At 42.2% G+C, this 72,089-nt stretch overlaps 3 protein-coding genes across 9 annotated transcripts; 1 reads left to right on the top strand and 2 right to left on the bottom strand.

Moving 5' to 3' along the window:
• Nucleotides 1–12,570: 12,570 nt before the first annotated feature.
• Nucleotides 12,571–25,217, bottom strand: LOC106608500 (acyl-CoA desaturase). 6 transcript variants are annotated; one of them, XM_014206444.2, is made up of 6 exons: nt 24,999–25,217; nt 24,418–24,694; nt 22,873–23,003; nt 21,517–21,722; nt 16,626–16,858; nt 12,571–14,901 (listed from the first exon to the last, which is right to left on the bottom strand). In XM_014206444.2, exons 2-6 carry the CDS (start codon nt 24,641–24,643, stop codon nt 14,702–14,704), a joined length of 996 nt encoding a protein of 331 aa, XP_014061919.1. In that variant the 5' UTR covers nt 24,644–24,694; nt 24,999–25,217; the 3' UTR covers nt 12,571–14,701. The 6 variants fall into 6 exon arrangements, with proteins under 6 accessions (XP_014061919.1, XP_014061917.1, XP_014061916.1 ...); XM_014206442.2 differs by having other exon boundaries at nt 24,418–24,689; nt 24,890–25,090; XM_014206441.2 differs by having other exon boundaries at nt 24,890–25,050.
• Nucleotides 25,218–33,328: 8,111 nt separating this feature from the next.
• trmt2b (tRNA methyltransferase 2 homolog B) lies at nt 33,329–56,137 on the bottom strand. 2 transcript variants are annotated; one of them, XM_045722048.1, is made up of 4 exons: nt 55,886–55,967; nt 55,160–55,797; nt 51,628–51,867; nt 33,329–38,786 (listed from the first exon to the last, which is right to left on the bottom strand). In XM_045722048.1, the coding sequence occupies exons 2-4, from the start codon at nt 55,661–55,663 to the stop codon at nt 38,166–38,168; spliced, it is 1,365 nt and encodes a 454-aa protein (XP_045578004.1). In that variant the 5' UTR covers nt 55,664–55,797; nt 55,886–55,967; the 3' UTR covers nt 33,329–38,165. The 2 variants fall into 2 exon arrangements, with proteins under 2 accessions (XP_045578004.1, XP_045577998.1); XM_045722042.1 differs by having other exon boundaries at nt 55,160–56,137.
• A 27-nt stretch (nt 56,138–56,164) lies between these two features.
• Nucleotides 56,165–65,094, top strand: dnajb12a (DnaJ heat shock protein family (Hsp40) member B12a). Its single transcript, XM_014206435.2, has 9 exons — nt 56,165–56,369; nt 56,961–57,117; nt 57,470–57,615; nt 61,790–61,969; nt 62,222–62,304; nt 63,060–63,169; nt 63,680–63,852; nt 64,098–64,241; nt 64,830–65,094. Exons 1-8 carry the CDS (start codon nt 56,237–56,239, stop codon nt 64,217–64,219), a joined length of 1,104 nt encoding a protein of 367 aa, XP_014061910.1. The 5' UTR covers nt 56,165–56,236; the 3' UTR covers nt 64,220–64,241; nt 64,830–65,094.
• The last annotated feature ends 6,995 nt before the right edge of the window (nt 65,095–72,089 follow it).

Genomic DNA, 72,089 nt, shown 5'->3' with positions numbered 1-72,089 from the left:
GTAAAATGTGTCTTAACAAATCACATAATAAGGAACATGGATTCACTCTGTGTGAAATAATAGGGATTGACATGATTTTGAATGACTACCCCTTCAAATCAAATCAAATGTTATTGGTCATATACGCATATTTAACAGATATTATTGTTGGCTGCAGTGAAATGCTTGTGTTCCTAGCTCCAACAGTGCAGTAGTATCTAACTAAATGCTTGTGTTCCTAGCTCCAACAGTGCAGTAGTATCTAACTAAATTCTTGTGTTCCTAGCTCCAACAGTGCAGTAGTATCTAACTAAATGCTTGTGTTCCTAGCTCCAACAGTGCAGTAGTATCTAACTAAATGCTTGTGTTCCTAGCTCCAACAGTGCAGCAGTATCTAACTAAATGCTTGTGTTCCTAGCTCCAACAGTGCAGTAGTATCTAACTAAATGCTTGTGTTCCTAGCTCCAACAGTGCAGTAGTATCTAACTAAATGCGTGTGTTCCTAGCTCCAACAGTGCAGTAGTATCTAACTAAATGCTTGTGTTCCTAGCTCCAACAGTGCAGTAGTATCTAACTAAATGCTTGTGTTCCTAGCTCCAACAGTGCAGTAGTATCTAACTAAATGCTTGTGTTCCTAGCTCCAACAGTGCAGTAGTATCTAACTAAATGCTTGTGTTCCTAGCTCCAACAGTGCAGTAGTATCTAACTAAATGCTTGTGTTCCTAGCTCCAACAGTGCAGTAGTATCTAACTAAATGCTTGTGTTCCTAGCTCCAACAGTGCAGTAGTATCTAACTAAATGCTTGTGTTCCTAGCTCCAACAGTGCAGCAGTATCTAACTAAATGCTTGTGTTCCTAGCTCCAACAGTGCAGTAGTATCTAACTAAATGCTTGTGTTCCTAGCTCCAACAGTGCAGTAGTATCTAACTAAATGCTTGTGTTCCTAGCTCCAACAGTGCAGTAGTATCTAACTAAATGCTTGTGTTCCTAGCTCCAACAGTGCAGTAGTATCTAACTAAATGCTTGTGTTCCTAGCTCCAACAGTGCAGTAATATCTAACTAAATGCTTGTGTTCCTAGCTCCAACTGTGCAGTAGTATCTAACTAAATGCTTGTGTTCCTAGCTCCAACAGTAGTATCTAACTAAATGCTTGTGTTCCTAGCTCCAACAGTGCAGTAGTATCTAACTAAATGCTTGTGTTCCTAGCTCCAACAGTGCAGTAGTATCTAACTAAATGCTTGTGTTCTTAGCTCTAACAGTGCAGCACTATCTAACAATTCATAACAATATACACAATTCTCAAAGTAAAAGACTGGAATTAAGAAATATATAAATATTAGGATGAGTAATGTCGGTGTGGCATTGACTAGAATACAGTATATACATATGAAATTAGTAAAACAGTATGTAAACATGATTAAAGTTACCAGTGATTCCATGTCTATGTACATAGGGCGGCAGGGTTGAGTAACCGGTTGGTAGCCGGCTAGTGACAGTGACTAAGTTCAGGGCAGGGTACTGGGTGGAGGCCGGCTAGTAATGGCTATTTAACAGCCTGATAGCCATCTTCTGTCCTCCTGTTACGTTCCCCGGTTTCTGTGTTGTGGTTTGTTTGTATGTGTGTTTCAGGATGGCTTCCTGAAATTCCCCCAAGCAGCTGATTGGTCGGCCCCATTGCTAATTGCAGCTGACCCCGCCCCCTCGTCAGGATACAGCTGTATCGCATTACAGACTCCTTCTCCAGCTATAAAAGCCAGTGTTCCTTTGTAAGAGAGAGCTGAAGGTTTTATCATATGTTGGTTGTTTCTCAGCAGGAGATGATTAGTATGTCCTGTGTTGGTTTTTGCTAAATACTTTGTAGCCGCTGCTTCTAAGGTATGTGTGTCCCCATAGGAGGCCATGTTCTGAGCTCTCTGTGGTTAGTGATTGAGGTGTGATGGTAGGTTGTGAGGATGACTTGTTAAGTTTGTGTGTTCAGTAGGCTGCACTGTACAAAATGGCTGCCTCAGCCATCTCCAAGTTTATTGAAGCGCCCTCTGTTGATCGTTTGGTGGGGTTGCGGAAAGACCTTTTCGCTATAACTGACCATTATGGACTCTTCATCCCTGAGAAAGCCCTAAAGGCTGAGCTTTTGGTGCTAGTCAGGGAGGGTTTAGTGAGAGAACGAATTCTCTCGTTGAAAGATGACAAGAGGGAGGCTTCAGGAGAGGAGATATAACTTCCGATGCCAAGTCGGAGGACAGGGCGGAGGAAGTGGTTGCTCGTACCCCCTTTACATTGCCCCGATTTGACCCTTTATCTTCTGCTTCGGGTCGTTCAGACGGGACCGCTAGGCTAAAGGTGAGGCTGGCCCGTTTAGAAATGGATTAAAAAGATGGAGACAGATTAAGTTCGATTTAGAAAATCGGAGAATGTAAATTGACAAGGACGTGAGGATCCGACAACTGGGTTACAGCCTTATTCTAAAATGGATTCATTACAGCCTTATTCTAAAATCGATTCCATAGTTTTTTCCCTCATCAATTTACACACAATAACCCATAATGATGAATCAAACAGGTTAACATTTTTGCAAATGTATAAAAAAATTCAAATGGAAATATCACATTTGCATAAGTATTCAGACCCTTTACTCAGTACTTTTTGAAGCCCCTTTGGCAGCGATTACAGTCCTCTTGGTTAAGTCACTACAAGCTTGGCACACCTGTATTTGGGGAGTTTCTCCCATTATTCTCTGCAGATCCTCTCAAGCTCTGTCAGGTTGGATGGGGAGCATTGCTGCACAGCTATTTTCAGGTCTCTCCAGAGATGCTCTGGCGGGGCCACTCAAGGACATTCAGAGACTTGTCCCGAAGCCACTCCTGTGTTACATTTACATTTTAGTCATTTTGCAGACGCTCTTATCCAGAGCGACTTACAGTAGTGAATGCATACATTTCATAACTTTTTTTTGTGCTGGTCCCTCGTGGTCTTGGCTGTGCTTAGGGTCATTGTCCTGTTACTTTGCTATATTCATCTTTCCCTCGATCCTGACTAGTCTCCCAGTCCCTGTTGCTGAAAAACATCCCCAAAGCATGTTGCCACCACCATGCTTCACCGTAGGGATAGTGCCAGGTTTCCTCCAGATGTACCGCTTGGCATTCAGGCCAAATAGTTCAGTCTTGTTTAGGTGGCTTTTGGCAAACACCAAGTGGGCTGTCATGTGCCTTTTACTGAGGAGTGCCTTCAGTCTGGCCACTCTACCATAAAGGCCTGATTGGTAGAGTGCTGCAGAGATGGTTGTCTTCTGGAAGGTACTCGCATCTCCACAGGAACTCTGGCTCTCTGTCAGATGTACAATTGGGTTCTTGGTCAGCTCTGACCAAGGCCCTTCTCCCCTGATTGCTCAGTTTGGCTGGGCAGCCAGCTCTTGGAAGAGTCTTGGTGGTTCCAAACTTCTTCCATTTTAAGAATTATGGAGGCCACTGTTCTTGGGGACCTTCAATACTGCAGAAATGTTTTGGTACCCTTCCCCAGATCTGTGCCTTGACACAATCCTGTCTGAGCTCTACAGACAGTGTGCAAAGCTGTCATCAAGACAAAGGGTGGCTATTTGAAGAATCTCAAATATAAAATATTTAGATTTGTTTAACTTTTTTTTGGTCACTGTGATTCCATGTATTATTTCATAGTTTTGATGTCTTCACTATTCTACAATGTAAAAAATAAAAACCCTTAAATGAGTAGGTGTTTGAGAACTTTTGACCAGTAGTGTATGTGCACAGAATGAGAGAAATAAGGTGTGTATGGAAATATTGGCGCTTATGGGACCAAGACTTTACATGTTGCGTTTATTTTTGTTTAGTATAGTTACTTCACAATGACTGAAAATAATTCAAATATACAGAATAAAAATATAAATGCAAATCCACATCACTGAGTATTTTCAAGCAAGGTGGAGGCTGCATCATGGTATGGGTATGCTTGACACATTGTAAAGACTGGGGAGTTTTTCAGGATAAAAAGAAATGGAATGGAGTTAATCCTAGAGGAAAACCTGCTTCAGGTCTGCTTTCCAACAGACACTGGGAGACAAATTCACCTTTCAGCAGGACAATAACCTACAACACAAGGACACATTCTACACTGAAGGCACTTACCAAGAAGTCAGTAAATGTTCCTGAGTGGCCAAGTTACAGTTTGACTTAATAAATATGCTTAAATCTATTGCAAGACTTAAATTGCTGTGTAACCATGACCATCAACAACTTGACAGCTCTTTAATCATTTTGAAAAGAAAAATGGGAAAATATTGCACAATCCAAGTGTGCAAAGCTCTTAGACTTACCTAATAAGACTCAGCCTTAATTTCTGCCATTTGCTGTTTTTTTAACATCGATTGACTCGGGGTGAATACTTATCTAAACATTTTACATAACTTAAGAAATGTTTGGATTTTGACATTAGAGAATTTTGTGTAGATCATTGACAAAAGGCCCACTTTAACACAATAGAATGTGAATACTTCTGATACCCACTGTATTGAAGTATGAAGCAACTGGAATTGTTATATCTCTATGGGCCCATCTTGGGGGGTCAAATAAGGTCATACATGTATGCATTTTGCGGTATATCGAGCCAGAATGGACAGTATTGGGATGTGCTCTGATATCACATGGTACGATGACTAAACCAAATTTCACACAGAACAAGGAGACCCATTGGAGACATTTGTTTTTGCTATATAGAGTCATCATCAATTTTGTCTATAATCAGTACAACTCCCAGCAGCCTTTTTTCAAAATGACCACTATTCACTTCAACAGGGAGGAACTGCATTGATTTTGCATGGGCATAACTGAATAAATAATTGGTGTAATAAGACCAATAATGGATTAAAATGTGTTACAATTAGGACAACCCAAAATGATTGCCCAAGTACAGTATGTGAATTATATGTATTTAGCTTAATATTACCAGAATAGTGGTATAAAAAAAAAGCTGTCAGAATTACTGAGTTTTGTAGTCGTTTCAAATATTACATTAAAACAGAAAATGTTGTAGAAGCATTCACTGATGTCTATTAATTAAAATGATATGCAATATGATTCTATAAATTGTGTTAACATCAAGAAATGTGATGTGAAACATTGTATATTGCACCCTATGAAATCCCATAGGAATGTATTACGTCAAGCAAAGAAGTACAGGTAACCCATTTTTGCAAAATGCCTTCGTAATGAGAGCACAAAACTTCATATAAAGCTAGGAAAAGTCCAAACAATGACGCCCAGCTATTGCTGATTTAACCCAGAAAGGAAGAGGCAAAGTGTGGCTTTACTCCACCCAAAATCTGTCCACGACAATAAGACCATTAAGTCTTATTTTTGTATGGAGGTCAATGACTGTCAAATTTGGTCAACAAAAAATGTAATTGCTAATTTGCTACATGAGGCTTATTTGATCAAATATACATTTTGTAATGGTTAGGCTGTTACAAATGTACTGATATGGACAAACAGTGCATTCGGAAAGTATTAAGACCTCTTGACTTTTTCCACATTTTGTTACGTTACAGCCTTATTCTAAACTGGATTAAAAAAATGTCATCCTCATATCAATCTGGTTCTTGGTCAGGGAGGTGACCAAGAACCCAATGTTCACTCTGACAGAGCTCCAGAGTTCCTCTGTGGAGATGTGAGAACTTTCCAGAAGGACAACCCTCTCTGCAGCACTCTACCAATCAGGCCTTTATGGTAGAGTGGCCAGACCGAAGGCTCTCCTCAGTAAAAGGCACATGACAGCCCGCTTGGAGTTTCCCAAAAGCCACCTAAACAAGACTGAATTATTTGGCCTGAATTCCAAGCGTCACATCTGGTGGAAACCTGGCACCATCCCTACGGTGAAGCATGGTGGTGGCAGTATCATGCTGTGGGGATGTTTTTCAGCGGCAGGGACTGGGAGACTAGTCAGGATTGAGGGAAAGATGAACAGAGCAAAGCAAAGAGAGAACCTTGATGAAAACCCACTCCAGAGTGCTCAGGACCTCAGACTGGGGCGAAGGTTAATCTTCCAACAGGACAACGAACCTAAGCACAAAGCCAAGACAATGCAGGAGTGGCTTCGGGACAAGTCTCTGAATGTCTTTGAGAAGCCCAGCCAGAGCCCGGACTTGAACCCAATCTAACATCTCTGGAGAGACCCGAAAAAAATGGCGCCTGAAGAAATGGCACCAGTTTTACGGGTGCCTAACCAATTGTGCTATTATGTGTATTTTTTTTGCGTTATTTATAACTTATTTTGTACATAATGTTTCTGCCACCATATCTTACGGCAAAAAAGAGCTTCTAGATATCAGGACAGCGATCACTCACCTTGGATTAGATTAACATTTTTTCTTCAACAAGCAGGATGCACAGGATGTAATGCTAACACTCGACAAGGCCAACATCCCCATTATTGGCAAGCGAAAGAGATGCAGGTACAGAGGACACAGAGCGGGGTGCCTCGAAGGATCTGCAGAAGGCGAGTGGGAAAGCTGCTGTTACCGTCAATATTACTCGCCAACGTACAATCATTGGACAATAAATTAGACGAGGTACGATCATGAATATCCTACCAATGGGACATCAAAAACTGTAACATCTTATGTTTCACAGAATCGTGGCTGAATGATGACAAGGATATTCAGCTAGCAGGATATACGCTGCACCGGCTAGATAGAACAGCACACTCTGGGAAGACGGGGGGCACTCTGTGCATATTTGTAAACAACAGCTGGTGCACGAAATCTAAGGAAGTCTCTAGATTTTGCTCGCCTGAAGAAGAGTATCTTATGATAAACTGTAGACCACACTATTTGCCAAGAGAGTTTTGATCTATACTTTTCGTGGCTGTGTATTTTCCACCAAAGACAGATGCTGGCACTAAGACCACACTCAGTCAGCTGTATAAGGAAAAGAGCAAACAGGAACCCGCTCACCCAGAGTCGGCGCTCATAGTGGCCGGAGACTTTAATGTAGGGAAAACTAAATCAGTTTTACCTAATCTCTATCAACATGTTAAATGTGCAACCAGAGGGAGAAAAAAAAATTCTAGATCACCTGTATTCCACACACAGAGACGTGTACAAAGCTCTCCCTCATCCTCCATTTGGTAAATCTGACCACAATTATGACCACTATCCTCCTGATTCCTGCTTACAAGCAAAAATTAAAGCAGGAAGCACCAGTGACTCGGTCTATAAAAAAAAGTGGTCAGATGAAGCAGATGCTAACCTACAGGACTGTTTTGCTATCACAGACTAGAACATGTTCCGGGATTCTTCCGATTGCACTGAGGAGGACACCACATCAGTCACTGGCTTAATCAATAAGTGCATCGAGGACGTCATCCCCACAGTGACTGTACGTACATACCCAAACCAGAAGCCATGGATTACAGGCAACATTCGCACTGAGCTAAAGGGCAGACGTGCCGCTTTCAAGGTGCGGGACTCTAACCCGAAAGCTTATAAGAAATCCTGCTATGCCCTCCAACAAACCATCAAACAAGCAAAGCGCCAATACAGGGCTAAGATTTAATCGTACTACACCGGCTCCGGCGCTCGTCCTATGTGGCAGGGCTTGCAAACTATTACAGACTACAAAGGGAACCACAGCCGCGAGCTGCCCTGTGACACGAGCCTACCAGACAAGCTAAATCACTTCTATGCTCGCTTCGAGGCAAGCAACACTGAGGCATGCATGAGAGCATCAGCTGTTCCGGACGACTGTGTGATCACGTGCTCCATAGCCGACGTGAGCAAGACCTTCAAACAGGTCAACATTCACAAGGCCGCGGGGCCAGACGGATTACCAGGATGTGTGCTCCGGGCATGTGCTGACCAACTGTCAGGTGTCTTCACTGACATTTTCAACATGTCCCTGATTGAGTCTGTAATACCAACATGTTTCAAGCAGACCACCATAGTCCCTGTGCCCAAGAACACTAAGGAAACCAGCCTAAATGACTACAGACCCGTAGCACTCACGTCCATAGCCATGAAGTGCTTTGAAAGGCTGGTAATGGCTCACAACACCATTATCCCAGAAACCCTAGACCCACTCAATTTGCATACCGCCCAAACAGATCCACAGATGATGCAATCTCTATTGCACTCCACACTGCCCTTTCCCACCTGGACAAAAGGAACACCTACGGGAGAATGCTATTCATTGATTACAGCTCAGCGTTCAACACCATAGTACCCTCAAACCTCATCACTAAGCTAAGGATCCTGGGACTAAACACCTCCCTCTGCAACTGGATCCTGGACTTCCTGTCGGGCCATCCCCAGGTGGTGAGAGTAGGTAGCAACACATCAGCCACACTGATCCTGAACACTGGAGCCCCTCAGGGGTGCATGCTCAGTCCCCTCCTGTACTCCCTGTTCACCCACGACTGCACAGCCAGGCACGACTCCAACACCATCATTAAGTTTGCAGACAACACAAGTGGTAGGCCTGATCACCGACAACGATGAGACAGCCTATAGGTAGGAGGTCAGAGACCGGGCCGGGTGGTGCCAGAATAACAACCTATCCCTCAACGTAACCAAGACTAAGGAGATGATTGTGGACTGCAGGAAAAGGAGGACTGAGCACGCCCCTATTCTCCGACAGGGCTGTAGTGGAGCAGGTGGAGAGCTTCAAGTTCCTTGGTGTCCACATCACCAACAAACTAACATGGTCCAAACACACCAAGACAGACGTGAAGAGGGCATGACAAAGCCTATTCCCCCTCAGGAAACTAAAAAGATTTGGCATGGGTCCTGAGATCCTCAAAAGGTTCTACAGCTGCAACATCGAGAGCATCCTGACTGGTTGCATCACTGCCGGGTACAGCAACTGCTCGGCCTCCGACTGCTAGGCACTATAGAGGATAGTGCGTACGGCCCAGTACATCACTGAGGCTAAGCTGCCTGCCATCCAGGACCTCTACACCAGGCGGTGTCAGAGGAAGGCCCTAAAAATTGTCAAAGATCCCAGCCATAGACTGTTCTCTCTACTACCGCATGGCAAGCGGTACAGGAGCGCCAAGTCTAGGACCAAAAGGCTTTTCAACAGCTTTTACCCCTTAGACATAAGACTCTTGAACAGGTAATCAAATGGCCACCCAGACTATTTGCATTGTGTGTCATCCCCCCCAACCCCTCTTCTTACACTACTGCTACTCTCTGTTTATCATATATGCATTGTCACTTTAACCATACCTACATGTACATACTACCTCATTTAGCCAGACTAACCGGTTTCCCCACACATTGGCTACCCGGGCTATCTGCATTGTGTCCCGCCACCCACCAACCGCCAACCCGTTTTACGCTACTGCTACTCTCTGTTTATAGTATATGCATAGTCACTTTAACCATATATACATACTACCTCAATTAGCCCGACTAAGCAGTGCCTGTATATAGCCTTGCTACTGTTATTTTTCACTGTCTTTTTACTGTTGTTTTTTTATTTATCTATTGTTCACCAATACCTATATTTACTTAAAAATTGCGCTGTTGGTTAGGACCTGTTAAGTAAGCATTCACTGTAAGGTCTACACCTATTGTATTCGGCGCACGTGACAAACTTGGATTTGAAATAGCTGTGCAGCAACACTCCCAATCCAACCTGACAGAGCTTGACAGGATCTGCTGAGAATGGGGAAAAACTCCAAATACAGGTTTGCCAAGCTTGTAGCGTCAAATAAAATCTACGTTTATTTGTCACGTGCGCTAAATACAACAGGTATTTCACCTTACAGTGAAATGCTTACTTACAGGCTCTAACCAACAGTACAATGTCATTATAATTTTTTTTTTTTTTTATATATTTTTTTTTTTTTAAAAAGGTATTAGGTGAACAATAGGTAATTAAAGAAATAAAAACAACAGTAAAAAGACAGTGGAAAAATAACAGTAGCGAGGCTATATACAGGTACCGGTTAGTCAGGCTGATTGAGGTAGTATGTACATGATAAACAGAGAGTAGCAGCAGCGTAAGAGGGGTTGGGGGGGGGTCACACAATGATTACCTGTTCAGAAGTCTTATGGCTTGGGGGTAAAAACTGTTGAGAAGCCTTTTTGTCCTAGACTTACCGCTTGCCACGCGGTAGTAGAGAGAACAGTCTATGACTGGGGTCAAAATCAAGAAGACTTGAGGCTGTAATCCCTGCCAAAGGTGCTTCAACAAAGTACTGAGTAAAGGGTCTGAATACTTATGTAAATGTACAACAGTTTTATTTTGATTTTCATAAAGGGTATCATAGATCAATTTGATCAGGGGCTTGTGGGGAACAATGTAATACCATCAAAAGTTTGCTACGCTAAAGTGGAAACATTTTTCCACTGGCCCATGGACTACATCGAATGATCCTGCAAATACCCTCAGTATGCAGTCCAATCATAATAATCTATTTCTATAGCCTACACTTGAGACACTTGTACGACAAAATTATATATATTCATTCATAATACAATTTTAAAGCTAACAGCTGGCAAGAAAATCTTAAGTTAAAAAATGGCTGATTTTGCCTACTGTCCAGCAGTAGGCAAGATACCCTGTTAAGAAACAAATACATAAAAAATACAAAAGTTAGCCTAGCCTATTTCCTAGACTAATATTGCAGCCTAGGTCTAGTGTCCAGCAAAGCAGATTAGAGTTTGACAGTGCAGGGCTAAAACTGTCAGCCTGATGACCACAAAAGCCTTACATACAGAGTAGTGGAGTGGATGGTCTGACACCAGGCAGCCAATAGAGAGAGGGGTGATGTCACTGGGAGCTGGGCTGAGCCTGACAGCAGAGCAGCTGGCCAGCTCCCACAGACAGAGGTGCTGTAGTGGAGACAGACCTGGCTTCAAGCACTATTTAAATTATTTCAAAAACGTTCTGTACTTCATTGAGCTTGCCTGTTGCAATAAAACCAATAGGAAATTCTCAAAAGTACAAACCCCACCTACCTGACACTCTAGGCAGGCTAAAGCAAACCATCAAAGTATTTGAAAGATTGCTTATACTATTTGAACCCAGGTCCAGACTAGTCAACCTGTTGCAACTGACACTGTTTGCATAAACTAAGTCTTCACTGTCTAGGCACAAACTGGCCATTTGGGATTAGCCAAAAAATATTCTGTACTTGTAAATTGTTTTGCATTGACACAGAGTAGGAGAGGTATGTTAGCTAAACAGACCACTACCCAGGCTAAAATATTGGTACAGCATAAGAATTAATTAGTCTGTTTATATTTCATTGGAGTGAAGAGGGGTCATTTTCAGTGGTGGTTATTCTTGGCTTGAAACATCCCCCAGTAGGTGGTGCATATGCGCTAGCTTTCGAAGAGATGTTGACTGAAACCGGTATTTTAGCTGTCTATCAGATCGTTTCATTCAACTCGCGATCAGGCAATGCACTTAAATGAACCCGTAAAGCAAAGGCTCAAGACCAAAACCATAGACCAAGACCCTGGCACACTGAAGATGACCAGAGAAAACAGTAAAGCAGTGTCTTGTTGCTGCTATTCAGTGTTGGTCGGAGAGAGAACACGCATAGCAATCTCACATGGTCTGATTGTGTGCGCGATAGGAGAACCTGTTGTGCATGACCAGCACAAGATTGAACTGATAAGATGGCTGAGGAACTAGAGGAATGTAAAGAAGTAGGCAGCAAGCACACTATGTCCAGAGAGAGGGGGAAGGTGGAGAGAAAGTGGGTGAGAGTGATAGATGGAATGTGAGTGAGAGTGGCAGAGGGTGTGTATGAGAGTGGGGGGGGGTGGGGCGACAGAGATAATCAGTTATAACCTGAACAGTCCAAGGAGCCTTGGGGACCAACAAAAACTTAGAGTTTGGCACTTGGAAGTGATGGCATGACTGTCAGCAAACAATAAGGTCAAGTTCTGGGTAAAAAAAACACAAAAAAAAAAAAAACACGTAAGGCCAACCTGTACACATTGTGTCCGCATAGACGCGTCTAAATGCACTGAACCGTTTCTTTCAGATGCAACCCTCATGTTGTGTTCAGGTTATGAACATGCAATGCAAATCAGTAAATGCCACATTCAAAAGAGCTGTTGAAGTGTTAGGACGTTTTATTCTACTTGGTGTTGGATTTGAGTGTAAAGTTTAACTTCTAAAATACCATGACAACCCCCATATGATGATTCAGTAAGCAGTACGGGAAGTGAGGTTGTGAGCATAGGCCAGAAAATAGCCTGGGGACAAGGCCTGTCAGAGAATGGCTTTCTATGATAGCTGCAAAGCATTTAACATCAAAACATTTTAGGCAATGGTGAGAATAAATGCTGCATACACAGCTGACCACCTCAATATCATCACCGGGGGTGTATTCACTTAGAACCAAACGGAGGAACGAACCTGAACTTGTCCAAATAAGAAAAGGAAACTTGTTTTAGTTGTTGCAAAACATTTTTCTATGGTGTGCACTAATGAATACACCCCTGTCACTTTGCAGAAAATTGTAGACTGATGCAAAAGTGAAAGGACGAGTAAATGGTAAGACAATGACTTGTCTTTTATTCAATTAGGAACGGAAATATTACAGAATGACAACAAACAGAACATACTTTCAACATGTAGAAAATGTGGTTTATTTACGGTACATAGTGGGTAGAACATTCTTAGAAAAAAAATGCTGCAGTTTTTTTTTTAAGGCATTCAGACTTCAAGAAGTTAACACTGCACAAAATAATTGCACTGAGAAAGGTAGACCAAAGTGTGACAAATATTACAATTTCATGAGTTAATAACTAATCTGGAATCTTGTTTCTTCAGAGCCAAACACCACATTTGTTTAACTATTATGCAAAAATATATTCTTAATCCCTCAGAATCTGATGCTTCACAGAATATCCCAAGCACATGGTCTTTCCTTTTACTTTCGAGTTAAAGGAGTGCTTTCAGCTCTCTCCTATATAGATATTAAGACAGTCTTTAAATAACTCAACCACAGCTCCAAAGCAAATATTCAAAATGTATTTTTTTCCCTCAGTACTCAGTAGAATTCCTATAGTTTCCCCCCCACCCTCACGCCTAGTGTTAACTTACAATTGATGTACAACCAAATTAACTAAACCCCTGGCTTGTTCTTTCCCTCCCCCGTCACATCCATCTTTTTCTAGACATGTCCACGTCTACAAAGGGTGCAAAGTAACATTACTTCCATAAGGCATCTTGGGCGAGAGTCGACTAAATTTAATTGAAGATACCGAGAGACGACACGTATGCAAATGCTCTCAAAGCCTCTTTCACCTTGTCCTATTGGAGGAGGGAGACAGAAGTCCCTTACTCTTTAACTTCAGCTGCAGTAAGAGTAAAAAATAAATACAAACAAGTATTATTTTGTTTAATAAAGACTGATCAGAGTTTGCGTTTTAACTACGTTTCAGTGCAGAAGTGTCTGAAGCAGGATGGAAAAAACCCAACCAGGCTTCTGTCCGACCATCCGACTGTAGTCACAGGCACCGTCGCCCCCACAAAATATCCAGAGGTATAAATCGTGTTATACACAAATGAAGAGACCTTATGTCCCAAATGGCACCCGATTCCATATACAGTGCGCTACCTTTGACCAGAGCCCACAATGTGCCCTGGTCAAAAGTATTGCACTATACAGGGAATATATGTGCAATTTGAGATCTGATACCTTCCTTCATCCTCTTCTACAAGAGGAAATAATCTCCTGTGAAGAGCAACTTGGACAGGAGGAGACAACTGGTGCAATAATATGTAACACTGCCGCATAACTGCACTTCTACACCAGCCTATATGGAATATGGTCTGGTATATAATGACAGCTCAACAGTACGTTGATGTAGAAGTAAGTAGGGCTGTTTCAACACAGCAGCTTATAGTAAAATAAGACTGAAGTAGGGTGGCTTAATAAAAGCAAATAATGTTAAATATAAAACTTAAATTTAATCTTAAACGTAAATGTAAACTTTTGACAAAAGGTGGACTTCCCCCAGGATTTTAAAGAATTTCAACTACTCCATGCTTAGGGAATGAATGTCAACAAAGCGTGACTGATAGAAATATTTGCATCCATATGTCAGGATCATTCAGCCCGAATTGAAATCGACACTTTATCAAAACAAAATTTCACCTACTTAGCCTAAAATGTGAAGAAACCTCAAACTTTTTTTTCTTTTCACAATTTCAAAAGTGCCACAGATGGTTAATTAATAGCTCATGAATAAATTAGAGGTTAATGTTATACCATCTTCATTGTTGGTGCAGATAGCACAGGCAGGTAGTTTGGTTGGTGTAATAGTGTCACGCATTACAGCGTCCATCTCCGCCATACACACTTCAGGTTTTTTCCACCAATAGTGACTTAGACTCTTAAATCTCTGCGCTAACATACCTCGCTTAGCCAGGCCATTAGATCACTTTTCTTAGTCACCTCACGCATCATTCATTTAAAAACAAAATAATAAAAAAAACTTTACTGAAAGGTCTAGGACCGATTTTAAAGCCAATATTAGTCTGAGGAACTCAAGTATAGGTTTTTAACTCATAATACAGAAGCAGACATCAATGGACCATGGTTTGATCACTACTAACTGCAGCACTACTAACTCCGATCATCAATACTGCAATTTACTACAGCTACATTCTTTCTTTCATTGGTTTAGCCTGTTTTATCGTATCTGGCATCGGTCGCATCAAGTCCGTAACGGTTTGAGACAACATTCAGCCAGTCTTGTGGCTGCCGTCACCTGTTCGCTGGGCGCGGGCCGAGACGAGGTCGCGGGACACCCTCTTGCAGTCCTTGGCCAGGCCCAGAAAGCACATGAGGTCTATGAAGGCAGTGGTGATGTTCATCTTAATGCCGAACTCACTGGTGGCGTAGTCAAAGGGGAAGGTGTGGTGGTAGTTGTGGAAGCCCTCGCCTGGCAAGAAGGATACAAGGGGACAGGAAAGTCAGGTTAAAACCAGACAAATAGCCATTCACAGGTGACGTGGGCACAGCAAAGTCAGATTGAGAGAGAAAAAGAGCTGGAATGCCCTTTACTCCATGCACCTGGTAATACTATAGATGTGCATCTATCCAAGTTACTTTTTTGTTTTAAAAATAGGATTCAAAACATAATCTGATCACCATAGTCAATGATATGTAAACTAAAGCACTGAGTTTGAAAAGTGCTACAATATGGATGGCTAACTTGAGTCCTGGAGGGCTGCTGTGTGCAACATTTTGTTCCAGTCTAGCATTCAAATACATGATTCTACGAAGTTAATTACGGTCTCCAACTTGAACCAGAGTACTAAAATACCTGCACAAACTACAGCAGCCCTAAGTCAAGTGTTGCAAGTCCCTGAGCCATATTAGTTTATAGATTGTATATTTTTGTTCAAACGCAACCATTTCAAAGATTTGTTATTGAGTTAGTTCATAAGGAAATCAGTCAATTGAAAAATCATTACGCCCTAATCTATGGATTACATACGACTGGGAATATAGATAGGCAACTGTTGGTCACAGAACTTAAATTGTTGTTTTTTGTAATTATAAATTGGGCCTCGGGATCTCATCATGGTATCCCTGGATTCAAATTGCCATCAATAAAATACAATTGTGTTAGTTGTCCGTAGCTTATGCCTGCCCATACCCCCACCATGGGGCACTCTATTCACAACGTTGCCATCAGCAAATTGCTCACCTACATGACACCATACAGGTGGTCTGCAGTTGTGAGGCCAGTTGGACAGAATGCCAAGTTCTCTAAAATGTTGGAGGCGGCTTATGGTAGAGAAAATAAATAATTCTCTGGCAAAAGCTCTGGTGGACCTTCCTGCAGTCAGAATGCCTATTGCATGCCCTAGACAACTTGACAGGTTGTGTGACAAAACTTCACATTTTTGAGTGGCCTTTTATTGTCCCCAGCACTAGGTGCACCGGTGTAATGACCATGCTGTTTAATCAGCTTCTTGACATGCCACACCTGTCAGGTGGATGGATTAAAAGGGGTGTAAACTAATTTGTGCACAAAATTGAGAGAAACTTGCTGCGCATCAAATTTCTGGGATCTTTTCTCTCAACTCATGAAACCATCACTTTACATGTTGCGAGATACACACACTGTAGGCTGAGACAATAACATCGCTCCATGTTTAAAAAAAAAAAAAAAAAGGATGAAAGAAGCACAACTGTATGCACTCACTTTGGGAGTAAGTCACTCTGGATAAGAGTCTGCTAAATGACTAAAATGTAAAAATTACAAGTTCCACTCGTTTTAAGCGATTAAACTAAAACATGATTTTCACAGCTGACCTACAGGCAGCTATTCAGATGAGTTTATAATAGAACAGGCAATCAGTCGGACCGAAGCTCTGATTTCACACAAACAGCAGGATCTCCTGCACAAAATAAACACAGGCCACTGGATTAGCGAGTTCCGCCTCACTACACCATGCCAGGCTGCATCAGCTGCTTTGGGAAGACTACAGTACAAGTGTGGTGGTGGTTGGACACGAAATGGCATATTGGCTTTGTCCAAAATGGCTAACAGCCTATTCCTATAGAGAGTGAGGCTCTGGCCAATAGTAGTGCTCCAGACAAATCCCTCACACAGGCCCCAACCTTAAATATATTTTTAAAAAGTCAGATCCTTACCGATGGCACTGAAGGCCACGAAACGGTTCTCACTGGGGTTGATGTGATGGTCGTAGGGTCGGTTGCCCCACATGTGAGCTGCAGAGTTGACCAGCCAGGTAGCATTCAGCACCAGGGTGTACCGCATGAGGACTGGGATGAAGTAGCCCACCCACAGAGACTCACCCCACAGGTACCAGGGCACCCACATGGGCACCAGGAAACACAGCAGAACCACAGAGAGCTTGTAGTACCTAGAGGGGACGGAGAGGGAAGAGATGAGGAAACATTGGTTTGGTGTGTGTCAAACAAAGAAAATCTATAGAGCTCCACCATTCATTTTTGGGGTGGGTGGGTGAGATTAGTACTGGAATTTATATGCGTCAAACATAAGTAGCTGTGTTACTCAAGAGTTTGTAAGTAGAACTGGAAGCATTCTGTTATGATGAATCTAAATGAAAATTAAGTTTCTAAAGCTGGGGAAGTGAACACCACCCCAAGCACCTAGATTCATAAACAGAGTTACTAAACCGTGGAAGGTCACACCTAGTTCAGTACCAAAAAAAGTACATGTTTTGAAGAATTCTATTCAGTTGATTTAGTCTTCCACCAAAATGTTAAATGACCCAGTTCTGTGGTGCTACTAGTTTGGGACTATATCCACAAGTACCCACTGCCTGCTGATAAAATGGCCAGCCAGTCACTGAATTTGTGTGGGTAGGGCCCAATCTTAAATTTGATCTAGTATTGTCACAGCAAAATAATCCTGAAGCAACCGGATTTTAACATTTAGTCCATAATGCTGCTGGATTGGTAAGGCTATTAGCTGGCTAAAAGTAAGCTACATGAAAAGTGCAATACTGTTAATATAACAGTGTGATAGTGTGGGCTTTCAGTGAATTTATGTAAATTACAAAACGACAGGGTGTGCCATTACCAACAGCAACCCTGGAGCAATTGGGGTTAAGTGCCTTGCTGAAGGGCACACAGATTATTCACCTTCTCAGCTCAGGGATTCAAACCTGCCACCCTCCGATTTATTTTACTATGTCTATGTTGTAAATGCTTTGGCGCCAAACTGCTGGCAGTTGTGAAAAAGTCAATAATTGGAAGAATTAATAAAAATGCCATTGTTGATTAGATGCTTTTTTCAAAATGATACATGTGTGGAGCATGCATGAGGTGAAATGTGGATTTTTTGGGATGTGAACTCAGTGTTTGACCTGACAAAGATCTGTTTCGGATGGAAACGTTGTCAATAAAACAGTGAATTGGGAGTGTTAACGGTGTGCGGGCCTTCTTGTTCTATACTAGTATTCTTTATTAGCCCAGCACCTGTTTAAGGATGTGCGTATGACCAAACTTTTCTATAGACGGTACTTCCTTTTCATGCGGCACTCCAATCTGCAAAGACTCCATTACGCACCGCCATTTGGGTGTCGACCTGAGATGGCAAATCCAATTGAAGAGGATGTTAACCTCCATAACACATTTGAATTCAGAACTGAAGACTATGCCTGTATTATGACAAGACTGTTTGACAATCACGTTGAAACAACGGAATCACTACGAGAGTGAAACGCCTATGACAGAGAGACGCATGCATCTCCACGCTGTCCCTTTGAGCGACTATTTGCGTAAGAAATTGATCCCACAAGGCCTTAGAATCCAGAAGGCACCCACAATCAGCAGAGACTGAGAATTTCTGTGACCAGTGGTGCCAAAATTACAAACAAATGCTCATTTGATCTTATGGCTCTTATTATCCAGGAAATAGCTGAGCAACTGGGTGGAATACGTGAGAAGATACAAGCAGTGCGATTACAACTGCACGCAGCAACAACTGACCCAGAAAAACTCAAACATGGAGAGCACACTAGTGACTGTCAAACAAACCGACCATCTGGATAAGCATTTCAGACAGCGGGGTTACCCAGAGGAATGGCTGCATGACGCAAGGGAATGTTATAAAACAAAAAAAAATCATGACCCACGATGACAGCCTCACGCCCAAACCTCCCCGCCCTCCTGACCAACGCTTCCTTCAGTACCCCCCACTTGGTAAACATTTCGACCACACCATTCAAAAACATTTTTAAATAATTAAAAAAAAAACTGGTACATCTTGAGCACTGATCCACAACTGGAAAAGACATTTAAAGAACCCCGCGGGTAGTCTTCAGACGCACCCCCAACATCAGTCAAATGTTGGTGAGGTCTGATCTTCCACCAGTGCCACGCAGTACCTTTCTGGACAACGTGCCAGACGCTAACTATAGATGTGGCGGATGCACCCAGTGTAACTTCAAACAAAATGTGATAGACCACAAATACATTTGATCAGGTATATGTTATGTAGGAAAAACAAGACGAGCTCTGAAAACAAGGATAGCAGAACACAGGAGTAATATCAGGACCCTTAACCAGAGAAACCCTGTGGCTGCGCATTTCATGGATGCTTGTCACAACATTAGCTCTGAGATACAATGGCATCGAACATGTTAAGACTCCTAGGAGGAGCCGGGATACTGATAATCTATTATTGAGAAGAGAATTGTTTTGGATTTGATGTCTCAAGAGTTTGATATCAAACCATTTCTTACCTGAATGTTACTTTACTTTGTCTTGCCTTCCAGGTTACCCACTTGGTCATTTTGTAAATATATATTATGTTCTGGAACCATTACATGTACCCATCATTGTTATTTCATTATTAGTGATATGCAAATGTTTTCTGCACCCACCATGTGTCGTCCACAACGGTCATGTGAGGTGAAATGGGGATATTTTGGGATGTGAACACTCAGTGTGTCTGACCTGACGAAGATCCGTTTCGGACAGAAACGTTGTCAATAAAGCGGTGAATTGGGAGTTAACAGTGTGCGGGCCTTGTTCTATACATGTGTGGAGCACTCAGAGTTTGGTTTATTTTAGATCGTCATGCATAGAAAATCAATTCAAATGAAATCTCAATATTGTCAAGTCACTTGTGCTGGTCTCGTGGAACATGCGTACAATGATGTGGAACACACCGGATTTGGTTGCTTGATTATTGCAGTGATAAGATCAAATACTTATGTCCAGTGGCATAGCTGATGGTAGAGAGGAAATGCAAAACTCAATGTTATCTGATCAGCAGCCACATGCAGTCCAAAACGTGATGTGCCATTAGTTATATAACCGTTGGTTTATATGGTGGATTGGATTTTATACAGAGCTCTTTCAAGTGTACAATGAATTAAAATGGCCCCTTTGTGGCACATTCTGTGCATGCTACTGCCAATGGAGGTTTGTGCAACTTCTCCAGAATGCAAATAGGCAGCTAAGATGGTGCTGTCTTTTATCCAGTGGCATAACTGATGGTTTGTCCGGTGGCATAACTGATGCTTTGTCCGGTGGCAGAGGTGAAACGCAAAACACAATGACACATCATTTCTATTTGCATTGACCCCATCTTGCATGGACTATCCACACAAGAAAATATTATGACTCAGTGGCCAGTTGATTTGGAACACCACCCCATTCACGAAAATGGTTCGCTCCTTCAGACAGTGAGTCACGTGGCCGTGGCTTGCTATATAAAGCAGGCAGACAGGTATCCAGTTACTGTTCAATTTAATGTTATAATGGGCTAAACGAGTGACCTATGCCAGGCCTTCAGTCTGTCATGGGGATAGCAGAGTCAGGATTTGGTGTAAGCAGCATGAGTCCATGGCTCCATCTTGCCTGCGGTCAGCGGTACAGGCTAGTGGTGGTGTGGGGAATGTTTTCCTGGCACACGTAGGGTCCCTTGATACCAATTGAGCAACTTTTTAACATCACACATTGTAGAATCCATGCCCCGAGGAATTCAGGCTGTTCTGGAGGCAGGGGGGTCCAACCCAGTACTAGATGGGTGTGCCTAACACCGTCCACTGGGTGTATAGACACATACATTCACACGTATACTGCTGCTACTCTGTTCTTTATTTTTACTCATTAAACCTGATGCCTAGTCACTTACCCTGCCTTTACGTACATAGCTACCTCCTACCGCTGCACGTTGATCTGGCATGACCTGTATATAGCGCCATTCTTGAGCATTTTATTCCTCGTTTTACAATCTTTTTACGCTGCCTTCTTTGGGACAGGCTCGTAAGCAAGCACTTCACGGTAAAGTCGACACCCGTTGTATTCAGCGCATGAGACTTTTTTTATTGATTCAGGGTAATGTATAAAAATGCCCAGTTGCCCATTATTTTGGCTACCATGGCTAGAAAAGATCTCAGTGACTTTGAAAGAGGGGTCTCAAAGAGCATAGGGGGTTTTAAGGGTGGGTGTGTGTGTGACAGTCACCAGATCAACCCAATTGAATACTTATGGGAGATTCTGGAATGGTGCCTGAGACAGCATTATCCACCACAAGAAATTACGGAATTTTTTGTGGAAAACAAATTGTTGCATCCCTCCAATAAAATTCCAGACACCTGTAGAATCTATGCCAAGGCGCATTGGAACGGTGCTGGCACCTCGTGGTGGCCCAACGCCCTGTTAAGACACTTCATGTTGGCGTTTCCTTTATTTTGGCAGTTACCTGTACAATACCGCATGATTCAGAGTGAGGGCACTGCCAGGGCCAACCTTTAAAAATACTACCAGGAAAGGAAAGATAAGTCACCCCACTAATGACTGCTACTGTATGTAGGTAAGAAACTCTTTACCATATACCAACAGATATAGTATTGTGTGGCTCAATTGGTAGAGCACGGGTCTTGCAACACCAAGATCATGGTTTCGGTTTACGCTGGGGCCACACATCCAGAAATTTATACACGCTCTATAAGCCACTTTCGATAAAAGCGTCTGCTAAAATGGCATATAGAAGACATCAGATATGAAGGACTAGACAGGGCAGAGACCCTTCTCTTCTTACTTTCTCTGGAACATGACGACTTTATCTGCCTTCAGGTCCGTCAGCTCCAGCTTCATGCCCTTCTCGATCACGTCAGGGTGCTTGCGGACGAGCAGCCAGCCAATGTGAGCGAAGAAGAAGCCCCGCAGTGCATTGTGGGGGTCCGCGTCCGTCTCGGAGTACTTGTGGTGAACCCGGTGGTCCCTCGCCCACTCGTAAATGTCATTCTGGAGGAAACAATAGAAATTATGTGGCTGTTTAGGAGGCACTTTATCCAACACTAATAACAGCAGCATGTACAGTCGTACAGCTGGGTGAAATGGGGAGAGAAAGATAATTTTTATACACACACTACTTTGATGGTTGTAGCCATGAATTGTCCCATCACCCATATTAGCAAACTTAATTTCAAAACTTCACATTTCTCTAGTATAGGTGATGTACCGTAATTAGTGGTAACAGAAAAATGCCTGCGATAAGTGAGCGGTATGGTTGGTGACAAATCGGTTTATTGTCCCAGCTCTATAGTACTCTATACAGTAGTACACGAGACCCATGGTGAGGGAATCTGGGGCCGTATGTATTAAGTGTTTCAGAGTAGACGTGCTGATTTAGGATCAGTTTTGCCTTTTAGAGCACAATAAAATGAGTCTACATGGACAGGGAGAACCTGATCCTAGATTGGCATTCTTACTCAGATGCTTGATACAGTGCATTTGGAATGTATTCAGACGCCTTTACTTTTTCCCCCTTGTTACATTGCAGCCTCATTTTAAAATGGCTTAATTACATTCCCCCCGTCAATCTACACACAATACCCCATAATGACAAAGCGAAAACAGGTTTAGAATTGTTGGCAAATTTATAAAAGAACAAAAACCTTATTTACATAATTAGACAAACACTTTGCTATGAGACTCAAAATTGAGCTCAGGTGTATCCTGTTTCCATTGACCATCTTAAGACATCAACATCCAACCTGACAAAATCTGCAGAGAAGAATGGAGAAGCTCCCCAAATACAGGTGTGCCAAGCTTGTAGTGTCATACCCAAGAAGACTGGAGGCTTTAGTCACTGCCAAAAGGTACTTTAAGTACTGAGTAAAGGGTCTGAATACTTATGAAAATATTTTCATGTTTTTAATACATTTGCAAAAATGTCTAAATCTGTTTTTGCTTTGTCATTATGGGTTGTGTGTAGTTAGAAATTAATATATTTTTTGAATAAGGCTGTAACAAAATGGAGAAAGTCAAGGGATCTGAATACTTTCCAAATGCACGGTGATACCCACGGTATGTATCCTATGCTGGTTACAAATACAATTTCCTCTCTCGAGGTCAATAAAGATTATTCAATTCAGAGACTTTGTTTGTTTACCTGGAAGGCCATGGAGTTGGCAAGGGCCAGGAAGACTCGCAGAGGGGTGGAGGCCTTGTAGGACTTGTGACTCCAGAGGCGGTGGGCCCCCGCAGTTATACCCAGGGCACTGAGCAAGAAGCACACAACAGCTACGGGAGGGAGAGCAAGAGAGATGGGACGAGAAAGAGATAAACAGACACCCATGTTTGGCACACACTCACATGTGCACAGAATCATGTCAAGCACAGATTTGACTCCCAGTAGATACAGGGGACATCATATCCCATCCCTGCCATGAGTTATTTCTGTTGGGAGCTGGCAGTGGGAGTAGGTATGCATGGCTACTACTCTCAGAGTTGTTGTTGTAAAATTACTGAATGTGTTTCTATGTGCAGCCAGACAAGGCTGCTTAGGATGTGAGAATTCTGGGCCTCCGAACAGCCCAGGCAGCAAAGATATTCTGTTTTGGTGCCATGCAGCCTCTCACAATGGAATGTCTATTGGAACGGCAATTGTTCTTTGTCTCACCCAGTGGAATAATATGCAGTTCAGCACTGCACACACAGACAGGGAGATATGCAACAGGGGAAACAAAGTTTGGGGTCCTTCGGTATAATCCAAGTCATGCTTCATCTGTCCAAATACCTATTCCAGCTATTCTTCCACAAAAAACCTGCACATATTGTCTAGGTCTAAACAAGCAAACAGATTGGTGTAGCTCTTTTCTGCTTAAGAAACATTGTGAACGAAGTTACCTCAAGTCTAGCCCAAAGGGCAGCAGATGGTGATATTGAGTCTCATTTTACCATTCAACAGATGCAGGAAAGCCGACATACAGGAACACCCCGAATTGTGGGAGGCAGTTGCACACTTTTGTTGCCAGCTGCATACAATGCGCTTGGACGGTAAGACCAAAACGACCCAATATCGCCATCTTCCGGCCTTTGGGCTACCTCAGGCCACTCATTCCAAAACGTCAAGTTCTCTCGCTGCACCACAGTAGCCTGCCTATGAGCGCTTCAGTTGATAGGTGCATGCATGGTGTGATGATCAGGTGATAATGGTGTAGCTCAGGTTTCCCAAATTTGGTCCTGCCCCCCCGTGCACGTTTTGGTTTTTGCCCTAGTACTACGCAGCTGATTCAAATACCCAACTCGTCATCAAGCTTTGATTATTTGAATCAGCTGCGTTGAGTTGGGGCAAAAACCAAAACGTGCACCTGGGGGGAGCAGGACCAAGGTTGTGGAACCCTGGTGTTAACTGTTAGGCTACATATGACGAGAGAACTCATAGGTCCTATAGTATCAATGTGTTTATTATTTCCATGGAAAAAATATTAAGTGAGTGTTCCTCAAAATAGATTTACCAACATTCAACACTATTCTCAGAGGACAAGCAACATGTCGGTGTAACGCCACCAAGCGCATCACATTCTGTTTTCTAATGTCGACCGGATAAACTATGCTGCGTAGTCAAACAACTTTAACAATGGCGTAAAACCCCGATAAAAGGCAAAAATAAAAGGCAAATAAAATAGCACATTAAGTAAATGGGGATACTTACTCCAAGCCAGAGTTAAGGCCGAGGTGGAGGGCACAAGCATCAGTCCGTAAAGCGCTCCAGCATGTAATAAAACCATTAATATGACGTTTCTCCACACCAGTCTCATCCGCGGTTTAGGGCCCTCTTTTGCTTTATAACTATCATCAAAAACATCATCTCTCGTAGACGTTTCTGCCACCACAGCGTCTCTGTTTTGTTGCTGGTTGGGGTTTCTCGTCTCTGTCATTTCTGCTGTGGGAGTCTGTAGTTAATACGCCGTGTTGAGATGAGATCTGTGCTAGAAAGAGGACAAATAGCTATTCAATTAAAATGACAAACACGGACATCCTCGTTCACCCCACCAAGGAATCGAGCAACTTTAACATTAAGTTAAAGTGCGTGCTCGATTTCCTGGTGCAATGCTAGGATAACATAGGCTACTATCAAAGATGCACACAATTTGCTATCAACTGGCATCGAATACATAATTTACCACGTAGAATGAAGAGAATCGTTACAATGTATCAAAATGCGCACAACGCTGAGATAGCTTCTTCCGGCGAACGTTGTGCAGCTCTACTCGTGATGAGGATTCCGCTTACCTAGCGAAGCCTGCTGCTGAGTTTCTTGTTCAGACGTCGTTTTAAAGACTCCAATTGGTCGAGGAGCATTTGACGCCACCTCTACCCTGACAGTTTCATTGGTTGCCTGATTATCTGATGTTTAACGTTTTACAACCCCTGACTGAAATGCTGAAAGTCATCCAGAAAAAGTCAAAAAAATAAATAATTTTACAGTCACCCTTTATTTCACACTCCTTATGTATAAAATTACGCAACTTGTGTCAACATGGTTGGATAGCTGCTGTTTAATAGGCGTAGTCATCTTTCCAGAGTCAGTGACCAGCAGTAACCTTTAGGCCCATAATTGGGTCATACTCATTACAATAAGGGACATTGCATTCTGTTGCTCATGGAGAGGATGTGGGGTGATGGGAGTTGACTGATACAATCCAACATTATGATTTATCCTGTTCGCTTCCAACACATCACTTGGACATATGAGTATAGGCTAGGCCTACTAATATAATATTGCAGCAAGTAATAGGCTATGATATAAATATAATAACTATTAATATAATCTCATATACATATTCCAAATGTTCATTATTAAACTTGCTCCGGTACTGCTTTCCGTGCGGAGAGAGAACAGTCTATGACTTGGGTGGCTGGAGTATTTGACCAATTTTAGGGCCTTCCTCTGACACCGCCTGGTATAGAGGTCCTGGATGGCAGGGAGCTCAGCCTCAGTGATGCACTGGGCCGTACGCACTACTATCTGTAGCACCTTGTGGTCAAATGCCAAGCAGTTGCCATACCAAGCAGTGATGCAGCCAGTCAATATGCTCTCAATGGTTAGCTCTATAACTTTTTGAGTCGTGCCCTCTTCACGACTGTATTGGTGTTTGTGGACCATGATAGATCTTTAGTGATGTGAACACCGAGGAACTTGAAGCTCTCGACCTGCTCCACTACAGCCCTGTTGAATGGGGGAGAGCTCGTCCTTCCGTTTCCTGTAGTCCACAATCAGCTCCTTTGTCTTGGAGGTTGTTGTCCTGGTATCACACTGCCAGTTCTCTGACTTCCTCCCTATAGGCTGCCTCATCATCGTCGGTGATCAGACCTAGAGCACTGTCGTGTTGTCTATAAACTTAATGATGGTGTTGGAGCGGTCAAGCAGTCGTGGGTGAACATGGAGCACAGAAGGGGACTAAGCACGCACCCCTGCATTCTTTCATTGTTCCCCTCTACTCAGGGACTGATTTAGACCTGGGATACCAAATGGTTAATTAACTGGTAGAACAGAAAACCAGCAGGCTCCGGCCCTCGTAGGTTGTAAGAGTTGAATACCCCTGATCTACAGCTTATCATGAGGTATTCGAATTCAGGCGATCAGAACCTTGAGACTTTCTTAATATTATATATTGCACACCAGCTGTTGTTAACAAAGAGACACACATCTCCCCCTTGAGTTTACCCGAGGCTGCCTTTCAATTCTGCAGATGCATAGAAAAAACAGCTAGATCTGTATTATCCATGTCCTTGTTCAGCCATGACTCAGAGAAACATAGGATATTACAGTTCTTCAGGTCCCGTTCATAGGATAGTCTTGACGGAGCTCATCCAGTTTGTTTTCCAGTGATTGTATGTTCGCCAATAGAACAGAGGGTAGAGGCGGTTTGTTTACTCGCCGACATAGTTTCATCAGTATGCCTGCACGTCAGCCTCTCTTACGCCATCTCTTCCTTTTTCGAGTCTCGGGGATTAGGGCCTTTGTCTTGTGCCGCCGACTAATTGAAGTAGAACTCTTCATCCAAATTGAGGTTAGTGATCGCTGTTCTGATGTCCAGAAGCTCTTTTCGGTCATAGGAAATGATTGTGGAAACATTACGTACAAAAAAACCTTAAGATCAGCTGAAAAAACGAATTGGTTGTTGATCATTCCTAGATAACCATTTGCAAGTCTTGCCATAGATTTTCAAGTAGATTTAAGTCAAAACTGTTATTCGGCCACTCCTGCTGAAAGGTGAATTTATCTCCCAGTGTCTGGTGGAAAGCAGACTGAACCAGGTTTTCCTCTAGGAGTTTACCTGTACTTAGCTCCATTCCGTTCATTTTGTATCCTATAAAAACTCTCCAGTCCTTCACGATTACAACCATACTGATAACATGATGCAGCCACCACTATGCTTTAAAATATGGAGTGATACCCAGTAATGTGTTGTATTGGATATGCCCCAAACAGAACACTTTGTATTCAGGACAAAAAGTTGTATTCGGGACAGAAAATTGTTTCAGTTTTACTTTACTGCCTTGTTGCAAACAGGATGCATATTTTGGAATTGTTTTATTCTGTACAGGCTTCCTTCTTTTCACTCTGTCAATTAGGTTAGTATTGTGGAATAACTACAATGTTGTTGATCCATCCTGTTCTCCTATCACAGCCATTAAACTCTGTAACTGTTTTTTATCCCTGAGTGGTTTCCTTCCTCTCCGGCAACTGAGTTAGGAAGGACACCTGGTGGTACCCCACCATCCAAAGGGTAATTAATAACTTCACCATGCTCAATCTTCACCATGCTTTTTTTCCATCTTCCAATAGGTGCCCTTCTTTGCAAGGCATTGGAAAACCTCCCTGGTCTTTGTGATTAAATCTGTGTTTGAAGTTCACTGTTTGACTGAGGGACCTTACAGATATGTGGGGTTCAGAGATGAGGTAGTCATTAAAAAATAATGTTAAACACTAATATTTCACAGAGTGAATCCATGCAACTTATTATGTGACTTGTTAAGCAAATTTCTACTCCTGAACGTATTCAGGCTTACCAAAGGAGTTGAGTGTGAAAACTTTCTGAAGGCACTGTAACTATTGAAAACACTATGATTTGAATTTATTTGAACTACAACCAACCCACTGCAAAATGCAATTAAATGACTAGTTGAACTAAATGTAGTTCACTACTCCACAACACTGAGAATAATGATTATATAAATACAAGTATAATAACTATGAATATAATCTCATACATATAAGAACAATTGACACTGGATCGAATCCCCGAACCAAATAGGTGAAACATCTGTCTATGTGCCATTGAGCCCTAATTGCTCCTGTAAATCACATTTGTAAAATGATAATTTTTTGTTGTTGTTGCTGTTACAGTACCCAACCTGACACATAACACACACGGGAGCACCATAATTAAGTGCTGCTGGAGCAATTAGGTGTAAAGTGCCTTGCTCTAAGGCACAACGGCGGTAAGTAGCATATGGAATATTGAAGTTGGTAACCCAACGGCTGCCGTCTCATTCCCTGGAGATTTCCTCCCAGTCAGCATGGGGATTGAAACCGGCAACAGTGAAGTTACCGCCGCCCACCAGGTTGGTTGTCTCATGGCATGAGTCAACCAACCTTATACAGTTTCATTGGTGCAGATACAATTTTCATATCACTGCTGAAAAGTACCTTAATAAAAAGTATTACACAGAGCACAACCGTCATAAATTGATTTCCCCTGCTGGTTGAACATTAACCTAATATTTTCAACTTGCCAAAAATGTATCCTTGGAAGGATCAAACACACAATTCTAAACACACAATTATAATCATGCCCCATATTATACCTGTTGGAACAAGTCTTCAAAACTGCCATGAGCCAAACAATCTTACAGGTCACAACTCTTTGTAGGTAGAAAGAAACATGCATTCTCTAATTTCATAAAGTAAACATACCTTTTGACTGGTCAGTTTGGACTGTCAAAATAAGGCCTTCAATATAACTTTATAGGATATTCAAGTCTTTCTATTATCACCAATGACCTGCCACTGGTATTAAACAAAGCATGTGTCCATGTATGCTGATGAGTCAACCATATACGCATCAGCAACCACAGCTAATGAAGTTTCTGAAACCCTTAACAAAGAGTTGCAGTCTGTTTTGGAATGGGTGGCCAGTAATAAACTGGTCCTGAACATCTCTAAAACTAAGAGCATTGTATTTGGTACAAATCATTCCCTAGCCTAAGCTCTAGACCTCAGCTGAATTTGGTAATGAATGATGTGGCTGTTGAACAACTAAATTACTTGGCGTTACCTTAGATTGTAAACTTTTATGGTGAAAACATATATAGTGGCAAGAAAAAGTATGTGAACTCTGGAAATACCTGGATTTCTGCATAAATTGGTCATTAAAATCGAACTGATCTTCATCTAGGTCACAATAGACAAACAGTCTGCTTAAACTAATAACACAAACAATTATATGTTTTCATGTCTGTATTGAACATACCGTGTAAACATTGACAGTGCAGGGTGGGAAAAGTATGTGAACCCTTGGATTTAATAACTGGTTGACCCTCCTTTGGCAGCAATAACCTCAAACGTTTTCTGTAGTTGCGGATCAGACCTGCACAATGGTCAGGAAGAATTTTGGACCGTTCCTCTTTATAAAACTGTTTCAGTTTAGCAATATTCTTGGGATGTCTGGTGTGAACTGGGCCACTCCAGAAGGCGTATTTTCTTCTGTTGAAGCGATTCTGTTGATTTACTTCTGTGTTTTGGGTCGTTGTCCTGTTGCGTCACCCAACTTCTATTGAGCTTCAATTGGCGAACAGATATTTAGCAGGAGAATGTTAGGCTATCTTGATAAACTTGGGAATTCATTTTTCCATCAATGATAGCAAGCTGTCCAGGCACCTGAGGCAGCAAAGCAGCCCCAAACCATGATGCTCCCTCCACCATAGTTTACATTTGGGGTGATGTTTTGATGGTGTGCTGTTCCTGTTTTTCTCCACACATAGTGTTGTGTGTTCCCTCCAAACAACTCAACTATAGTTTCATCTGTCCACAGAATATTTTGTCAGTAGCGATGTGGAATATCCAGGTGCACTTTGCAAACTTCAGACATGCAGCAATGTTTTTTTTGGACAGCAGTAGCTTCTTCCGTGGTGTCCTCCCATGAACACCATTCTTGTTTAGTGTTTTACCTATCGTAGACTCGTCAACAGAGATGTGAGCATGTTCCAGAGATTTCTGTAAGTCCTTAGCTGACACGCTAGGATTCTTCTGAACCTCATTGAGCATTCTGTGCTGTGCTCTTGCAGTCATCTTTGCATGACAGCCACTCCTAGGGAGAGTAGCAACAGTGCTGAACGTTCTCCATTTAAATACAATTTGTCTTACCGTGGACTGATGAACATCAAGGCTTTTAGAGATACTTTTGTAACCCTTTCCAGCTTTATGCAAGTCAAAAATTCTTAATCTTAGGTGTTCTGAGATCTCTTTTGTTCGAGGCGTGGTTCACATCAGGCAACGCTTCTTATGAATAGCAAACTCAAATTTTGTGAGTGTTTTTTATAGGGCAAGGCAGCTCTAACCAACATCTCTAATCTTGTCTCATTGATTTGACTCCAGGTTAGCTGACTCCTGACTCCAATTAGCTTCTGGAGAAGTCATTAGCCTAGGGGTTCACATACTTTTTCCAACCTACGCTGTGAAAATGTAAATGATGTATTCAATATAGACAAGAAAAATACAATAATTTGTGTGTTATTAGTTTAAGCACACTATGTTTGTCTATTGTTGTGACTTAGATGAAGATCAGATAAAATTTGATGACCAATGTATGCAGAAATTTAGGTAATTCCAAATGGTTCACATACTTTTTCTTGCCACTGTAGATTCAATGGTTGTAAAGACAGAGAGAGGTCTGGCCGTAATAAAGAGATGTTCTGCTTTTTTGACAGCACACTCCAAAAAGCATGTTCTGCAGGCTCTAGTTTTGCCTTATCTTGATTATTGTCGTCATGTGGCCGAGTGCTGCAAGGAAAGACCTAGTTAAGATGCATTTTGCCCAGAACAGAGCGGCACGTCTTGCTCTTCATTGTAATCAGAGGACTAATATAAATACTATGCATTCCAGTCTCTCTTGGCTAAGAGTTGAGGAGAGACTGACTGCATCACTTCTTCTTTTTATAAGAAACATTCATGTGTTGAAAATCGCAAATTGTTTGCATAGTCAACTTACACACAGCTCTGATGCACGTACTTACCCCACCAGACATGCCACCAGGCGTCTTTTCACAGTCCCCAAATCCAGAACAAACAATTATACAGAGCCATTATTGCATGGAACTCCGTTCCATCTCATATTGCTGAAATAAACAGCAAACCTGGTTTCAAAAAACAGTTAAAGCAACACCTCACGGCACAACGCCTCTCCCGTATTTGACCTAGATAGTTTGTGTGTATGTATTGATATGTGCCTTTTGTTCTTGTCTATTAATGTTCTGTATTATGTCATGTTTTGTGTGAAACCCAGGAAGAGTAGCTGCTGCTTTTGCAACAGCTAATGGGGATCCAAATAAAATACCAAATACCAAAGTACAGTAAATTGATGGATAATAAACTCTTTCTGTATTGAACAAGTAGGATAAACACAGCACACCCTTTATACAGTTGAAGTCGGAAGTTTACATACACCTTAGCCAAATACATTTAAACTCAGTTTTTCACAATTCCTGACATTTAATCCTAGTAAAAACTCCCTGTTTTAGGTTAGTTAGGATCACCACTTTATTATAAGAATGTGAAATGGCAGAGTAATAGTAGAGAGAATTATTTATTTCAGCTTTTATTTATTTTATCACATTTCCAGTGGGTACATACACTCAATTAGTATTTGGTAGCGTTGCCTTTAAATTGTTAAAAACTTGGGTCAAACGTTTCAGGTAGCCTTCCACAAGCTTCCCACTATAAGTTGGCTGAATTTTGGCCCATTCCTCCTGACAGACCTGGTGTAACTGAGTCAGGTTTGTAGGCCTCCTTGCTCGCACATGCTTTTTCAGTTCTGCCAACAAATTTTCTATAGGATTGAGGTCAGGGCTTTGTGATGGCCCCTCCAATATCTTGACTTTGTTGTCCTTAAGCCATTTTGCCACAACTTTGGAAGTATGCTTGGGGTCATTGTCCATTTGGAAGACCCATTGCGACCAATATTTAATTTCCTGACTGATGTCTTGAGATGTTGCTTCAATATATCCACATAATTTTCCTGCCTCATGATGCCATCTATTTTGCGAAGTGCACCAGACCCTTCTGCAGCAAAGCACCCCCACAATATGATGCTGCCACCCCCGTACTTCACGGTTGGGATAGTGTTCTTCGGCTTGCAAGCGTCCCCCATTTTCCTCCAAACATAACGATGGTCATTATAGCCAAATAGTTATATTTTTGTTTCATCAGACCAGAGGACATTTCTCCAAAAAGTATGATCTTTGTCCCCATGTGCAGTTGCAAACCGTAGTCTGGCTTTTTTATGGCGGTTTTGGAGCAGTGGCTTCTATCTTGCCGAGTGGCCTTTCAGGTTATGTCGATATAGGACTCGTTTTACTGTGGATATAGATACTTTTGTACCTGTTTCCTCCAGCATCTTCACAAGGTCCTTTGCTTTTGTTCTGGGATTGATTTGCACTTTTCGCACCAAAGTACATTCATCTCTAGGAGACAGAACGCGTCTCTTTCCTGAGCGGTATGACGGCTGCGTGGTCCCATGGTGTTTATACTTGCGCACTATTGTTTGTACAGATGAACGTGGTACCTTCAGGCGTTTGGAAATTGCTCCCAAGGATGAACCAGACTTGTGGAGGTCTACAATTTTTTCTGAGGTCTTAGCTGATTTCTTTTGATTTTCCCATGATGTCAAGCAAAGAGGCACTGAGTTTGAAGGTAGGCCTTGAAATACATCCACAGGTACACCTCCAATTGACTCAAATTATTCCAAATTAGCCTATCAGAAGCTTCTAAAGCCATGACATCATTTTCTGGAATTTTCCAAGCTGTTTAAAGGCACAGTCAACTTAGTGCATGTACATTTCTGACCCACTGGAATTGTGATACAGTGAATTATAAGTGAAATAATCTGTCTGTAAACAATTGTTGGCAAAATTACTACTGTCATGCACAAAGTAGATGTTCTAACCGACTTGCTAAAACTATAGTTTGTTAACAAGAAATGTGTGGTGTGGTTGAAAAACGAGTTTTAATGACTCCAACCTCAGTGTATGTAAACTTCTGACTTCAACTGCACATGGAATTTACACTCTTGGTTAGATTTTAACTGGATATTTTCTGGTTGGTTTTTAACCATGTTCACTTGACTAAACACTGGATCCTTGGAAGGTTAACAGGCGTAGGTGTACACCTTTTAGCATAGAAAGCTTCAAGGTGGAAGGCACATGTTATCATCAAAGAGTGGCCCATATTTGTCCTCTGAACACCGCACATGTCAGGACCTGTATTCATTAGGAGTTTCTGAGTAGGATTGCTAATCTAGGATCAGGGGCTGTAGGTATGAAAAGTCTTAGAGTACAAGTGCTGGTTTAGGATCCGTTTTTATTTTACATCACAATGAATAAGATTACATGGACATGGGGTGACCTGATCCTAAATCTGCTTGAAACATGATTATAATAACTGTGAATATAATCTCATACATATTAAACAAATAAAATATTTGAACTATCATGAAATCACTTGGATCAATAGAATATGTTCTATAACAATATTGCTCATCCTGTAGCCTAGACTCATGTTTATATAATAGAGTAATTATGAATGAAATTACTTATATTTCAACAGGTGTTCAGGATCAAGCAAACACACCATAATAACACCATATTCTACCTGTTAAAACATGACCTCAATACTGCAATGAGTCAACCAACCTTATATAGTTTAGACTGCACTGCACTACAAATACAGATCTTATTTAATTGCTTTAAAAGTACAAAAAGAAAGTATATGGAAGCATCAAATATATTTTCCATATTGCACAAGTAGAGCAGAATTGTCGTACATGGAGTTTCCTGCCTGGTTGAACTTTGACCTAGTATTTTCATATGCCAAAACTGGATCCTTGGAAGGAACAAATACACCATATTTAGGCTACCTGTTGGAACATGACAAGCCTTTAACTGCCCCTGCAATGCAATACTAGAATATTTCCTTTATTGGTCCATTTACATGGACATAATGTATGTTTTGCGGTCACAGTACCCAATCTGACACATAACACAAACGGGAGCAGCATAATTAAGGGCTGCTGGAGAAATTAGGGGTAAAGTGCCTTGCTCTAACGCACAACGGCGGTAAGTAGCATGTGGGATGTTGAAGTTCGTAACCCTCCGGATGCCGTCTCATTCTTTGGAGATTTCCCCCCAGTCAGCTCCAGGATTGAAACGGGCAACCCTGAAGTTACCGACCCCCGTCTCTAATTACGAGGCTACCGCAGCCCGCGTTTTGGTTGTCTCATGGCATGAGTCAACCGTATACAGTTTCATTGGTGCAGATACACTGCAGATGCAAATCTCATATCGCTGCTGAAAAGTACTTTAGTAATTACAAAGTACATGGTTCTGTATTACAGAGCACAACCGTCATACATTAAGTTTCCCTGCTGTTTGAACTTTAACCTAATATTTTCAACTTGCCAAAACTTGATCCTTGGAACGATCAAAAACACAATTATAATCATGCCCCATATTTTACCTGTTGGAACAAGTCTTCAAAACTGCCATGAGCCAAACAATCTTACAGGTCACAACTCTTTGTAGGTAGAAAGAAACATGCATTCTCTAATTTCATAGAGTAAACTTACCTTTTGACTGGTCAGTTTGGACTGTCAGAATAAGGTCTTCAAGAAAGACTTGAATATCCTATAAAGTACAGTATATGGTTGGATAACAAACTCTCTGTATTGAACAAGTAGGATAAACACAGCACACCCATCATACATATAATTTACACAATTGGTTGGAATTTAACCTGACATTGTCTGGTTGGTTTTTAACCATGTTCACTTGCTCAAACACTGGATCCTTGGAAGGTTAACAGGTATAGGTGTGCCTGCACTGTGGAAAGCACGCTATCAAACAGCGGCTCATAATTGTCCTCTGAACACTGCATGTCAGTAAGATTGCTAATCTAGGATTTGGGGCCATATGGAACATCTAAGGCCATGTCAAGACTTGACAGTTCATACAACTTTAGTATTCTGATGATAGATTTCTGATCATGGAGTTCCAAACCCGTCATGCATCTACATACACCTACATTTAAATGTGTCTACCGTGTCCACAGTGTGTCCGGATTCCCTATTCCCGCACTGTATTCAAATGCCAGTATGCATTATACAAACGGTGGAATAGGTCAAATATGATACAAACACAACAACTGATGGCAGTAGCTAACTACTGTATGAGGCGAGCAAACACATTCCTCACATGCTAGGAACATATTTCCTCCAACGTTGTAATGAAAAAGTGCCTCTCGGTCCCAAAACACACATTTTCTGGAGACTTGTAGGAGGGGTGCTGACGTCGCCCACTGTATGCTCTTTCGGTAGCCTGATTGCCAACCTGGCACTGTCCACCTGAAGTTGTCAGCCAGATCGGAACACAATCAGACCACAAGGGGGGGACCTGATCCTAGATCAGCGCTCTTACTCAGACACTTGATACAGCCCCAGGTCCCCCAGTCCATTCATTATAACCTAAAAGGCTCAACTGATCCTAGATCAGCACTCCTACCCTAAGACCCTTTATGATTACAGCCCTGATGTGATGTTGACTAATCAATATATCAGAGAACATTCTAGAAATGTTATCATTCTGAAATCTGATTAAAGTTCAATGCAAATTTAGATGAGCAAACAACCTGGTAACTCCCCTTGTAATACAAGCCATATAAGTGACTGGCACCTACGCCATAAAGATAAACAATACATGCATGCTCATCTTGACCCTCTGGAATCCATTTATCTCTTTCTCAACTACGTTTGACAATGTGGTCATCTGTCTCGTCAACCTGTCACTGTTCTACTAGCCTGGTCCCAGATCAGTTTGTGCTGTCTTGCCAACTCATATGCTGTTTTGCCAACTCCTATGGTCACTGTCACAAGACAGCACAAACAGATCTGGGACCAGGCTACTTATCTCCTGGCTTAGGGGCCAGTCTGTGATTAGCCCTACTGGTCATCAGCTCTGGTGGTCTAGGTCTGGCATGACATCATCCCTCTGACCACTTCTGGGGAGAAAAAAAACACACGCTGTTGTCAGGCATGCCAAGGAGCACTTGTTGCAACACATTACGACACATGAACAACGTAACCTCTCTAGCTCAAACAGGCGGTTTCTCCTACTCCGTATTTGAAACATTATTTGCACATTAGGTGCAATAAGTCAGAGAACTCCAGTGGCTGTGAAGTACAGTGAACCAGTACCTTCAACCAGGGCTCAAATTGAGGGGGTATATGGGGGTATGCCATACCCATTATTAATGAAAATGGCAAAAAGCATACCTTTTAAGCTTAAGATTTTGAAGGGGGAAAAAGATATCCCTTTTATAAGCATTATAAAAACATTGCTTAACTCTAATGCTTTAGGCTATAAACAAGCAGCAACTTTCATGAGAAAGGAGTGATTCTGATGCATATGGAGATATATTTGGTTCGAGGACTTAAAAGCAAAGCAAAAATAAACTTTTCTTGGGAATTAATCTAATGTATGACACTGTCAGCATCTATTGAGCGAATCTCTTTCTGAAGAATGTGTTTAACTAATATACTTGATGGTTCATGTTAATTACAATATTATTATCATGAAATAGCCTACCCAAAATATGCCATGAGTCATGTTACAAAAGCCTGCGTAGAATTGTAGGAAATTTGCTTCTAAACCACAAAAATGTACTAGAGCAACCATTTTTTTGTTTGTTGGAAAAACGTATTTGTTCTTTCACAATAGCTTGTCAGTGGAACAATTATCATTCCTCACAATGGGCTAAATATAGGGTGATTAGTGTGCTTCTGTCAGCAAGAACAGTATTGTTGTTCTCCATACTTCTTCTATTATTCCACTTCTTCCCAGTTTTGCTAGTGCTCCGACTTATTTGAAGTCTGACATACCTACTTGTGCCTTTGAAAATAAATCTAATGAGGCCAGCATTTTTGTAGGCCTTTTCATCTAAGCTATGTCCTGGACAGTGCTGATTGTAAGTCATAAAAAATGAGAAAAGGCTATATTGAAATGCTTCTTGCCTCAAGTGTCTTGTTTTGTCCTTTTAGTACTTCAAACCAATTTGTAAAGTTGTGCTTGTATATGCAACTTTTAAAGCATCTTAAATACATGTGATTTTTTAAATTCCACCTTGGACATCCACCTTGGTCATATCTATATGCATATGTCATAAATGGTATATAAAAGGTGACATTGTCATTCCCACTGTAGAGTGAATCGGGAAATGTGACATAACGCACTGTTTATACACCATTGATAGAATATGCGATACACTTAAATGATTTGTGAAGCATTTATGTAGTGCTTATGAAGCCTTTATGTATGCTAAACTTTGTGAGTTGTATTTGGTTTAAAGCAGGACTGAAAATTGCTTACTTCCTGCATTGACCCCAAACTTGTCAAATACATCCATAATGTATTTTGTTCTAAGTTTGTTATATGTTAACTATGGGTTTTTAGAAAGGAGAACTGATCAAATACTGTAGATTCCACCCTAGTTGATCAAGTGTATGGGTACCTTCTGTCTTGTATGTCAGCAATAATGGAAGATGTGTACCATAACTGAAGGTTACACAGTATAAGTTAATAGTTGGACCATTGGACTCCATTGCACCACCTAGTGTAGATATATAGACTTTATGCCTACTCAGTTCAGGCATGTAACATGAAGTAACAGAGGAAATACAGCATGTGCATATGCCTCATTCAAACACAGAATACAGGAAGATAGTGTAGAATCTATTCTTGCATTTTGTGAGCAAGCAACCCCAAACACACTTCCACTGCTCTCCACTCATTTCCTACTTTTGATCCATTCACATAAGGCAGGAAATGTTTTGCTTCACTGCTGCTGCAGGATATAGGGACACAACCCCCTCATTAGACTTACAGACCTGTATCTGTCTCTGAATAACATACAACTTTCAATCAACATTCTACATGACATTTAAAAGCTCTCAGCATTTAAAAAAAATACATGTAATAATCACTTTCCTTTTTGAGAGGATTTTGGAATTGACTTTCCACTGATTTGACTGTTTTATCTCTGTAGTCATCACACAATCCAGAGGACACCATTCACTATGTGTAAGAATTAGAAAAACTTGATATGGAAGTTGTAGTGATAGTAATTGACTATCTTTCAAAGACCAGCAGCAGTTCGCAGTGTGGTGTGTGAGGGAACATATCCACAGGCACAGCCACAGTCGGCCTGAAAGCCTCGCCTGTCAGCTTCCTATGTGGGTCGGGACTGCAACACAGCTCCCTGAAGTTCCTCATGGCCTCTCCTTCGGGTTTGCAGGAGATATAGAGCAGCCTGCGGATGGATGAGTGATTCCTTAGAGCTCTGATCACACGATAATGGAGGCCAGCGCGGGCTGGGTTCACCACAGCCGTGAGGGGGCCTCCAGAGTCGGTGGTGGAGCCCAGAACCCCCATGAGCCCAGGAAGGACTACCTCGGCTTTCCCAGGGAGGAACTCACAATTCTGGATCTGGTTGAGGGCTGCGTTGTGCCTGGCGTCTTCTACGGCCTGCTGGATGAGTTCTATCCCGATGACCCGGTCCGCTCTGGGGGACATGGTGATACCAATGGCCCCCGTTCCACAGCACACATCCAAGAGTGTGCCCCCTCCTCCTCCCTCTCGAGCTCCATTCGGGAGGCCCATCTCTCTCACTGTGCGGTACAGCAAATCCGCTGCCCCTTGGTTCACCTGGAAGAAGGCATCTGCCGAGATGCGGAACTTGAACCCCAAAACCTGTGGATGATATAAGTGCATGATAAATACATCTTAGGGATGCAAATTTCGGTCAATTTTGCTGCCGACTTATTGATCCTCAATTACCGGTCAACAAACTAACATTTTTTGCAAACAATAAAATGAAGTGACCAACAGAAAATACTATCAGAGATCTGTATATAATGACGAGATGCTTATGTTTCCGCCCTAACAATGGGAGTCGTCCCAAGGCAGGAAGGCAGGTGACAAGCTTAGGCCCAAAATAAGCCCATAGAAACGTATTGGGCTTATTTTGTACATATTTTGGCAAGAGTGAAACCTCTCGTTTTGCCTCATCCTCTCTGATACTATGCATGCATACAAGGCCGGATATTTTTCATTAAGAGCTAAATGGAAACATGCAACAATAGCAAGCCTATCGTCTTACAGTTCATAAGGCTGTAGCCTATTATTGAACATGCTACTCCTGTAATGAGCAGCTAACAAAACATTTTCAAACATTTGCCAAAATGCAAATAAGCAGAAAACACCATTCTTAACCAAATGTGATCAGTTGTGACAGAGATTAAAATCTCACTTAGCAACTTAGAAAGAGGATGAATCTATACTGAACAAAAATATAAATGCAACATAAAAAGTTTGTCCCCATGTTTCATGAGCTGAAATGAAATAACCCAGAAAGGTATGCAATTGGCATGCTGACTGCAGGAATGTCCACCAGAGCTGAATGTTCATTTCTCTACCGTAAATCGACTCCAACGTCTTTCTAGAGAATTTGGCAGTATGTCCAACCGGCCTCACAGCCGCAGACTACGTGTAACCACGCCAGCCCAGGACCTCCACATCCAGCTTCTTCACCTGCGGGATTGTCTGAGACCAGCCACCCAAACAGCTGATGAAATTGTGGGTTTGCACAACCAAATAATTTCTCCACAAACTGTCAGAAACCGTCTCAGGGAAGCTCATTTGCGTGCTCGTCGTCCTCACCAGGATCTTGACCTGACTGCTGTTTGGCGTCGCTACCGACTTCGGTTGGCAAATGTTCACCTTCGAACTATACCGGCCAGATGGCAGACAGTGTGTATGGTGTTGTGTGGGCGAGAGGTTTTCTGATGTCAACGTTGTGAACAGAGTGCCCCATGGTGGTGGTGCGGTTATGGTATGGGCAGGCATACGCTACGGACAACGAACACAATTGTATTTCATTGATGGCAATTTTAATGCACAGAGACACCGTGACGAGATCCTGAGGACCATTCTCATGCCATTCATCTGCCGCCATCACCTCATGTTTCAGCATGATGAAGCATGGCCCCATGTCGCAACAATCTGTATACAATTCCTGGAAGCTGAAAATGTCCCAGTTCTTCCATGGCCTGCATACTCACCAGACATGTCACCCATTGAACATGGTTGAGATGCTTTGGATCGACGTATACGACAGCGTGTTCCAGTTCTATCCAGCAAATTCACACAGCCATTGAAGAGGAGTGGGACAACATTCCACAGGACATAATCAACAACTCTATGCAAAGGAGATGTGTAGCGCTGCATGAGGCAAATGGCGGTCACACCAGATACTGACCGGTTTTCTGATCCACGTCCCTACATTTTTTTAAGGTATCGGTGACCAACAGATGCATATCTTTATTCCCGGTCATGTGAAATCCATAAATTAGGTCCTAATGAAATTATTTCAATTGACTGATATCCTTATATGAACTGTAACTCGGTAAAATATTTGACATTTTTGCATGTTGTGTTCATATTTTTGTTCAGTGTAATAGCAACAACTACACTTAGAAAAAAGGGTTCCAAAAGGGTTCTCCAGCTATCCCCATATAAGAACCCTTTTTGGTTCCAGGTAGAACCCTTTTGGGTTCCATGTAGAACCCTCTGGAGAAAGGGTTCTACATGGAAACCAAATGGGTTCTACCTGGACCCAAAAGGTTTCTTCAAACAGTTTTCCTATGGGGACAGCCGAAGAACCCTTTAAGGTTCTAATATTACTAGGATTGTGCCTTTGGTTGATATGAAAACATATAGAACAGGAGAGAAATTCTGGGTAATGGCATGAGGAAGTCTTTATAAAATACACTATATATACACAATATATACACAATTATGTGGACACCCCTTCAAGTTAGTTGATTTGGCCATTTCAGCCACACCTGTTGCTGACAGGTGTATAAAATCTAGCACACAGCCATGCAATCTCCATAGACAAAACACGGCAGTAGAATGGCCTTCAAAGTGGCAGCGTTATATGATGTCACCTTTCCAACAAGTCAGTTCGTCAAATTTCTGCCTTGCTAGAGTTGCCCCGGTCAACTGTAAGTGATGTTACTGTGAAGTGGAAATGTCTAGGAGCAACAACAGCTCAGCTACGAACTGGTAGGCCACACAAGCTCACAGAACTGGACCGCTGAGTGCTGAAGCACGTAAAGATAGTGAGTGTTGCAACCGAGGACAGACTATCAAGTTCCAAACTGCTGCTGGAAGCAAAATTAGCACAAGAACTGTTCGTCAGGAGCTTCATGAAATAGGTTTCCATGGCCGGGCAGCAGCACACAAGCCTAAGATCATCATGTGCAACGTCAAAAGTCAGCTGGAGTGGTGTAAAGCTCACCACCATTGGACTCGGGAGCAGTGGAAACACGCTCTCTGGAGTGATGAATCACGCTTCACCATCTGGCAGTCCGACGGACGACTCTAGGTTTGGAGGATGCCAAGAGAACTCTACCTTCCCCAATGCATAGTGCCAACTGTAAAGTTTGGTGGAGGAGGAATAATAGTCTGGGGCTATTTTTCATGGCTCGGGCTAGGCCCCTTAGTTCCCGTGAAGGGAAATCTTAACTCTACAGCATACAAAATGACATTCTAGACGATTCTGTGCTTCCAAATTTGTGGCAACAGTTTGGGGAAGGCCCTTTCCTGTTTCAGCATGACAATGCCCCCGCGCACAAAGCGAGGTCCATACAGAAATGGTTTATCGAGATCGGTGTGAAGAACTTGACTGGCCTGCACAGAGCCCTGATCTCAACCCCATCAAACATCTTTGGAATGAATTGGAATACTGACTTCGAGCCTAATCACCCAACATCAGTGCCCGACCTCACTAATACTAGTGGCTGAATGGAAGCAAGTCCCCGCAGCAATGTTCCAACATCTAGTAGAAAGCCTTCCCAGAAGAGTTATGGCAGCAAAGGCGAGACCAACTCCATATTAATGCCCATGATTTTGGAATGAGATGTTTGACGAGCAGGTGTCCACATACTTTTGGTAATGTGGTGTAATTACCTCCACGTTTCTACAGTTGTATTTTCGCAAGGCTACTTTGAAGCAAGGTTAAACATGCCATCATCATTTAAAGGAAAGTAAAACGTTCGGGTTTCAAACAATTATACTGACTCAAGCTCATTGCAAAGTGGTGGGTGAAACGCTGATAAGTCAACGGTAGGCAGGCTATAGCCTATACACCTGAATGGCGAATGGGAGGCGTGTTTTAATTACGAGTTGAGATTGATAAATAAAAATAGCCCCTTTTAATCCAGGCCACCAAAGCTAACACGCGATTGCATTTAGAATTGTTATTTGTTGTGCAATGACTGGGCTTACAAAAGCAGGTTTCACTCCAGTAGCCTACAGACTTTTTGAGGAGCTGCTACTCGCGCTGTCTGACAGGTGGTAGGCTATTCTACTCCTCAAACTAGGCTCTGTATGCTGTGCACGTTTGATAAATAATATGCATGACAACTAAAGAAAATACACTTTAATTTAATTCCACACAATTATGCAAATTACCCTACAGACCGATAAGCATGACCAGTCAAATGTATTTCCGGCGGCAAACCAATTAACGGTTAACATCCCTAATACATCTCATTTATAGTAATGACCTTTAAGCAAAATAGATTTAGAAATTTCACTGTCCTTCCACAATAACCTACACTGCTAAACTCTATCACCATGTAGTTAAAAAGCACTATGGTACTTTTTAATGGTACATTTACAAACATAAATGATACATTTGAAACTTGTATCTCATTAGGGTAATTGGTGAAATAAGTATAGCCAGTTATAATTGTAATGGGTTAACAGATAATAAGAAAAGACAAACAATATTTACCTTCAACGCTGGTCCGACCAATTGGATTCCACGCTTCAAGATTGCTTCGATCATGTGGACTGTGATATGTTCCGGATAGCCTCAGAAAACAACATTGACGTATACGCTGATTCGGTGAGCGAGTTTATTAGCAAGTGCATCGGTGATGTTGTACCCACGGTGACTATTAAAACTGAAAGCGTGAACCACTGCTTTTAATCATGGCAAGGCGATCGAAAACATGACCGAATACAAACAGTGTAGCTATTCCCTCCGCAAGGCAATCAAACAAGCTAAGCATCAGTATAGAGACAAAGTAGAGCCGCAATTAAACGGCTCAGACACGAGACGTATGTGGCAGGGTCTACACTCAATCACGGATTACAAAAAGAAAACCAGCCCCATCGCGGACACCAACGTCTTGCTCCCAGACAAACTAAACAACTTCTTTGATCTCTTTGAGGACAATACAGTACCACTGACACGGCCCGCTATCAAAACCTGCAGGCTCTCCTTCACCGCAGCCAACGTGAGTAAAACACAGCCCAGACTGCATCCCTAGCTGCGTCCTCAGAGCATGCGCAGACCAGCTGGCTGGTGTGTTTACGGACATATTCAATCAATCCCTATCCCAGTCTGCTGTCCCCACATGCTTCAAGAGGGCCACCATTGTTCCTGTTCCCAAGAAAGCTAAGGTAACTGAGCTAAACGACTATCGCCCTGTAGCACTCACTTCCGTCATCATGAAGTGCTTTGAAAGACTAGTCAAGGATCATATCACCTCCACTCTACCTGACACCCTAGACCCACTCCAATTTGCTTACCGCCACAATAGGTCCACAGACGACACAATCACACTGCCCTAACCCATCTGGACAAGAGGAATACCTATGTAAGAATGCTGTTCATCGATTACAGCTCAGCATTTAACACCATAGTACCCTCCAAACTCATCATTAAGCTGGAGGCCCTGGGTCTCGACCCCGCCCTGTGCAATTGGGTCCTGGACTTTGACGGGCCGCCCCCAGGTGGTGAGGGTAGGAAACATCTCCACCCTGCTGATAATCAACCTTGGGGCCCCACAAGGGTGTGTTCTCAGCCCTCTCCTGTACTCCCTGTTCACCCATGACTGCGTGGCCATGCACGCCTCCAACTCAATCATCAAGTTTGCAGACGACACTACAGTGGTAGGCTTGATTACCAACAACGACGAGACAGCCTACAGGGAGGAGGTGAGGTCTCTCGGAGTGTGGTGAAAATAACCTCACACTCAACGTCAACAAAACAAAGGAGATGATCGTGGACTTCAGGAAACAGCAGAGGGAGCAGCCCCCTATCCACATCGACGGGACAGTAGTGGAGAAGGTGGAAAGTTTTAATTTCCTTGGCGTACACATCACGGACAAATTGAAATGGTCCACCCACACAGACAGCGTGGTGAAGAAGGCACAACAGCGCCTCTTCAACCTCAGGAGGCTGAAGAAATTTGTCTTGTCACTGAAAACACTTAAACTTTTACAGATGCACAAATTGAGACCATCCTGTCAGGCTGTATCACCGCCTGGTACAGCAACTGCTCCGCCCACAACCATAAGGCGGGTTGTGAGGTCTGCAACGCATCACCAGGGGCAAACTACCTTCCCTCCAGGACACCTACACTACCCGATGTCACAGGAAGGCCAAAAAGATCATCAAGGACAACAACCACCCGAGCCACTGCCTATTCACCCCGCTATCATCCAGAAGGCGAGGTCAGTACAGGTGCATCAAAGCGGGGACCGAGAGACTGAAAAACAGCTTCTATCTCAAAGCCATTAGACTGTTGAACAGCCATCACTAACATTGAGTGGCTGCTGCCAACATACTGACTCAAATCTCAAGCCACTTTAATAATTAAAAATTGGATGTAATAAATGTATCACTAGTCACTTTAAACAATGCCACTTTATATAATGTTTACATATCCTATATGACTCATCTCATATGTATATACTGTACTCTATACCATCTACTGCATCTTGCCTATGCTGCACGGCCATCGCTCATCCATATATTTATATGTACATACTCTTCTTAATCATTCCTTTACAAGGTAGTTGTATAAGGTAGTTGTGAAATTGTTAGATTACTTGTTAGATATTACTGCACGGTCGGAACTAGAAGCACAATCATTTCACTACACTTGCATTAACATCTGCTAACCATGTGTATGTGACCAATAAAATTTGATTTGGCTTAAAAATAACATAATATCTATTGTTTACAGGAAACTCATTCAACAATTTTAGATGAAGTTGTGTGGAAAAAGGACTGGGGGGTGAAATATACTTCTCCCTTGGGCAAAAAAACTCAAAAGGGGTGATTTTAGTTAACAGTAACTTTGATCCGAATGTGCAAAATTGTCCAAACAGATCCACAAGGTAGATGGATGATTTTAAATATGTTATTGGAATATAAACAGATAGGGCTCATTAACCTTTACGGACCAAATAATGATGAGCCAGGTTTCTTTGAAAATATATGTATTAAATCATCAACCCTACAACCAATAAAATACACTATTATTATGGTGGGAGATTATAATACTGTTTTAAATACCTCAGTAGACCGTAACGGAAATCACACTACAAACCCTCATGCACTTAAGGAAATCACAAATGTCATGGATATATTGGAACTAAAACGTATAACTAAAATAACATTTGATTTGAACTGAATTTTACCGACATAAAATAGGTACAGCAGATCCCCTTATTGTATGGGACACTTTGAAATGTGCCTTTAGGGGCCATGCAATTCAGTACTAAAACAAAAGCAATTTAGGTCAAGCGTCCATATTAAACATATGATTTGTTTCAGTCTCCTCCATCTCCTCTAACCGAAGATAATCGTATGGATTTTATTCTATAAATTATGTAAAATTAACATCTGTACAGAAAGACTCATGTGAAGGTGAAATTATAGGAGGAGGAACTTCTTGATGCAACTAAAGCCTTTAAATCTGGGAAAACTCCAGGGCTGGATGGCATACCAGTTGAGGTATACCAAACTTGTTTTGATATACCGTAATTTCCGGACTTTTGAGCGCACCTGAATATAAGCCGCACCCACTGAATTAAAAAAAAAGTATTATTTTGAACATAAATAAGCCGCACATGTCTATAAGCCGCAGGTGCCTACCGGTACATTGAAACAAATGAACTTTACACAGGCTTTAACGAAACACGGCTTGTAACAAAAATAAATAGGCTTTAACGAAACACGGCTTGTAACAAAAATAAATAGGCTTTAACGAAACACGGCTTGTAACAAAAAATTTAAAATTAGCAGTAAACAGTAGCCTACCAAGAAAGTCATTGCTCCAGACCAAGCTCCCGTGCAGCAGCTCCATTTCCTTTTCCAACAGCCAGATCAATCGCCTTCAACTTGAAAGCTGCATCATATGCATTTCTCCGTGTCTTTGCCATGACGAGGGTGACAAAATGACTACCGTAATCAGAATGATGGGAAGTTTGAGCGCGCTCGATTTAATCTAAACAGTAAACAAAAAAGTTGTTTGACCTTAACCCGTTCGGCAATTTCATTGGTCTAATGAAAGCTTCATGCCGCCAAAAAACTGAGCACGTCACAGAATGTGTTTTTTTGAAAGCGGGAAAAATCCATATATTAGCCGCGTCATTGTTTAAGCCGCGAGGTTCAAAGCGTGGGAAAAAAAGTAGAGGCTTATAGTCCGGAAATTACGGTACTCAGACGACCATTATTAGCATGTTTTAACCACTCCTATGTAAATGGTAGATTATCGGACACTTAACAAGAAAGTCCGATTTCAGTATTCATTAATGAACCCATAATTCTTTGCGGCAATTTGGCAATGAAGGCCTCTGAACAGTTGATGTTGAGATGTGTCTGTTACTTGAACTCTGAAGCATTTATTTGGGCTACAATTTCTTAGGTTGGTAACTCTAATTTATAATCTGCAGCAGAGGTAACTCTGGGTCCTCCTTTCCTGTGCCGGTCCTCATAAGAGCCAGTTTCATCATAGCGCTTGATGGTTTTTGCGACTGCACTTCAAGAAACTTTCAACATTTTTGAAATTTTCAGCATTGACTGACCTTCATGTCTTAAAGTAATGATGGACTGTCGTTTCTCTTTGCTTATATGAACTGTTCTTGCCATAATATGGACTTGGTCTTTTACCAAAACTATCTTCTGTATACCACCCCAACCTTGTCACAACACAACTGATTGGCTCAAATGCATTAAGGAAAGAAATTCCACAAATTAACTTTAAACAAGGCACACCTGTTAATTGAAATGCATTCCAGGTGACTACCTCATGAAGCTTGTTGAGAGAATGCCAAGAGAGTGCAAAGCTGTCATCAAGGCAAAGGGTGGCTATTTGAAGAATCTCAAATATAACATATTTTGATTTGTTTAACACTTTTTTGGTTACTACATGATTCTATATGTGTTATTTCATAGTGTTGATGTCTTCACTATTACTCTACAATGTAGAAAATAATGAAAATAAATAAAAACCCTTGAATGAGTAGGTGTCCAAACTTTTCACTGGTAGTGTATATTTGCAAAAAGATATATGGGGGATTTGGAAGTGATGCAGACAATTACATTGATGATAGCTACAATCTATCTGCAATATTAAATCTGATCTACCCCCCAAAAAAATTAAATAAAATATATAATAAAAAATATACATAAAAAGCAGCTACATGTTAATACAATGTTGGTCTTGCATTTTTTACTGTGTAGTTTAATACGTACAGTGCATTCGGAAAGTATTCAGACCCCTTGACTTTTTCCACTTTGTTATTTTACAGCCTTTTTCTAAAATGGATTTAAAAATCCCTCAATCTACACACAATAGCCCATAATGATGAAGCAAAAACAGTTTGACCTTCTGGCAAATATATAAATAAAAGAACTGATATCACATTCACATAAGTATTCAGACCCTTTACTCAGTAAACTTTGGCAGCGATTACAGCTTTGAGTCTTCTTGGGTATGACACCACAAGCTTGGCACACCTGTATTTGGGTAGTTTCTCCCATTCTTCTCTGCAGATCCTCTCAACCTCTGTCAGGTTGGATGGGGAGTGTTGCTTCACAGCTATTTTCAGGTCTCTCCAGAGATGTTTGATCGGGTTCATGTCCGGGCTCTGACTGGGCCACTCAAGAACATTCAGAGACTTGTCCCGAAGCCACTCCTGCGTTGTCTTGGCTGTGTGCTTAGGGTCGTTGTCCTGTTGGAAGGTGAAAGTCACCCCAGTCTGAGGTCCTGAGCACTCTAGAGCAGGTTTTCATCAAGTATCTCTCTGTACTTTGCTCTGTTTATCTTTCCGTCAATCCTGACTAGTCTCCCAGTCCCTGCCGCTGAAAAACATCCCCACAGCATGATGCTGCCACCACCATGCTTCACCGTAGGGATGATGCCAGGTTTCCTCCAGACGTGACGCTTGGCATTCAGGCCAAAGAGTTCAATCTTGGTTTTATCAGACCAGAGAATCTTGTTTCTCATGGTCTGAGAATCCTTTAGGTGCCTTTTGGCAAACTCCAAGCAGGCTGTTATGTGCCTTTTACTGAGGAGTGTCTTCCATCTGGCCACTCTACCATAAAGGCCTGTCATGACGTTGGCCTGAGGTTTATGACCCCCATAAATACCTTTCCCCTTTTTCCTCTCTCTACTCTACCGATGTGACTATTGAAAATCCAGTTAACATGAAGAGTCTGATGACATCAAAAGATGGGAAACAGAACCTTATTTCGGTAATCCAACCAGTTAAAATATGCGTTGGGACTTAATGAATATGATGTCAGTTCAGTTGGCGTCTGAGACATGATTACTGATGATAGGACGACATAACTAGAATGTGTAGATTTTCCAAGATACAGTTTATCAGATTCACATGGAATTGTTGTGCAATTTAAATGTTTAAATATGAAACTATTTGTGAAAAGATGAAATGTAATTTTTAGCTTCTTAATGAGAGAACGGTTTGTCAGAAGAACACCACTCTGCTCACTCAGAGGCCCCGCCCAAGTGAACAGACATGGGTTGTAAACTATGAAACACGCCCTTCTTTCACCACTATATAAACCCGTTGACGAAAACGTAACTTCCGGTTCCAAGGACGTGTGGACTTGAGGTCCCCACGTTGAAAGGACAAAGACCACCTACAGAACTAAGCCAACCTCAGCAAGAACCTAACGAAATTAGCATCGAATTTCAATGTGAATGTGACGACCTACACGCCGGAAGGATGAATTTCGACTATACCAACCAGAATATAGCATGAGCATATAGCATGGCAACTTGGTATGAACTTTGAACTCTTATTCACTAAAGAAGTGATACCTCCTAGCCGTTGCGTTAGCGCAGAAACTGTAGACGTGGACTAGGAGAGGACGGACAGAGTATCTGTTCTACCACACGACGACGGTACTAACAAGTATCCAGTTTACCACCAGAGACATTCTTCAAAGGACAAGAGATCCGTGCTGGGCAACCCGACCTACTATCTACGACCAATCTACCGAAGCACAGCTCAGAGTAAATATTTATTGCATTTTCCTTTTTCAAATGGGCGGTAATTTAGAATGCATAAGATACTGTATTTACGATAGCATAGCTGCCTACGGCCCGATAGAGACACACAAAACCGTTTTGCTCCTCAGTCTTCCTGCTCTTTCACTCAAACTCAACCCCCTTTCTTTGTGTAACCAGCTGTCATATCTGTTCCGTCCGCTAGGGACGTTTTCCTTTATGACATAATTTGTAATCAATGTATGATCCATTCTGTGTAGATGTAATTCTGTGTGATTATTTAGGTATTTAGTAAATAAATAATTAAACCAAATTTTGTATTGCTGATTCAACTTGTTAGCCAGGGTTTGTGAAGATAACCAAGAATTTACAACTTTCAGATGAGACTACATAAGGTGACGATTAAATATTGACTGCTACTGATGTAAAAGATTATCAGGTCTTTAAGAGTTTATTCGGAAGATAACAGCTCTATAAACATTATTTCGTGGTGCCCCGACTATCTAGTTAATTACATTCACCTGATTAGCTTAATCAGGTAATATGAATTACAGAGAAATGATTTTATAGAATAGCATGTCATATCACTTAATCCAGCATAGCCAAAGACACGACAGGCCTGATTGGTGGAGTGCTGCAGAGATGGCTGTCCTTCTGGAAGGTTCTCCCATCTCCACAGAGGAACTCTGGAGCTCTGTCAGAGTGATCATCGGGTTCTTGGTCACCTCCCTGACCAAGGCCCTTCTACCCTGATTGCTCAGTTTGGCTGGGGGGGCCAGGAAGTCTTGGTGGTTCCAAACTTTTTCCATTTAAGAATGATGGAGGCCACCGTGTTCTTGATGACTTTCAATGCTGCAGAAATGTTTTGGTACCCTTCCCCAGATCTGTGCTGACACAATCCTATCTCGGAGCTCTATAGACAATTCCTTTGACCTCATGGCTTGGTGTTTGCTCTGACAGGTGGACTCCAATCAAGTTGTAGAAACATCAGGGATGATCAATGGAAACAGGATGTAACCAAGCTCAATTTTGAGTCTCATAGCAAAGGGCCTGAATACTTATATAAATGTAATATTTAAGTTATTTAAGTTTTTTATTATTTATAAATGTGCAAAAAATTCAAAACTGTTTGTGCTTTGTCATTATGGGGTATTGTGTGTAGATTGAGGGGGGAAAACGATTGTATAAATGTTAGAATAAGGCTATAACATAACAAAATGTGAGAAAAGTCAAGGGGTCTGAATACTTTCAGAATGTACTGTACATACTGACCATGTTTGGCTCCACACACAGCTGTGAATCAGCCTTCCCCACAATTAACTTTATTCAAAACAAATACCGCACCAGGCTCACCAATGAACACCTGTACCAGTGTCTCAGAGTTGCTCGCATACCGTTTGTGTCAAAGTTCAAAGCATTGGCAGGAGACCGAAAGTGTCATCTCTCTCATTAAAGCAGGGCAAGGCCCTGAGTGACGTTCTGTGCATTCAGATTACTATTTTTGTTCAACTCTCCTTTGATCTCCAGAAAACATGCACTTTATTTTATTTTAAAAAATAAAATAATATTCAAGGCCCATGTACAATGGTTCACAGTGCACTTTTTGCACAGATAATTATGCAACCACTTTTGTTCTTCAGCAATGTTGATGCAATGTTGCACGTTTACATTTGAAAGAATGTAATTAATTAATATTCTTAGTCTCATGTAATGTATTTAATGTACATTTTATATAACAACATGTTTCCTAAGTCGTAGACAACTAAGTTTGTTCCTACACTGTACCACAGCGCCGATAAAGGACGATATCCACCCGGACCTTTACCACCCTAGAAGTTTGTGTCACTGGACCTTCTCAAATAGTAGTTGAGGACCCCTGCTAAAAGCAGTCTATGGACAAGGTATGATGACAGCAATCCCATGCTTTGGTTTTATTTACCTGGCCACTGTTTCCAAATGCTAAATTCCAATCAAATGGAAGTAAAATGGTATTGATTTTAGATTTTTTTGCACTTCATGTTCAAATCATGCTAAAGTATGAAAATTGATTGTGTAGCTCTATTAAGTTACTTATAGATGATTTGGACATGAAGCGTGAAAAATTATAATATCAGTACCATTGACTGCCAATTTACAGAGGAGTACAGACTGCAGTGATATTGTATTGTATTCCATTGTATTGTATTCACCTCCTCGTGTATGTGTGGCTGGCCATGCAGCAGCTGGTAGGGGGATTCCTCGTGGCTGCAACGGGTCATGGAGCTCTCCTGGAAGTACAGGGAGTCTAGTTGGCAGATGGCACCAGGCCCCTGGGTGAAGTACTCCACCAGGGAGGACTTATGGACCTCTATCTCCTCTGGGATGAGCCTCTGTGGGTGGAAGTAGACGATGGCCATGGTGTTGCCTGCTGCGTTGGTCCTCACTGTCACCTGTGAGTGTGTAATAAATTATAGGGTTCATGTGAATACAGCAGTACTGTGTCCAAGACAATTTACCCCCCTCCCGCAACAATAACGTTTCGGCCTATCCTTTCCCAGCCTTTTTCTTTGGGGCAGCAGGTAGCCTAGTGGTTAGAGCGTTGGACTAGTAACTGAAAGGTTGTAAGATCGAATCCCCGAGCTGACAAGGTAAAAATCTGTCGTTCTGCCCTTGAACAAGGCAGATAACCCACTGTTCCTAGTAGAGGTCGACGATTAATCGGAATGGCCGATTAATTTGGGCCGATTTCAAGTTTTCATAACAATCGATAACTGGCATTTTTGGACACCGATTGTGGCCGATTACATTGCACTCCACGAGGAGACTGCGTGGCGCGCTGACTACCTGTTACGCGAGTGCAGCAAGAAGCCAAGGTAAGTTGCTAGCTAGCATTAAACTTCTTATAAAAAACGTTCAATCTTAACATAATCACTAGTTAACTACACATGGTTGATGATATTACTAGTTTATCTAGCTTGTCCTGCGTTGCATATAATCGATGCGGTGCCTGTTAATTTATCATCGAATCACAGCCTACTTCCCCAAACGGATGATGATTTAAAAAGTGCATTCGCGAAGAAAGCACTGTCGTTGCACCAATGTACCTAACCATAAACATCAATGCCTTTCTTTAAAATCAATACACAAGTATATATTTTTTAAACCTGCATATTTAGTTAATATTGCCTGCTAACATGAATTTCTTTTAACTAGGGAAATTGTGTCACTTCTCTTGCGTTCCGTGCAAGCAGAGTCAGGGTATATGCAGCAGTTTGGGCCGCCTGGCTCGTTGCGAACTGTGTGAAGACCATTTCTTCCTAACAAAGACCGTAATTAATTTGCCAGAATTGTAAATAATTATGACATAACATTGAAGGTTGTGCAATGTAACAGCAATATTTAGACTTAGGAATGCCACCTGTTAGATAAAATATGGAACGGTTCCGTATTTCACTGAAAGAATAAACGTTTTGTTTTCGAAATTATAGTTTCCGGATTTGACTATATTAACGACCTAAGGCTCGTATTTCTGTGTGTTATTATGTTATAATTAAGTCTATGATTTGATAGAGCAGTCTGACTGAGCGGTGGTAGGCAGCAGCAGGCTCGTAAGCATTCATTCAAACAGCACTTTCGTGCATTTGCCAGCAGCTCTTCGCTGTGCTTCAAGCATTGAGCTGTTTAAGACTTCAAGCCTATCAAATCCCGAGACTAGGCTGGTGTAACCGATGTGAAATGGCTAGCTAGTTAGCGGGGTGCGCACTAATAGCGTTTCAATCGGTGACGTCACTCGCTCTGAGACCTTGAAGTAGTTGTTCCCCTTGCTGTGCAAGGGCCGCGGCTTTTGTGGAGCGATGGGCAATGATGTTTCGAGGGTGGCTGTTGTCAATGTGTCCCTGGTTCGAGCCCAGGTAGGGGCGAGGAGAGGGACGGAAGCTATACTGTTACACTGGCAATACTATAGTGCCTATAAGAACATCCAATAGTCAAAGGTATATGAAATACAAATGGTATAGAGAGAAATAATCCTATAATTCCTATAATAACTACAACCTAAAACTTCTTACCTGGGAATATTGAAGACTCATGTTAAAAGGAACCACCAGCTTTCATATGTTCTGAGCAAGGAACTTAAATGTTAGCTTTTTTACATGGCACATATTGCACTTTTACTTTCTTCTCCAACACTGTGTTTTTGCATTATTTAAACCAAATGGAACATGTTTCATTATTTATTTGAGACTAATTTGATTTATTGATGTATTATATTAAGTTAAAATAAGTGTTAATTCAGTATTGTTATAATTGTCATTATTACAAATATATATAAAAAATAAAAATAAAAATCGGCCGATTAATCAGTATTGGCTTTTTTTGGTCCTCCAATAAATCGATATCAGTATCGGCGTTGAAAAATCTTAAAATCGGTCACCCTCGGTTCCTAGGCCGTCATTGAAAATAAGAATTTGTTCTTAACTGACTTGCCTAGTTAAATAAAGGTAAAATCAAAAAAATCCTAGTCCTCTGGGCCCACCAGCAGTTCTATATATTTGAAGTATTCCAACACAAGCACAGCTGAAACACCTGTACCAATGGGCTTGTTCGACATTGCAGGTGACTTCTGTTCTGACTGATCTACGAATCACCTTGCATCATAAATAAACGACTAGTTATTATTTGTAGATGAGTCAGTCAGTCACAATTTATGGAGAAAATATCCTTCACACACTTCACTCGTCTCTCATTCACAAGCACTTGATAATATTCTCACCAGGCCTCGAATTTCCCGGCGGGATCCCCTTTGTGTGGCCGTAATGCCCCCTAAAAAAATCAATGCCTTTTGTGGCCGTTGTGCCCTTGGGCTGAATATAATAATTATAATTCCCTTCTCCCGGCTGCCGTGCTCCGAAGCACCTCTCACTCACATGGCTATCTCAGATATCTCATTAGCCAATGCCCGTCACGTGATTGCGTCCTTCTCACAGGCATCTCAGCTGAGAAGTAGGCTACAAGTGAATACATGACACCCACCCTGTATTCAAGAACATGTTATGTCTAAACTGATGGCGGGCACAACTCAAAAACCTCAGATGATCTAAACTAGGGTCTAAGCTACGAAATATGTCAATATGAAAAAAATCTGAATTTCCACTTATTTAGATCATTGAAGTTTAAGGTAAATATTATTATTTTTTAAAGACAATTTATATGTATCTAAAAATGATCAAGAAATGATCAAATAGTTGACAACCCTGTTTGTAAGGTTTTAAAATATATCAATCTCAACCGTTTACATTTTCCAGTGATGAAGACATGGATGTCTCATGGTATGGTGGGTATGCAAAATAGGTCAACTTTGAGCATCTTTATCTCTTGAATGTTTTGGCATTCAGGTCCAAAAGTCACATTATGAGCACCCTTATTATTTGTAGATCAGTCAAGTCAGTTAATTTACCTAAGATACATCACGGTTTTGATGCTCTCAAAAACGGCCGTTGCATTGCATCAACCAATGGTTGTTTGCCACTTCATCGACTGCACAGTCGGGCATCAGATTGCTTGCTATATCACATGATGTGGTTAGCTGATATGTTAAACACCTATACAAGTGTTGTGAGATCTGATCAAGCAGGAATGCCACCGCTATTAATTTGATTTGAATCAGTTGTGATGGTGTTAGTATACATCAAATATATGAAATGACTGGTGGGCCCTCTGAACTGGGTTTAGAAACTATCCTACCTCCCTCCAGTGGCCTCCGTCATGGAACAGCAGACAGGGCTCCAGGGCTGAAAGGCGGAGGAAGTCCTGGTAGCACCTGGCCACCAGCTTATGTCTCTCAGGCATGTTGAGGAGGTGGTCCCCGTTCACACACACAATGTTTCCCGCCTTTCCCGTTCCCACGTAGAACCCCACCGTCTTAGGGTTGCCATCCACGCCACGGTTGACCGAGAAGGTAGACTTGTTGCGGTAGCCGTCCCTGACAGGTGACGGTAAGATAGGCAGCAGAGGGAAGCTGAGTTTGGTACTCCTGGGTGGAGAAGGACATTGTGTCAAGGCCTTATGTTGGGTCGACTCTCCACATAAGACCTGATCTGAGAGCTGTAGTAGGATCCTCTCCTGGTGCTTCTGTTTCAGCTGGAGTTGATCGTAGTAACTCAGCCGCCACAGAGGAGTGACAGAGTCGGCCAGTCTCTCCTCCCAGGGCAGGTGTTCATTTGATGCAGGCTTGTTCCTGAACTTCATTCTCCATTTCTTCTTTGATAGTTTTTGTGGTTTCCCTGGGTCGGAGGTGGCATCATCATCCTTGGCTCCTGAGCATAGACATGCCTCCACCAGAACATTTACTAGCTTATGTTTTAGTAATGCTGGCCTTAAACCTGCTAGTATTAAAAGCATGGCAAATGGGGGACTATATGATTAAACTATACACAGGAACAAACACGTTTTAATGGCTGTTGTACATACGTTAGGATTATTGATCCTTGGACGCCTCCGTTGATCAGTTAGCTTGAATGAAGCTAGCATTTCTTTTTTTGTTGTTTAGCCACTTATGTTACAGTACATGTATTTCTGTATTTACAATTTGACAAATATCTTAGACCACCAAACACATAAAGAATGGGTATATCGCAATTATCACAATTCGCAATTTGAAGCCAACTAAAATAAATTAGTCACTGACCCTGAATGTACACATGTGCACGGAGATTGAAATTCAATGACGTATTATTTAAGTTCCAACTTTTTTTAACCTTCCTGGTGACGCCATCATAGGGCGCCCAGCGGGCGAGTAAACAGACTAGTTCCGCTGTCGCGATGGAATCAAACAAGGACGAAGCTGAACGGTGTATAAAGATTTCTATAAGTGCGCTCAGTAATAACCAACCAGACAAAGCTAAGAGGTTTCTAGAAAAGGCACAGCGTTTGTTTCCAACCGATCAGGCAAAAAGTACGTTGATTATCTATTTTTATGCGTGCAGTATTTCCTGTCAGTTAGTGGTGGGCCAAAGTACACTCAAAACCAAATCTGCTAACTTTTAGCTAGCATGACATCGACCTCAGTTTTTGGAGTGGTGGTACTTGTAGTTCATTTTGTTATCAACAACTAATCTTTGTTATGGCATGTTGAGTGATTTCTCATGTTAATGATAAACATCTGAGATAGCTAATATTAGATAGCAAGCAAGCTAACAACAAGCCTGCTAACGTTAGCTACCGACCCCGTTAGCTCTCGAGAAACCCATACCCAGCCCACCTAAGGCGCTTGCATTACAGTACATGAATGGCCAGGCTAGCTAGTAACTACTTCCCTAACTTTCTTGCTTGTGATTTGCTGACACAGGTGGCACCACCAACATTGCTGTAACGTTACATAGTTACAAAATAGTGTTGTAGATCAAATGTAGGCCTTACTGTACTGTACGTCTTACATTTGCCTTAGTTATGGGGAGAGAAGTGTAAGTTATATGGCTGCAGTGACATGCCAACATTATCACTTATCATCTGCAGCTGTCCCGTAAACCTATTCCTATCCACCCAGGTTTACTAGAGTCCATCGAACAGAATAGGAAACCACCGGATGAAGAAGAGAGGCCTATGAATGGGGATGGTTCTGGAGTGAAACAACGTAGCCATGGTGATGAAGCCACAGACTCAGCCAAACCATACACATCAGATCAGCTGGATGCTGTTAAAAAGTATGTCTGTGTGTAGTTATTACTTTTAACAGAGCCAGAAGGAGTTCCCCCTAACCGCTGGTCCAGGATTTGGTATTTGTTTATCCTCGCTAATGGTGAAGGTTTGGAATCAGGATTGGGGTTGATTCAATTATCCTAGATCTGTGTTTAAGGGGAACATCTACTTTGTATACTTTGACAATTATAACCTCTGTCTAAATTATGTTTTAACGGGCATACTTTAGAATGATTCAGACAACCTGAGATTGTGCTACATGGTTCATTGTTTGTTTTCTTGCTCATTGCTCGACTAATTGGTTTGCTTCACTGTCTTGTTTACTTTCTCTTTGCTTCTCTTATGCCATGTGTGTAGAATAAAGAGTTGTAAAGACTACTATGAGATTCTGGGAGTTGAAAAGGATGCCGGGGAGGAGGACCTGAAGAAGTCCTACAGGAAACTGGCCCTGAAATTCCACCCCGATAAAAACCATGCTCCAGGAGCCACAGAGGCATTTAAAGGTAACCTCTGTTCTGGCAGTCAAAATTAGACTGCTTGCTAATAAGTACACAATGTCATATCTGAAGTATACCATCATGGCAAAGTATATTTAAAAACTTAACTGACTTTTTTCCCCTTTTTTTCTCACCTTTATTTAACCAGGTAGGCCAGTTGAGAACAAGTTCTCATTTATAACTGCGACCTGGCCAAGATAAAGCAAAGCAGTGTGACAAAAACAACAACACAGAGTTACACAAAAACAAACGTACAGTCAATAACACAATCGAAAAATCTATGCACAGTGTGTGCAAATGTAGAAGAGTAGGGATGTAAGGCAATAAATAGGCCATAGAGGCCAGTGAAATATACCTGCTGGAGCGTGTGCTACGGGTGGGTGTTGCTATGGTGACCAGTGAGCTGAGATAAGGCGGGGCTTTACCTAGCAAAGACTTATAGATGACCTGGAGCCAGTGGGTTTGGCGACGAATATGTAGTGGGGGCCAGCTAACGAGAGCATACAGGTCGCAGTGGTGGGTAGTATATGGTGCTTTTGTGACAAAACGGATGGCACTGTGATAGACTACATCCAGTTTGCTGAGTAGAGTGTTGGAGGCTATTTTGAAAAATGACATTGCCGAAGTCAAGGATCGGTAGGATAGTCAGTTTTACGAGGATATGTTTGGCAGCATGAGTGAAGGAGGCTTTGTTGCGAAATAGGAAGCCAATTCTAGATTTAATTTTGGATTGGAGATGCTTAATTTGAGTCTGGAAGGAGAGTTTACAGTCTAACCAGACACCTAGGTATTTGTAGTTGTCCACATATTCTAGGTCAGAACCATCCAGAGTAGTGATGCTAGTCGGGCGGGAGGGTGCAGGCAGCAATCGGTTGAAGAGCATGCACTTAGTTTTACCAGCATTTATAAGCAGTTGGAGGCCACAGATGGAGTGTTGTATGGCGTTGAAGCTCGTTTGGAGGTTTGTTAGCACAGTGTCCAAAGAAGGGCCAGATGTATACAGAATGGTGTCGTCTGCGTAGAGGTGGATCAGAGAATCACCAGCAGCAAGAGCAACATCATTGATGTATACAGAGAAGAGAGTCGGCCTGAGAATTGAACCCTGTGGCACCCCCATAGAGACTGCCAGAGGTCCGGACAACAGGCCCTCCGATTTGACACACTGAACTCTATCTGTGAAGTAGTTGGTGAACCAGGCGAGGCAGTCATTTGAGAAGCCAAGGCTATTGAGTCTGCCGATAAGAATGCGGTGATTGACAGAGTCGAAAGCCTTGGCCAGGTCGATGAAGACAGCTGCACAGTACTGTCTTTTATTGATGACGGTTATGATATCGTTTAGGACCTTGTGTGACTGAGGTGCACCCATGACCAGCTCAGAAATCAGATTGCATAGTGGAGAAGGCACGGTGGGATTCAAAGTGGTCGGTGATCTGTTTGTTAACTTGGCTTTCGAAGATTTTAGAAAGGCAGGGCAGGATGGATATAGGTCTGTAACAGTTTGGGTCTAGAGTGTCTCCCGCTTTGAAGAGGGGGATGACCGCAGCAGTTTTCCAATCTTTGGGGATCTCAGACGATACGAAAGAGAGGTTGAACAGGCTAGTAATAGGGGTTGCAACAATTTTGGTGGATAATTTTAGAAAGAGAGGGTCCAGATTGTCTAGCCCAGCTGATCTGTAGGAATCCAGCTTTTGCCGCTCTTTCAGAACATCAGCTGTCTGGATTTGGGTGAAGGAGAAGTGTGGGGGGGGGCTTGAGCAAGTTGTTGCAGGGGGTGCTGAGATGTTGGTAGGGGTAGCCAGGTGGAAAGCATGGCCAGCCGTAGAAGAATGCTTATTGAAATGATCGATTATCGTAGATTTATCGTGGTGACATAGTTTCCTGTCCTCATATCCTCAGTGCAGTGGGCAGCTGGGAGGAGGTACTCTTATTCTCCATAGATTTTACAGTGTCCCAAAACCTTTTGGAATTAGTGCTACAGGAAGCACATTTCTGTTGGGAAAAGCTAGCCTTAGCTTTCCTAACTGACTGAGTATATTGGTTCCCGACTTCCCTGAAAAGTTGCATATTGCGGGGGCTATTCGATGCTAATGCAGAACGCCACAGGATGTTTTTGTGCTGGTCAATGGCAGTCAAGTCTGGGGTGAACCAAGGGCTATATCTGTTCTTAGTTCTACATTTTTTGAATGGGGCATGCTTATTTAAGATGGTGAGGAAAGCACTTTTGAAGAGCAACCAAGCATCCTCTACTGACGGGATGAGGTCAATATCCTTCCAGGATACCCGGGCCAGGTCGATTAGAAAGGTCTGCTTGCTGAAGTGTTTTAGGGAGCGTTTGACAGTGATGAGGGGTGGTTGTTTAACCGCAGACCAATTACACATGCAAGCAATGAGGCAGTGATCGCTGAGATCCTGGTTGAAGACAGCAGAGGTGTATTTAGAGGGCAAGTTGATCAGGATGATGTCTTAAGAGGGTGCCCATGGTTACGGATTTAGGGTTGTACCTGGTAGGTTCCTTGATAATTTGTGTGAGATTGAGGGCATCTAGCTTAGATTGTAGGACATCCGGGGTGTTAAGCATGTCACAGTTTAGGTCACCTAACAGTACGAACTCTGAAGATAGATGGGGGTCGATCAATTCTCATATGGTGTCCAGGGCACAGCTGGGGGCTGAAGGTGGTCTATAACAAGCGGCAACAGTGAGAGACTTGTTTCTGGAACGGTGAATTTTTAAAAGTAGAAGCTCGAATTGTTTGGGCACAGACCTGGATAGTATGACAGAACTCTGCAGGCTATCTCTGCAGTAGATTGCAACTCCGCCCCCTTTGGCAGTTCTGTCTTGTCGGAAAATGTTATAGCTGGGAATGAAAATTTCTGGATTTTTGGTGGCCTTCCTAAACCAGGATTCAGACACGGCTAGGACATCTGGGTTGGCGCAGTGTGCTAAAGCAGTGAATTAAACAAACTTAGGGAGGAGGCTTCTAATGTTAACATGCATGAAACCAAGGCTTTTACAGTTACAGAAGTCAACAAATGAGAGCGCCTGGGGAATGGGAGTGATGCTGGGGGCTGCAGGGCCAGGGTTAACCTCTACATCACCAGAGGAACAGAGGAGGAGTAGGATAAGGGTACGGCTAAAGGCTATAACAACTGGTCGTCTAGGGCGTTTGGAACAGAGAATAAAAGGAGCAGATTTCTGGGCGCGGAAGAATAGATTCAAGGCATAATGTACAGACAAGGGTATGGTAGGATGTGAGTACAGTGGAGGTAAACCTAGGCATTGAGTGACGATGAGAGAGGTTTTGTCTCTAGAGGCACCATTTAAGCCAAGGGAGGTCACCGCATGTGTGGGGGGTGGAACAAAAGGGCTAGCTAAGGCATATTGTGCAGGGCTGGAGCCTCTACAGTGAAATAACACAATCACTAACCAAAACAGCAATCGAAAAGGCATATTGACATTAGGGAGAGGCATGTGTAGCCGACTGATCATAGGGTCCAGTGAGTAGCTAGGCGAGCTGGAGACACGGTGATTCAGACAGCTAGCAGATGGGACGTCGCAACGGAAGAGCCTGTTGAAACCCCCTTGGACGGTTACGTCGGCAGACCAGTCGTGATGGATTGGCGGGGCTCCGCGTCGGCAGTAAAGGGTCCAGGCCAATTGGCAAAAGAGGTATTGTAGCCCAGGAATTGGCTGATGGATTTATAGCCACTCGGATAGCTGCTAGCTAGCTGCGATGATCCGGTGTAAAGGTTCAGAGCTTGCGGTAGAAATCTGGAGATGTGGTAGAGAAAAAGCAGTCCGATATGCTCTGGGTTGATATCGCGCTGTGCGGACTGGCAGGGATTGACCGTCTAAGGCTGGCTGATGTCCGAGTTAAGGGTGATGACCGCTATCAGTGGCTAACTAACTAGTAGCTAGTTAGCTGGCTAGCTCTGATGGGGGTTCTGGTTCTAAAGTATAAAAAATAGCAGATCCGTACCACATTGGGAGAGGCGGGTTGCAGGAGAGTATTTTCAGTCCGTAGATGGAAATTGGGTTATTGAGAGATTGAGATTAAAAATGTATACAAAATATATACGAAGAAAACGATATATACACGGGACGGGACAAGACAAAACAGACGTCTGACTTCTACGCCATCTTGGAACAATGGTTGTTGTGTTTTTTGTTGTTGTTCCCCAGCCATTGGCAATGCATACGCTGTACTCAGTAACACAGAGAAGCGGAGCCAGTATGACCAGTATGGTGAGGAGAGAGCTCACCCTACGAGACAACAGCACAGGCACCAACGCCATGACTTCGAAGCCGACATCTCGCCTGAGGACCTCTTCAACATGTTCTTTGGAGGAGGTTTCCCATCACGTGAGTCGTATTATTAATTAGGCACCAAACGAAAGAAAATGGACTGAAACAGGGAGGGACTTCCTGGATTTCCCCAATAAGAAAAGCACATTTTTGTTTTCTGTGGCAAAATGTTTTGAAACATAATCGGTTGCATGCCCTAAAGAACACAATCTTGGTTGTGGACAAAAATGTGGTCTAAATGATGTTCTGCTGGCCTGGATGTTTGGATGCTAATTGTTGTTTTATACTGTATGTTCTGCTCTCTTCCAGGTAATGTACATGTTTACAGAAACGGCGGAATGCAGTTTGGCCATCAGCATAGAGCAGGACCAGAGAGGAGAGAACAGCGGGATGTAAGAGAAATCTGTAGACTCCTTTTTGTTGATCAATGAACACATTTCTTACATCCTCACTTCATGACAGAATGAAGGGTGCTGACCATGACAATAGTCAAACTTATACAGTGTTTAGTTATCTAGCTTATTCTGTGACGTGTGTGCTGAATTCCAAATGGAATCACCCGACCTCAACCCAATTGAGATGGTTTGGGATGAGTTGGACCGCAGAGTGAAGGAAAAGCAGCCAACAAGTGCTCAGCATATGTGGGAACTCCATAAAGACTGTTGGAAAAGCATTCCGCAAGAAGCTGGTTGAGAAAATGCCAAAAGTGCAACGGGTGGCTACTTTGAAGTATCTAAAATATATTTTGATTTGTTTAACACTTCTTTTGGTTACTACATGATTCCATATGTGTTATTTGATAGTTTTGATGTCTTCACTATTATTCTACAATGTAGAAAATCGTAAAAATAAAGAAAAAACATTGAATGAGTAGGTATGTCCAAACTTTTGACTGGTACTGTATGTGCTGAATACTAAATCGACCTCTATCCCTAGAGACTTCATGTATATTTGAAAGCAATTGTTATAGTTCCAGTCAGGCAGGTTGAGGTTTTGCCAATCCTTTCAGGTCTGCATAAGCACCTAAAAGAAGGAGTAGGGGCTAGGAGTCAGTTTGGAATTCACACAGGGAGTGCTTGAGCAGGGTTGACTCTTATCTCACTCTCTTTCTCTCTCTGTATCTCTTTCTTTCTCTGTTCCCCTATAGGGAGGTTTTGCCCTGTTTGTCCAGCTGATGCCCATCCTCATCCTAATCTTCGTCTCCGCCCTCAGCCAGATGATGGTGACCCCTCCCCCCTACAGCCTTAGCCACCGCTCGTGAGTCTCAGTGTCCTCCTTTACACACTAACACTTCTACTACTCACTTATAAAATAGTTATACAAACTTCTATACAGCTCTGCTACTTAGTTATGATAGCAGTGTTTGACAGACGTGGTGGATCGTGACCCAGCATTTTCAGCTTGGAGTCACAGCTTCAGAATAGATTAAACGTTAGTTTTGTCACAAGGAAATTTGAAAGGCTTTAGTTGAGTCAGTGTAAAAAATAATATTGATGAACAACCTCTAAAGCATTTTTGGTTATCACTTTATCACATATAATATATTACATCTGAGAGTATCAGTTATTACAACATTAAATTATACATGTTTAGCCTTTCTTGTGCTCGTAATGGACCTGTGTGCCAAGATTTTGATTGTATGACTTAATTTACCCTTTTTTTCTTGGACCGGTAATTCTTTATGACATGATGTCACTTAGGAAGTTGAACCACCCTGTTTGTCACACTCTCACATCCTCTTTTGTCACTTCCTGTGCTGCGCTGCAGAGGTGCGGGCCACATCAACCGGAGGCAGACACAGACCCTGAAGGTGTCTTACTACGTAGGAGCTAGCTTCACCAAGGAGTACTCTGGAAAAGACCTAAGGAATGTGGAGAGGAGCGTGGAGGAAGACTACATCTCCAACCTCAGGAACAACTGCTGGAAGGAGAAGCAACAGAGTAAGTCACAGTCCAATGTTAACACAACACATGCAAAGTTGGTACCCTTTTCACAGTATCCTGCCATATCGTACTTTACAGTACTGGCTTGGCTATTTTCCTCTCACATTGCTCTCTCCTGCATTCCAGCAACTACTAACCAGGCCAATGCAGTGAAGTTATGCTGAAGTTAGCTATTTTTGATCATTTGCGTAATTATATTTTTCAATATCTTAGATACATTTGTGTGTGTTTTTGTCTTCCAGAGGAAGGCTTGCTGTACCGTGCTCGTTATTTCGGAGACTCTGACTTGTACCAAAGGGCTCAGCGGATGGGCACGCCTAGCTGCTCACGACTGTCTGAGATTCAGATCATGCTACATGGATAAGAACCCACAAACAAACAGAATGGTAAATTCGATATGATATCAATATCAATTGATACCGTTTTGACTTCGATATTGTTTGATATCGGTTTGATATCGATATGAGCAAGGCAAATCTTGATATTGGTTTATCCTTTCTATTAACCTAAGCTATTATGTAAAAAAAAAAAGCATACATGACTGTTCCTGCATGCACAAAACCTTCTCGCAGATGTTCTCACATGCTCTGAATATAGCATACTTAATTGCCTGCTGATGGGTTATCATTGACAGTGGATGGGCTTCCCATTGCATTCAAACTGGTTGATTAAGTTAGGCTCCCAGAACATTCACACCTGGCCCAATGGGCAACCAGTTGCCTAGACTTCACATAGCTGTGGAAGTGAAACGAAAAGTGAACTTTTACAGTTGCAATGTATTGTATTAAACCAATGTATATATTTTTTACTGATATAGATTTTCCATTATCGATGCCCATGATTAATCGTTATCCTATTTGATGTGTGCTTGCATGAATTGCTGCCTGTGTACTCTGATTTAAACCTCGATCTCAAAGGTTTTGCTGTTGGAGATCCATTTTATTAATTGCTCCATACTTATTTTTTCCCCTCAGATTATTTGGTACTTGAATCGAATGAGAAGAAATCAATATACAACGCCCTATTCAAGCCCACACAAAAATTGGAGCAGCAATTTGAGAGAAACTGCCTTAGATCCATATGGTGGGTTGCAGACAGATATGGCCTGTCGGGGGGGGGGGGACCCCTCTCTCTCTGCACACTCCTGTGGACAGTCTTAACTTCCTATAGAACTGTGAAACAAACGGACAAGGTGATGGCTGGTTTAAATACAAAAACACTTCAAGGCTGGCAGAACTAGACGGTGTCATGGTTTTTTGAAAACGAGAGATTAAATGTATTTTTGAATGGTGCAGTGCCTTCAGAAAGTATTAACACCCCTTGACTTTTCCACATTTTGTTGTGTTACAGCCTGAATTTAAAATGTGTTAAATATATATATTTTTGTCACTGGCCTACATGCAATACCCCATAATTATTATGTGGAATTATGTTTTTCAAAATGTTTACATTAATTACAAATGAAAAGCTGAAATGTCTTGAGTCAATAAGTATTCATCCCTTTTGTTATGGCAAGCCTAAATAAGGTCAGGTGTAAAAAGGTGCTTAACAAGTCACGTAATAGTGTCTAACATGATTTTTAATGATTTCCTCATCTCTGTACCCCACACATAAAATTATCTGTAAGGTCCCTTCAAACACAGATTCAACCACAAAAACCAGGGATGTTTTCCAATACATCGCAAGGGCACCTATTGGTAGATGGGTAGAAATAACATAGCAGACATTGAATATCCCGTAGAGGATGGTGAGGTTATTAATTACACTTTGGATGGTGTATCAATACACCCAGTCACTACAAAGATAGAGGTGACCTTCCTAACTCAGTTGCCGGAGAGGAAGGAAACTGCTCAGGGATTTCACCATGAAGCCAATGGTGACTTTAAAACAGTTACAGAGTTTAATGGCTGTCTGCAACAAGGCACTAAAGTTATACTTTAAAAAATGTGGCAAAGCAATTAACTTTTTGTCCTGAATACAAAGTCTTATGTTTGGGGCAAATCCAATACAGCACATTACTGAGTACCACTCTCCACATTTTCAAGCATAGTGGTGGCTGCATCATGTTATAGGTATGCTGGTAATTGTTGAGGACAGGAGTTTTTTTAGGATAAAAAAGAAATGGAATTGAGTTAAGCACAGGCAAAATTCTAGAGGATAACCTAATTCAGTCTGCTTTCCATCAGCCACTGGGAGGTGAATTCACCGTTCATAAGGACAATAACCTAAAACAGAAGGCCAAATCTACACTGGAGTTTCTAGCCAAAAAGTCAGTTAGTTCGAGTGGCCAAGTTTACAATTTTGACTTAAATCTGTTTGAAAATCTATGGCAAGACGTGGAAATGGTTGTCTAGCAATGATCAACAAACAATTTGACTGAGCTTGACGAATTTGAAAAAGATTAATGGGCAAATATTGTACAATCAAAGGTGTGCAAAGTTCTTTAGAGACTTACCCAGAAAGACTCACAGCTGCCAAAGGTGATTCTAACATGTATTGCCTCAGGTGTGTGAACACTAGATTTCTGTATTTAATTTTCAATAAATGTTTTCCCTTTCATTATGGTTTACTGTGTGTAGATGGACGAGAAAATGTTTTTATTTCATCAATTTTGAATTCAGGCTGTAACACAACAAAATGTGGAACAAGTCAAGGGGTATGCATCATTTATGAATGCACTGTATACTGCTAAAGCTGCTAAAATAGAGCTTCTTCCTTTTCCCTATTATGTTTTGATAAATATTTTGAAGAACCAACTCAAGGCCTTCTGTTATAGACATCTAAACCAATAATTTGTTTTATATATATATATATATAGTTCATACTTGTATATACTATACATCGTAATTTTTAACAACACAGTGTAGATGGCGTTAAGAAGCTAATGCCATTTACTATATAATTTAATGTACCCTGTGGATTTGCTTGTAGCCCGTTGGATTATGGAGATGACTATTGAAAATGATTGCACAAATGAAAATCTGTATTTATTAAAATTAAACACAAATCGGTCTCTTCCTTCCTAGTCACAATTATGACTTAATGTGGTGCCACTGAAATATTACAGAGACAAATATTTGATCCATTAACAAAGTACTTCATGTGGATATTTAATTACAAAAATAATGAATTTCTTTCTTCATTTTAAAGTTCTTGAAGGAAAGTACAAAAAGCAGTACAGGTTAACAGGTGAATATTCGAGTATCAAAGAAATATGTCTAATCAAATGCATGGTTTAAAAACAGCAGTTTTGCATTGTAATGCCCATATCTTACATTTGATTGTCACTACATGTCAATTGATGTGGAAAATCTGCCATTAACAAGATACAGTATGTTCCCTTAAACATTCAAATGTTTGTTTTAAGAATAAAAAATAAACTACATTTGATGCATAGTAAACATTGTTGCACAATATTTTCTTGCCCCACTATGGGAATAAAAATAGTATCCACTTCAGGGGTTTGGCTATACGATGTCCTTCAACATCCTCAAAAGTGGAGTGAGTTCTCTTTAGGTACATTGGTGACCACATTGGTACAGTATATCTGAATTCATTTCTGCTATCACACAGAGGAATACAAGGCTTATCTCACTGTAGTTGAGTCCTCAGTCCAGAGCTATAGCAAATACATATCAGACCAGAGTCAATCTATTGAGGTGCGCTTGATTTGCACTTTTGGGACCATTACATTGGTTCCATTGTACCGGGCAAACCAAACAAAGCACAGCATATTAAGTATATCAACGTATTATTAGACCCAAGTCTGATATATCTACTACACCTATAGCTCTGGCCATGTCAGCACTCTGATGAACTATACAGCTTTCTTTTGATAGCTCTGAACCTGGTACTGAGCCTGAGAGTGTGTGGGTGTCTCCCATTCTGCCTCTCGGGGGACCCAGGCCCTAAAGAGCCTCTGCAACTTGGGCCAAAACCCCCCCACCACCACCACCTCTGGCCGTAACACCAGGGGGATTTGGAAGCTAGGAACCAGGTTAGGGTCAACGATTATCTTCTCCACACTGCACAGTCATCACCTGAATTCTCTTTGTTGGTCCCCCTGCTCCACACACAGGTCAATGAGCGCCCTCTTCAGGCCGCAAGGCTCATTAGCCGCTAGATGGAGCAGCTCCTGGCTGATGTTGGGCAGGAGAAGATCTGGTAGGAATAGTGCAGGACAGTGTCTGTGGCATCAGAGAGGCTCTCAAAAATGGTCTGACTCCTACAGTGGGCTGTAGAAGAGACCACTGTCAGATTCTGATATCACAGAGATGTCTGTGACTGTTCCTGGAACAGAGAAGAAAACAATAGGGTTACTTTTAATTCATTGTACAGTGCTGTTACAATCAAACTTGGGATCAATTTCAAAATGAGATTTCATATGAAGCCTGTGGATAAGCAACTATTGGAAAACTACATGAAAATATTTTTGGCAAAAGTGTTATCCTTTTTAGATCTATTTTGAATTAATATTGGACTGACTATTGCTGCATAGCTTTTGTGTGATACATTATTTTGTAACTTTGTAGCAACCCTCCTAAATAAAGCAAAGACCGTACTCCTCACTCAGTGAGACAAAGGGCTGCAGCGCTACACACCAATTTCACTGTTGCTACCGCAATAATGGCGCCAGAGGAGATGGCTGCCATTTTACGGTCCTCTAACAAATTGTGCTATAGTGTGGTTTTTTACGTGTTATTTGTAACTTATTTTGTACAAAATGGTTCTGCCACAGTCTTATGACCAAAAAGAGCTTCTAGATATCAGGACAGCGATTACTCACACCGTACAGGAAGATTTTTTTCTTTAACAAGTCGGACGCAAAGGATTTACTCCAGATGCCCGACAAGGCCCTGATATTCGTCATTCATAGGAGAAAGAGACGGAGATATTGGGAACGTAGGTCGGGGTGCCTTGTAAGGATCCGACGGCGAGTGGGTAATCTGCCTTTACCATCGGTCCTATTAGCCAACGTACAATCATTGGATAATAAAATAGATGAACTACAAGCACGTATATCCTAACAACGGGACATTAAAAACTGTAATGTCTTATGTTTCACTGAGTCGTGGCCGAACGACGACATGAATAACATACAGCTGGTGGGTTTTACGTTTTTTCGGCAGGATAGAACAGATGCCTCTGGTAAGACAAGGTGTGGCGGTCTGTGTGTATTTGTAAACAACAGTTGGTGCACAAAATCTAAGGAAGTCTCAAGGTTTGCTCGCCTGTGGTAGAGTATCTCATGATAAGCTGTTTGTAACATTGTAGGTTCTGTCCCCCTCCTCGCCCCAACCTGGGCTCGAACCAGGGACCCTTGCACACATCAACAACTGACACCCCACGAAGCATCGTTACCCATCGCGCCACAGAAGCCACGGCCCTTGCAACGCAAGGGGAAACCCTACTTCAAGTCTCAGAGCGAGTGACGTCACTGATTGAAACGCTATTAGTGCGCACCACCGCTAACTAACTAGCCATTTCACATCCGTTACATGTAGACCACACCAATTACCAAGAGTTTTCATCTATATTTTTCATAGCTGTCTATTTACCACCACAAACTGATGCTGGCAATAGGAGTGCACTCAATGAGCTGTATACGGCCATAAGCAAACAGGAAAACGCTCATCCAGATGCGGCGCTCCTAGTGGCCGGGGACTTTAATGCAGGGAAACTTAAATCCGCTTGACCTAATTTCTACCAGCATGTTACATGGGAAAAGAACTCCAGACCACTTTTACTCCACACACAGAGACACGTACAAAGCTCTCCCTCGCCCTCCATTTGGTAAATCTGACCATAATTCTATCCTCTTGATTCCTGCTTACAAGTAAAAACTAAAGCAGGAAGCGCCAGTGACTCGGTCAATAAAAAAGTGGTCAGATGAAGCACATGCTAAGCTACAGGAATGTTTTGCTAGCACAGACTGGAATATGTTCTGGGATTCCTCCGATGGCATTGAGGAGTACAGCACATCAGTCATTGGCTTCATCAATAAGTGCCTCAATGACTTCGTCCCCACAGTGACTGTATGGATTACAGGCAACATTCGCACTGAGCTAAACGGTAGAGCTGCCGCTTTCAAGGTGCGGGACTCTAACCCGGAAGCTAATAAGAAATTCCTCTATGCCCTCCGACAAACCATCAAACAGGCAAAGCGTCAATACAGGACTATGATCAAATCGTACTACACTGGCTCCAACGCTCGTCGGATGTGGCAGTGCTTGCAAACTATTACAGACTACAAAGGGAAGCACAGCCAAGAGCTGCCCAGTTACACAAGCCTGCCAGACGAGCTAAATAACTTCTATGCTCGCTTCGTGACAAGTAACACTGAAACATGCATGTGAGCATCAGCTGTTCCGGACGACTGTGTGATCACACTCTCCGCAGCCGATGTGAGTAAAACCTTTAAACAGGTCAACATTCACAAGGCCGCAGGGCCGGATGGATTACCAGGACGTGTACTCCGAGCATGCGCTGACCAACTGGCAAGTATCTTCACTGACATTTTCAACCTCTCCCTGCTGAGTCTGTAATACCAAAGTGTTTCAAGCAGACCAACATAGTCCCTGTGCTCAAGAAATCAAATCAAACCAAAGTTTATTTGTCACGTGCGCCGAGTACAACAGGTGTAGACCTTACAGTGAAATGCTTACTTACAGGCTCTAACCAATAGTGCAAAAAAGGTGTTAGGAATAGGTAAGTAAAGAAATAAAACAACAGTAAAAAGACAGGCTATATACAGTAGTGAGGCTATAAAAGTAGCGAGGCTACATACAGACACCGGTTAGTGAGGCTGATTGAGGTAGTATGTATATGTAGATATAGTTAAAGTGACTATGCATATATGATGAACAGAGAGTAGCAGTAGCGTAAAAGAGGGGTTTGCGTGTGGTGGGTGGCGGGACACAATGCAGATAGCCCGGTTAGCCAATGTGCGGGAGCACTGGTTGCTCGGCCCAATTGAGGTAGTATGTACATGAATGTATAGTTAAAGTGACTATGCATATATGGGGGGGAACACAATGCAAATAGTCCGGGTAGCCATTTGATTACCTGTTCAGGAGTCTTATGGCTTAGGGGTAAAAACTGTTGAGAAGCCTTTTTGTCCTAGACTTGGAAACGTGTTGACTACCGACCCGTAGCACACACATCTGTAGCCATGAAGTGCTTTGAAAGGCTGGTCATGGCTCACATCAACACCATTATCCCAGAAACCCTAGACCCACTCCAATTTGCATACTGCATCAACAGATCCACAGATGATGCAATCTCTATTGCACTCCACACTGCCCTTTCCCACCTGGACAAAAATAACACCTATGTGAGAATGCTATTCATTGACTACAGCTCAGCGTTCAACACCACAGTGCCCTCGAAGCTCATCACTAAGCTAAGGACCCGAGGACTAAACACCTACCTCTGCAACTGGATCCTGGACTTCCTGACGGGCCGCCCCCAGGTGGTAAGGGTAGGTAACAACACATCCGCCACACTGATCCTCAACACGGGGGCCCCTCAGGGGTGTGTGCTCAGTCCCCTCCTGTACTCCCTGTTCACTCATGACTGCACAGCCAGGCACGACTCCAACACCATCAATACTTTGCAGATGACACAACAGTCATGGGCCTGATCATTGACAACAATGAGACAGCCTATAGGGAGGAGGTCAGAGACCTGACCGTGTGGTGCAAGGACAACAACCTCTCCCTAAATGTGATCAAGACAAAGGAGATGATTGTGGACTACAGGAAAAGGAGGACCGAGCACGCCCCCATTCTCATCGACAGGGCTGTAGTGGAGCAGGTTGAGAGCTTCAAGTTCCTTGGCGTCCACATCACCAACAAACTAACATGGTCCAAGCACACCAAGACAGTCGTGAAGAGGGCATGACTTAACCTATTCCCCCTCAGGAGACTAAAAAGATTTGGCATGGGTCCTGAGATCCTCAAAAGGTTTTACAGCTGCACCATCGAGAGCATCCTGACGAGTTGCATCGCTGCCTGGTATGGCAACTGCTCGGCCTCCGACCGCAAGGCACTACAGAGGGTAGTGCGTACGGCACAGGACATCACCGGGGCCAAGCTTCCTGCCATCCAGGACCTCTATACCAGGCAGTGTCAGAGGAAGGACCTAAAAATTGTCAAAGACCCCAGCCACCCTAGTCATAGACTGTTCTCTCTGCTACCGCACGGCAAGCGGTACCGGAGCGCCAAGTCTAGATC

Source organism: Salmo salar, chromosome ssa01 (assembly GCF_905237065.1).
Source record: "Salmo salar chromosome ssa01, Ssal_v3.1, whole genome shotgun sequence".
NCBI lineage: Eukaryota > Metazoa > Chordata > Actinopteri > Salmoniformes > Salmonidae > Salmo > Salmo salar.
The sequence above is the reverse complement of the archived record's forward strand: the minus strand, read 5'-3'. Positions and strand labels throughout refer to the sequence as shown.

What these genes read in the sequence shown, in the direction of transcription:
- LOC106608500 (XM_014206444.2), bottom strand. Translation starts at nt 24,643, where the DNA reads ATGACAGAGACGAGAAACCCCAACCAGCAACAAAACAGAGACGCTGTG. An exon ending in GGCCTTAACTCTGGCTTGGA is followed by an intron (nt 23,004 to 24,417) that starts GTAAGTATCCCC and finishes TCCCTCCCGTAG; the next exon opens with CTGTTGTGTGCTTCTTGCTC. An exon ending in CCAACTCCATGGCCTTCCAG is followed by an intron (nt 21,723 to 22,872) that starts GTAAACAAACAA and finishes TGTTTCCTCCAG; the next exon opens with AATGACATTTACGAGTGGGC.
- trmt2b (XM_045722042.1), bottom strand. Translation starts at nt 55,816, where the DNA reads ATGCTTTTAATACTAGCAGGTTTAAGGCCAGCATTACTAAAACATAAG. An exon ending in ACGGAGGCCACTGGAGGGAG is followed by an intron (nt 51,868 to 55,159) that starts GTAGGATAGTTT and finishes ACACACTCACAG; the next exon opens with GTGACAGTGAGGACCAACGC. An exon ending in AGCCACACATACACGAGGAG is followed by an intron (nt 38,787 to 51,627) that starts GTGAATACAATA and finishes TATCATCCACAG; the next exon opens with GTTTTGGGGTTCAAGTTCCG.
- dnajb12a (XM_014206435.2), top strand. Translation starts at nt 56,237, where the DNA reads ATGGAATCAAACAAGGACGAAGCTGAACGGTGTATAAAGATTTCTATA. An exon ending in TGGAGGAGGTTTCCCATCAC is followed by an intron (nt 61,970 to 62,221) that starts GTGAGTCGTATT and finishes GCTCTCTTCCAG; the next exon opens with GTAATGTACATGTTTACAGA. An exon ending in TACAGCCTTAGCCACCGCTC is followed by an intron (nt 63,170 to 63,679) that starts GTGAGTCTCAGT and finishes GCTGCGCTGCAG; the next exon opens with AGGTGCGGGCCACATCAACC.